Below are 66,841 nucleotides of genomic sequence, written 5' to 3'. Positions count from 1 at the left end.
CAATATATTCATCATGGGTAATCTTGTAAAAGTCAATGTCTTTTATCTTTCCCTTTTTGGCTAGCTCTAGGCCTTATTTTTCAGATTTGGGTAAGTCTTCTAATATGGATTAATATGATGGAAATAAAAGCTACCTTGCTCTGACTACAGCGTGGTGATTGGACCCAGGATTGTTCATGGAGTTCATTTTCAGTATATCTCCTATTTGTGGATCTTAGAGCATTTCTTACGTGCTATTATGGCAACGTTGTTTTGAAGCTTCAAAGGATAAGTAGCTCATTTGCTCTCTCGTTATAAACAAGAGTCCTGCAAAACAAATCCTGTCCCAATAGTTGTGGCTTCACTTAAAGGAATCTGGGTTATTCTTATCTTTCGCCAGCACTAACAGAATTGCTGACGTTTGCATTGTGCATAAAACTCATAATGTTCTCAAGAACAGATCAAACAATGACAAGTCCCGAAAAACTGTTTTTTCTGCAAATGCAAAATTTACCTAGCCCTCAGTCAACTGAAATAGTATTTGGGACTGCATTTCGTCGGTTTAGACAATATGCTGCTTAAAAATGACCAAAACTAATAATTTCGTGTTAATTTTCCTTACAATCGGAACCTTGAATGCCTACTTAATTGCAATGATTTGTACTAAGCATTTGGAAAACAAAAACCTTATGAATGTGAAATAAATCACCAGCTGTTTTGGCGCATTTCTATCTGCGATTCCGAGTATCAGCAACCACACATTTGTTTGGTTTATATTTCAAACTGTAATTAAACATATATTTTAAATACTTGACATATTCAGTCTCCCGCAAGTTGGTCTACGCTCTCGGGTGACAGTGCTGGGTAAGGTGGGGCAGCCCGCTCCGAAGGGCCGGTAATCTAGGGTCTACTGACTGTAAATCAAGGCATAAGAATTTGGGTAGAAAACATTTGCTGCGCATTGACTGATATTCAGTAACTTACATCAAAAGGGTCATTAAATCTTAGGGAACAAGCCTTTCTTAAACTCCGGTTAATGAATGCTAATAGAGTGAAATTAGGTGTGGAAGAAGGGGATCACAATGCTTCCTTGGAAGGTTTGAAAACCACACACCTTCATGCCTTCCCAAAAGTTTTGATTAAACCAAGTAAAGGGATGGGCAGGAGTGAGTTGACACAAAATTATAAATGGGGAGTTATTGTTAGCCTTAATTTTATATGACAGCTATTCTCATGTCGGATTCCAAAAAAATTATTTTGCTTTAAGGCAAATTCTCCCAAGAAATAAATAAGTAAATGTTATGGGTGCGCTGTGGAACATCATCTGGTCTCTAACACTACAGAACAATCAAGCGACCTAATTTAGAAGTGGTTGGAACATAGGAAAGATATACAGAGCGCCAATGACAATGGCCTAAGGAAGAGAAAAAAAGAATCGTTTTGACTGCATATTTAGTGACATGAAACTTTTTAGTTCTCTGTGCATCAGCCTGGACACTAGATGGCTCAGGTTCAAAATTCCAGCCAATGTTGAGAAAACCTGCTTCAGTGAGTATACACTTGACTTTATTACTCGCTACAGGCAAAGCTTAAAGTCACCAAAGGCAGAAATCTGTTGTAGATAGCTGTATATGCGGAGACCAACAACAGTCACAGAAGCGCTCTAACTTTGCCATTCATCCCACTTTTAAGTTATGGAGGCAAGCTGCTCACATTACTTAAATGAAAACTATGGGAATAGACACCTTTCTGAGCTTCAAGAAGATGAGAATAAGCCAAATGGAGGCCTGAACAAGGTTGGAATTACAACAAAATAGGAAAGAGGACTGATTATTAAACACAATCCGAAGGCATTAATTTATATAGTGCTCTATATTAAATGACAACGCTTCCGAGCCAACATTCTTACATGAAAGAATTGTCATGTGAAATGCTCTTGTTATTTATTGTTCGGTCTGGATCAATGCACATCAAAAAGACCACTACTGTGTAGTTTGAAGAGAAAGCGCAATATTGTGCTTTGGTCGAAACAGAAGTGTGAGTATTTTGAGAACTGAGGGTAAGGCCTAACAAGACAAAGGGTGCTTTGTAACTAAATGATATTTGTGTCATTTATGAAATGAGATTTTACCTTCTAATGCGATTCGAACAATGGGATAAGGTTTGCTCTTTCCATTCAAGTTACTGAGCCCTGGGTCCTTCTGTTTGCTACTAAATGACCCGATCCCATAAGCAATTGTCCTAGACCGATTCCAATGAATGACTAATTAATCTTAAAAGAACGAGAAAACGTACCGATGTACAAAGTGCTGTTCTTCGAGATACCGGCACCCTCGAGCGATGTCACGCATTATTCTTATAAGGTCTGGAATAGTCAGCATTGCATGAAGTTCAACAGCACCCAATCCACTGCACATGCTCTCTCCAGTAGTAGCTTCCGTCGTCTCAGTCTGGCGACTTGATCTATCACTACGCGCTGTGTGCTCCTGCCTAGAGAGGTGCTCCGCTTGGGACGGGGTGAGTCGAGGTCTAGAGCGATGGAGGTATTCACGGAGGTTGCCCTGTTCCATCATCTCCAATATAAGGCACTGGTGGTTTGGAGAATCCATGGAGATACCGTAAAAACGAACTATGTTTTCGTGTTGGTACCGCTGCATCAATAGTGCCTCACGCCTAAATTCGGCTTCAGACAGGGACTTGACATTGCGCACCTACAATGATAATGAAGTTTGCTATTCAGTCATTCAGTCATATTCAGAAGTATTTGAGTAGCATGCATTGCCACAAAATTATTTCACAGTTATAGCAAAATGTGGAGTTCAATTTAAAAAGAGTTGATTTCCAAACCTTAACTCTTGTTTGAATGCTTAAGGAATTTGTCCAGTCTTAACTAGCTGGCATAAACTCGCTTGTTGCCTTCTAATTTTGTCTGTGAAATCCATTGCGATAGATGCTCCTGATCGCAACGAATAAATCAAATGTGGTGAATTTTTTAGGTAAAAACATATAGGATGCACTCATTAAGTAATAATTCTCTTCTTGGCATTACCAGACCTAAAACGTACTTATAAATGTGTGTATGGGCGTAAAAATCATTGTACAATTAAAAAGAGTGTAAATTCAGAGTAATATTTTACTGAATTTTCATGAAAGGAGAGTCTTATGCAATGCGTTTATGCCTATATGACCAAAGCCAAACGTATACGAAAAGAGCTAAGAAAGAACTGGAGAAATCACGCTTCTGTAGACCAGATTTTACCACTAATTGCATTTTTTCAAGTTGATGGTGCATAAAAATGGGTAATTTTTATAATGTTAAGGAACTGATACCTAAAAAATGCAAAATTGACTGGAACATTCATTTCACTTGTGCGTTAACAGTGAAGTCTATTTTTCTACTGACTGCCAAAGGTCAAGTCAAAATTATTCTACAAATATCCAAAAGGTATGCAACGACCTTTATATGGATGTATAAATCAGCATGGATTAGGTGGAGAATTCCTTCCGTAATAATGTATTGAATGGACTCAGGAGTTGCAAATTATGTTTTTGGTATTACGAAAATAGCAATGGGTTTCAATATAGCTCTATGAAGTTGGAATTTACCACTTAAGGAAATGGCCGTCGCGTAAAGAGGCTTCATTTTTAAGAATGAAAGATTATAATGAGGCATAAATAACTTGAAAGAACTCCATACTAGGCAGCTACCACCTAAAGATCTTAACTATAGAAGGGAAGTTAGTGAACGAGTGCTCAATTCTGTACATTATCCTAAGCAATCTGCATGGGTTATTTAAAATCTCTCCATCTGATCTCTGGAGATATACAAGCATTGAAGATAGCTCAAGCATAACAGTTGGGGTCGGTGTCTAATCCAAGAAATTATTTTGTTACATAGAAAAATTTACAAACTTGCAAGGCAAAAACAACCCTAAAGTCAGTCTTATTTGCTAATCATGAGCTTACTCCACCCATTCTGACAGGAATATCAATATGAGCTCGCCAAGTAAATTGTCAAAATTATATTTACACTTAGTAGAATAAAAGACTGTGCAGCTTCCATAAGCAGATAAATCATTGCCGAATAGCCAGAATAGCGCTTTGATGAGAATACACTGAATGCCCTAATTAGGAGCCCATCCCTTCTTCCACACATTTTCCAACACCCCTACTATATTTCAGCCTGTTGTTCAAAGGTGAGGTGTTCAGATTTAAGTAGCAATGAGTAAAAGGTATATTTATTTATGGAGACCAAAAAAGCGATGTGTGAGTTCGTATTTTGCCCATTAACTTATCCATTTGCACAATCAAAACATAGTGATAAACACTCTAGATTCGCTGAATACAATGAATACACAACGTTATAAATCTGACGCAGTTGTATCAGCTAACACAGAAAAACTCCAAATTGTTGTCGGAACGTAATACATAGAAGTGGACACAGTATTTATCAAGAATGCCCTTTTGGTTAAAATTGAAACAAACTTGGATCAAATGATAGTTTATGCAGTAAACGTTGCGGCTCACGGAAAAATGGACAGAAACCTGCTTTAAGGTGTAGTCGCTTTCCCAACTAGACGAAATGCTAAGTCATGCCCATGACTCAGACCGTTAATCATCCCCATGATGAGGTCCAAACGCTGTGGGAATTCGCAGCTTGGTGAAAAGGTTCATCAAGTAAATGCACAGACATACAAACACGCCCGCATTCCTACAACCAGATGGTGGATGTATTTGATGATAGTCCTCTTAGTGGGGCACACCTGCACGCCCTGCGATTTTGCCCCCATGATGAATGAATAAAATGGTGGCCGTCAGAAGTGCACAAATGCCACCCCATTTGATCATCTAGTCTCTCCCTTAAGGAAATGATGTGCTTCACTGATCTAGATCGCAGACTATTCGACGTGGATTTATTCATCTCGCGCGTACTATAGATAACATTTTAGAAGGGCTCTGGCTAAATGCCATTCTCGTGAGGGTGCGAAACTGAGGGCTATAGGAGCCACCATTGGAATGCCTTCGCGTCGAGGCAAAGCACGGAATTGGGAGGAGGAGGAGGAGGAGTAGACCACTTGGAAATATCAGGAATTTGTGGTAATGCCAAGGTAGCAGCAAGTGGGGCACGCGATAATTAGCTCCCACGGCTCCCTCCCTCTTTCTGCCTTCATTTGGGCAATGCCCAGTGCTGATTTCGTAAACAAATTGCCTCGTCCCCAATCATGTAGGTGTGGGGATATTAATTTTTGTTCTCTAAATCTCTTCACGACCGAGTTTTCCTCCTTTGCTAAATAGTGACGTTAGACAAAAAAGGATTAAGAAAGTGAGGCTTGGATGGAGAGAAATTGTATCATAAATTATATTGGGTAATGGGGTAGTTAAAACTCCTCACGATCCGTTCATTAGGCTAATACAAGGTGTTGAGGTGCTCAAAGGCAGATTTTACTATTTAAAGAAGTGATTTGTTGCCTAACCAAAAACAAGACTTAAAACAAGAGTGTACGGAGGTATCTGTGAGCTCATGCACTGTTTATTAGTATTATACTTGCTCACAAAGACTTTATGAATTAACGCGATAATTCTGAGGAGATAGTGGGAAAATTTAAATAGAATTGGTCAATTATATTATTAGTAGTTCAAAGCTGTGGTAAGAATTTTAGATGAATGGATATATTTATTGAATACCTAAGGTTTGTTTTACACATTTTGCAACACCAAAGTAGCAAGTATTTTTACTATTCTAAATGGAAATAAGAGCCTTTTATGATTAGGCTTCTTACGATAGTTACTATTTGTGAAAAATAAGCACTTCTTCCAACTTTAGATAAACAAATAAGTAGAGATTGATATTGTAAGGTCAGAATTTAAAGCCGCATTCATATTGTAGGAAATTTCTGTATACTTATATAAATTAGTAAGTAGGGCATATTTTACCCATGAAGAAGTAAAAAATCTTCTAGTACAACCATATAATAGAACACAATATTTTTACACCCAAACTCTGAAAATGACCGCGTCTTCGGAGTTAAATATGGTTGGATTCCCCTGGAAAGTTTTGGCAGAGTCATGGGATTTTTCAAACTTCCCTCTATTTTTATCTTAAGCATTGACGATAGTGTTGCACCATGTGGCTAAAACTGTCCCGGTAAGCATTTGCAACAGCTAAAGATAAATCAATCGCCACCTAGGTCACGAGATTTGGTCTTGTATATTAGTGGGTGTCATTTATCTTTCCCAAAAATAGTTTTCTGTTTAAAAGACTACGCTAAGATCAATTAAAAAATGCATAATTAAGAGATAACATCCTTGAATTTCTACCTTAAATAATTTATTAGGTCACGAAATGATCGCGTTGCTTAGATGCACAATGATCACGAAAGGAAGGATTGTGCTGGAAAATTCGCATTGTGTAATATCTTCAAAGTATGACATAGGGAAAATTGGAGGGAGAGATATCCATTCTGCGGCTTCTAAGCAGTTGACCATACGAACAAGTAATTCTTAGATATCTGGCTTTTTACGTTCAAACAAGGGTGCTTCAAAAGTAAATGCATGGTTTTCAAAAGCGCTGCATTTTTTCATTTTGAAATCTTAAAGACACTTTTTATCCACTCATTTTAAGGATAATAAATCTTTTGGAAACACTACTTGTACTGTGTAAAACTTGATATCTTACAAATGAGCTCTTATATGTTATAGTGGTGATTGGGTAATTTACATACGATGCTCACAGTCTATTAAATCTTATTCAGAGGCAAAAAGATGTACTGAAAGCAGGACCGAGTTTGCAATTTACTAACCAGTTGAAACCTGCTATCAGGTGTTTGAAATAAAAAGAAGACATGACTCTCCGTAGACGTATTTGGTTGATATTTTAAAATAAATGCCTCACTTTTCCTTGCGTGCTACAATAAAATCATTCCTACCACACAGTTTACGAGTGCTAGCAAGAAGTAAACCGTCATAAAAATTCAAAGTATTAACTGACAGTCTGCATTTGGAATGCTGAAATTTTGGGCTTACTTAAAGTTTCAGTGTTGGCATAGATGGAGAAAAACCAAAGTATCCCTAGCACCTAATTACTGTGGGCAGAAATCAACAAAGATCTATTCTAAAAACTTTGAATCACACATTACAGTAAGAGAAGAAATCATGTTGTAGAAGAGGAAAATGTCTGCTTGGGATGAGCACTTCCTCACCGACTCGGGCACCATCTCGGCATCATGGGACTTGTTTCTACTGTACATTTTAGTGACCCACAAGTCTCTGATCACTTTTACATTTTTCTCATCCAGACTTACACAAGTTTTGTCTTAAATTTTAAATAAGAAAACTGATGGCAAATCTGTTAGAGTTAACGTCAGTTATTCCTTTTGATCACTGGACGTATACATTACAGAATGAGTAATCAAATCTAGCTAAATATGTCATGCTTGTGGTTCAATGCATACTTGGAGCAAATAAAGCTTTTTTCGTAAATCATATTTACTGCAAGCCATCCAAAGTATTGTCTCACCTTGAGGGCTACCCGTTCGAATTTACCCTCTGAGTTCGGGCATCCAGATGTTGCAACAAGTAGTCTTCCTTCCCAGACCTTCCCAAAGGCACCACATCCAACATAGCGCAAAAATCGCAACTGCGAAGCGGGGATCAAGTTGAGATTAAGAAGGGCTTCGTTAGTCTCACCAGAAATGGCCACGCCTGCTCCATAGAGCGAGTTTACCTCCTGACTCCAAGCGGGTTCAAAGGAGGAGAGAATATCAAATGGTGGACCGCTTAAACTTGTAGTTTTTGTAGCCGCAAAACTGTTGTCCTGCAATGAGCCATTGTACATTCGCACTTGACCGCCATTGCCCCCTCGACCGCGATTAAAATTGATGAGAAAGGATGACTTGCTTCCCTTTGAGGAGGCCTGGCGACCTATAAGAGTCGGGAGGCTCTCAAGACTAGCAGTGTAAAGCTAGTACATTTCTGCTTATGCGTGTATGATGCAAAAATTTGGTCTGATGAACGTCATCACAAACTAATGACACAAATTCACCATTTTTACTCAAATTATGCGAAAAGCCCTCTACATCACAAAAATATCTGTTTCCAGTTAAAAGAAATAAGTGAGAAATGATAACTTTTATACAACCAGAATGCTAATGATCTAAAAAACATGGAACACCTGTTTTTCTATCTGAAACTAGGACAACGTAGAGTTAATCTGAAACGGCGCATGAAGCGCCGTTAGATGTATACTTTAAGCTTAGCTGATTTGGTTAAATTTTTAGTCTGCTTTCTCTAACTAACCGTTTCACCAGGCAATGATTCTGCCGCACTAAATTTTACCAGTGTAACATACTAAAGAAAACGGGTGTTCTCTGGAGAGATTATAAGATGCCAGGAAAAAAGGGTCATCTCACCAGAGTATAAGATTTGTTCAGCCACGGCCATAAGCAACGGGACTGAACTTTAAAATCAATCCTCTCGGGTCCCATCTATCAGACCATTTATTCAGCAAGTAGACACTATTAAAACACAAGCTCAGATTTGCAGTCCTGAGAGCACCAGATCATGCACCAGAATAATTCATTATCTTCTCCTGATAGTAAATTAACTATGGAACCGCGGGTTGGATAGCTCTTGGTAACCCTCTTCTAGGCCACTTAGAAATACATTCCAGAAATCCATCAGAAAATAGGAAACAGCTGTTGCACATGTTCCGGGCATAAATGAAAACCACGACCTGCCCTTAAGCAGGTATTAATATTTTAAAAAAAAGGTTCAAATTTTTTTATTACTCAAAAACACCCCATCCAGCTCTTTAACCTGTCTGAAATAACTGTGAAATTACGAATCTACCTAGATAATAATTGCACAAACCTGCATTCTTCAGGAAGTATTTTTCATTAATCAACACGAAATTTTAGAGTGTTGGCTTGAAAAATGTTAAAAAAAAGGATTACAAATGAAGACTGGGTCAGTAGTAATTGGTCTGGAAATAACTGCAGCGAATTCCACTTTGAATGAGAAATGAATTCTTTAAATACAATTCAACTTCGGCTACGAATATTCGAGTGTGTGTTGGATGAGAGCCGTAGATCCTGCCAAAAGTCAGGGCTTCGAAATACATGCAATGAAAAAAAGGAAGTTCGGCTAAAAAATTGTGAGGCAGTCAGACAGTCGTAGCGCCGACGGTTAAGACAAATGGCCACTAGAGATCACAGAATAACTATCACTTAATGGCCTCTCACGGAAGCATTCAAGTGTCATGAAAAATGTAAAGGCAGGCTGAGCGGAATCCCGAAAAAGGCATTTTAGATTCCTAAGAAATGGATATCGATTTGTTAGTAGAATCCTTGGAAAGAGTAAAGTACAAAACACTAAGCCATTTGTGTCCAGGAAGGATTGGCCTTGTAGACTACTTCCCAAACCAAGCATTTTTCCAGTTATTTTCCAGTCATTTGTATGTTTATGACAGTTTGAAGTAATCTAGGTCTCATAAAGAAGCTATTTCAAACTAAGGCTCCGATAATAAGTGAAACTGCTTCATTTGTATAAGAATGGTTGAATAGGAATAAGGTATTTGCAAAAAATATCCAAAAAAGACAAAACAGCAGCTTTTCCTATTCTAGAGTAGCAGACACTCCATTTTTAGGCAAGAGTTGTCAACTGCAGCATGTAAGGCATAAGCTATAGTGATACCGCGAAAAATGGGTCTGGATAGTGGTTAACATAATAAGACCTAGTAATTTCAAAAGTTGGATAGCAGAAGCGAAATCAGCTAACATAAATTACAAATTGCTGAGTTACTCTTAATACATCTAAGGTATAGCATAATTACTACTCAGAAAAGCGTTCTTTTAATAAAAACAGATTGTTTTGAGCCGTTTTGCAGCACATCAAAACTTCTTTAAATGCTGCATTTCTGGTGAATTCTTTCATGAAATTCGGTATCTTTATTTACATGCCCATAGCTATGTATTTATTTCACCTTTTGTCCTTTATTCTTTGTATTTTGGAAGAACTTTCCTTGTCTATATTTAAATAGATGGGAGCCAATTAGCTTGAATAATTCTTCGAAGCAATTCATGTAGCATTTTAAGCAAGCTGCATTAATAGATTGTTTTAATTATGCTCAGTTCATTTAAATAAAGTTCAATATGAGAGGAGCTCACTCGGCTTAAATACAAAAAGAGTTATTTAACACCTGATGAACCACTCACGTTTGAATATGATGAGAACGACAAGAAGGATGAGGAGAAACAGGACTCCAAGGCCAATTGTACCATAAGTAAAAACATCAGCGGCTTTCCAACCCTTTTCTAAAATCATATAATTAAAACAAAGCCTTGAAATTATTCATAAAAAAAGTCAGCTTCAACTATCGTTTTGATGTGTCAAGGAGTTACATGTATTTCGATCACGGTTAATTATACCCATGATGAAGTAGATAAATAGTAGTACACTATTTCTTGGCGTACTGAAATAATTCGCACAAAATTAGATGTCTCGACTTAAACTGGCAAGTATTGTACTAAGGTATGGTGTTTTTAATTGATATTTTCAGGTTTTTCATGATACCTCAAAACAGACACTTCAGAAGATATTTTCCCTCAGTAAAGTAATTAGGCCAGAATAATGCATTATAGGAAATGGAAACCTGCCACTGGTTTAGTAATTGGTACTAGTATCTTTAGGAACTGCTAGCATTCCATGTAGGACAAAAGGAAAGTGATCAGTCAAGATTCCCCATTGCTTAAGTATAAATAAATAAACCCAATCACACCCACTGTAAACACCGTACAAACATATCTCCTTACTTCCACCAATATGGTTTGCTGATTTGTACCCTACATCAATAACCCCTCCCTTAATGAAAATAGCGATGTTTGTTTAGTGCAATTTCAACCTCCGCATTCATCCATTCACTCATCCAACCTCTCGACCTCCTGCTTTCACCTTTTCTTTTACAGACATGCTACGTCACCAAACAATCATCACGTGTGGGCCGCCAGAATAAGCAGACGAACTAACAAACTAATGCATGAATGTGGGTAATACCGACAATGCACTGAAAGAACATTGTGGGCACAAAATAAGAACACCGTAACCAACCTGTGTGGTAATAGAGCGGAGGTTTTACCAGACGTCCCGTGATGTCACTGCGTCCCACGGCGTTGATGGCGTTGATGCGCACCTCAGTGGGCGTACGAATGGGTAGGGTGACGTTAGCCTTTGTTAGGGAGCCCGGCACCTCCACCAAATCTACCCACTTGGGATTGTCCATGTTGGAGGAATTGTAAGCCCTTAGCAAAGGAGATAGTAAAATTTGGAATTTGGAACTTTAGGCCTCGCATAACTGGGGTATTTTAAGACCATGGTTGTGACCAGACGAGTGCTTTTTGACGGAATATCATAATTTAAGATCAATAACATACAGGCTTTTCAATACCAAGTAGTTACTTTAGTCTAATACGATAAAATTATCTGTAGTAGTGATGCATCTGTTTTGTGTTAGGTCTTATGATTCTGAAAAGCACTTGACGAAGAAATAAATTTGACCCATTTTGTGTTTTCCATTTTGGCAGCATCATAGTATTACCTCGGTGAGAAAGGCAATTTGTATTCAAAGGCACTAAAAAGCAAAATAGTTTTTCAAGAGATACTTTTGCGATTCAAAGCAAATAAAAAAGTAGTAGTAATTTTTTTATCTTGATAATAAATAGCATGATATAGTCCCTTAGTCTATCAGCAAAAGCTTACTTAACGTAAGCAGGGTAATTAAAGTTGGACTGTCCATGGAAAAACCTGTAGACCTTAGGATGGAAAATAGGCGAGTCGCGTGATCAAGAATTATGAGAAACGATCATATTTGATTGGCTGAAAAATGAAACCCATGGAGTGTCCATAGGTAGGTTAATGAAGGCCAAATCTTGCATACAAAAGATTATTCCAATGTTTCTGGCTGCATTTACTTAAAAAATCTTACAGTGTCGTTCAAAACATATCTTGTTTCACATATTTTTCGTATTTGTCCTGTGCTAGCACAGGACACAACGGAACCAGGAAACAGGTTATTCATCAAAAAATATGCGATACATTTGTTACATATGATTGTGATGCGTTTGGCCCAGTTTTCTGGATCAATTTATTTTGGGTTTTATTAGAACAACAGGTTTTGCTTTTCATACCAAAATAATAGCTGGAACTGTAGGTCTGCAAACTTTTAAAATTGATTTTCGAACTCCGTTAAGGCGCCATACACCTTTACTAGTGGATTTTGGGTTTATAGAATAATGAGAAACATCACATTCGACAGTACTCAAACTAGCACCATGTGTAAAAAAATGGCACATCACGGCAAATAACCTAGTCATCACAGTCTTGAAGGAAATATAAAAGTGGTCCACCATGGTTATTCATAATTTTCTCATTTACAATGGTGTATGCATCTGTAGTCTTTATTTTTGCAGTCGATGCTACTCTCTTTATTGTAGTTGCAAGATATAAAATCAAGAAACTTGCATTTTGCTTTAAATAATCAACTAGTAGAGGGCGAATAAAAGTTACGAAGCCCCCACCAGAATTCTGGCGCTTTTAATTGCATTTAAGCAAATAAATTCAGGCTGGTTTATTGTTGAGTGATAAACTTTATGAAGGAATGAATGCATGGTCCTCACCAGCTATTTCCTTTTGGTGTTAATTTCTGGGGTTGAGAGATCATAAAAAGTGGAATGATACCGTAAGGAAAAGTTTAGCTTTAAGGCCTTTTTTTCCAACGGAAACCGGCTATATTGTAATGCTTTTTGCCCATAGCATAAGTCACTAAAGTGAGCCTGGGTGCTTTGAACAATCCCCGACCAAACAGTAGAGCTTACGTTAGACACAGATTTTTAAAGTTGTATACGAAAAATAGCAGTTTTCACTATTTTTAGCACTTCTATATAATGTGTCATACAGTTTTAAACGAATTTACAGCCTGCGATTTGTCAAATCTCATTGGACTATTTTGGTCTCAAAAGCAATCATCTTGGTTCGAATGGAAAGTAACATCGAACCAAAAGTGAACATGGCTTGAATTACTGAATCAAGAATGCTGTTGGGCCGCCAAATTCAACATATTTGGATTTAAATAATAATTGTCATTTCATTGCTTAGGTCACGCAAAAAATGAACATTCGCGTTCTATTAAATATTCATTTTAGTCAACTTTCTAGTGCGATAACAGTAAAATCTTCTATGTTTAGGTTATTTTTGAGCCAAATTCGATTCGAATTTTGCAAATTATACCATAGATAATTGATATTTCTAATGAGTTGTCAAAATTATTCGAAATTCAAGCTTAATTTGACAATGACGCAAGGGCAAAATATAACTTAAAATAGGCACGCCGTAATGTATCCTAAGTCAGCGATAGACTTCTAACTTCAGGGTATACGTTGGCTAAACATTTATGGAATTAGCCCCTCACTTCCTCAGCTGGACACTGGCCAAAATTTCTCAGCTTGCCAAGCCATAATAGTAAAACTTATTGGCTTATTTGCCCTTGAAATTAAACAATTTACTATTCACATTCTGAAGTTAGGTTTAACGAAGGTGTGAGATATTAGGCATTCAAAAAAGGCGATATAAGTAAAGGTTATTTTGCCAGTGGGTTAGATCACTGTCAGTGTCGTTTTCAGTTTTTTTTTGCGTTTTTAAAAAGGGAGCGACATATGATGGCGGCAAAATATGTGCCTCCTCCTTGAGCCTTCACTATTGTACTGCCTGTTTTAAATTTGTACTTACGATTCTCTAATGGCATTTTTTAAGGAAGACAGCATAACTCCTAGACTTTGCAAGTCTCTACCTGTTTCTTTTCCGGAAAATTTATACACAGAACCAAAATCAACCGGTTTAGAGTAGAAAAAGAGATTTGATGGGTATAAAAACAAAGATGAAATGGATTTAGATTTCTGGTTCAAGGTGTTAGGAACCTTTCAACGTAATCAGATTGTTTTTCGTAGTAGTTATTAGCTTGTGTTAACGGCATGTTGGCATGGAATTAATTAACTTGGTAAATGGCATGATTAGTACAAAAAGGGGAAAAATTATCTGGGTCCATTTTCCACGATTTTGATGCCAAACAAACTTTGGAAAGGAGGTTCCCTTTTTGACTGAGGGGTTTTGTTTGACACTGATAGGAATTCAGCATTATTACATCTTAAATGAGGAATAACACCATCGTTTTCAATGTGTAAACTTGACGCGTTTACAAATTCCTTAGTCAGAGTTTGAAATGTGTGAATTATGGGCTTCCGCCGGATAAAAAACACAGAAGCAGAGGTGAACTAAGAATGGATTTATCACGCAGTTGATAAAAACAGTTTTGGTATGGGCTTCTGATGTCAAGAAAAAATGGCTTCAACATAAAATTTCTTTTATGCATGGTTAGTAGTAAGGATTATCATAGAATCTCCCCACTGCAACGATTGAAGTGATTATGAAGAGCATCACCTTTGGAGGATAAAGTCAACTATCTAAATTCTAGAGGCAACCAGAAAAGTAAACATTTACTCTGACGAAAAATTGTGAATTTGGAACTACTACTTTTGGGGAGTTAAATTAGGATTTCCAGAAGAAACCAGATCAGAAAAGTTTGTCCAATACGTGTTTCATCCAGTTTTTACCTTATGAAAAGTAAGTTGAAACTATCATATGCAATTTTAAATTCCACTTAAATAATTTTCAGCAATACCATAACAAGAACAAAAGTGTGGGAGGGGTAAGCCAAGATAAATATGCATCCACTTTACTGGGGTATAATGTGGTTACCAAATTTGCATTTATATTAAACTTGCAAACAGTGAAAATTTTGATTTGACTAAAAAGAAGCTTACATCGGTAAATAAACCAATTTCTTCATCCAGTATCCATTTTAAAGGATATGGGGGCTCGTTTTTATTGAATTAATCAGGCATTAATATAGCTCCAACGAGTGGCATAATCCCCTAGTTGAATGATCTGCATTTAAAAGGACAATATAGTCTATTTCACACTACTTTTGAAGGTCAATCTGCTGTCACAAACTAATTTCATCATTTTGAGTGTAAAGTACTCCATCCTTTAATAAGGCCCAAAGTCAAAGCAAGGTCGTTGACCATAGAGAGCATTTGACAGGTGTGCGTGGACATTGTCATCTGCCTGTCAGGCTGTGTTGTAGTTACTTGCTACCCAAGAAAGGGCTTACTTGCAGTGAAATGACAACACAAATTGTCCGTTAGTTACGCAACTTTCCATAAATTAATCAGGATTCACCTGAATTTAGTAAATAGAGGATAAACTATTTAGCAGTATTTAAAGACGGTTTCTAAATATTTTCATGGGAATACAAAATAGTACCAATCAGTCACAATGATCCACAAAAGATATGCTAAAATTTATGCTCTAACTAATAAAATCCTACATGACTTTTATTATTTTAAGCTCATGCAGTCTTTTGCAACATACAGTTTTGTGTAACCAGCTACCTATAAACTAATGGAGAAGGTATTCCGCACATATAGGACACTAACAACAAACGTGTTAAGGGAGTTGCACATTACCCATCATACGGCCATTTGCTTATTTCTTCTGGAGCATGTTGCATTATTCATAAATATAGAGAAGTATAAAGCACAAAACTATTTTCGATGCTCTACTAATACAAGTGCTGACATACTTGTATTGCAGTTTGTAGTATTCAATGGGACTTCCATAGTCCTTCCCAGGCATCCATTCACAGGCGTAGTCGTTCTTGTGGAGATAGTGACAGTTAAAGTTTGTTGGTGCCTCCGGTGCATCAGCTGTAATATTAAATGGTTAAGTATGTTACGAAAATATTGCACTGCTTCATTTTAATATTGACTGTGGAACTGCGTTATTTTAACCCAAAATCTACTGAAAGACAAAAAGATTGTGGGTGTGATATTTCAAAGGAAAACAAATATGTAAGCAAGTGCCCAACCAAAGCATTTCTTTGCATTTGATTAACTTAAAAAGCAACGACTGTTTAGCCCTTGTTACTTAGGGGTACGAGAGATAGTTTATCTGAAGTTTAGGTAGTATGGAAAGGAAATCAGTTTGTGAACAACTAGTGAAATAAGAGTTTCCATTCAGTAGCACAAAATGTTAAGACCTAACAATTTTTTTCTCGAAAAAGAGGCAAACATTGAGACCCTTTGTATGAACAGCAAGCATTTAAAACCAGTGCTAACAGCTTGTGACCACTTACTTTCTTGTCATCAACAAAACCTATTCGTGAAAGCTTTTGTTTAATTCTGGGCAAGCGTAGCACTAGGTTTACTGATAAAACTTATAAAACCAATACAAGATCAGTTCGCCATAAAAAATTTGCCAGTAGCATAAAATCTATACTTTGAAACCTATCTTTGTAAGTATTACCTTCTTAGTAAATATACTTCCTTTACATCTATTAGATTGGCTAACTTCGAACGAATTGTCCAGAATTTGGAGGTGGGGTAGGCCTTGAATGCTTTGAACTTGTATGGACTTTCAGTATTATTGAAATAATGTGTTAGCAAGAGAGCCGTTGAAAGGATCTGCCTTTTCTCACTTTAATTACGACTTCAGCGAAATGCTTTTCAATATTTGTCAGGACTTTAAGAGGCTACTAACATGCTTTGGCTTCTTAAGCATTTAAATAAAGATGATGAAGAATGATTACCAAAGGTGCCGAACATACTACTTTAAAATCAAATAAACTGCAGTCATTAGTTTGGGGAGAGAACCTGAAGTTCATAGCCATAACAGAAATGAAAATGTTTTGAACGGAATTTGCATTTATGGAACCATTTATTTTAACACCACTAACGTCTTATAGGTTTTCTCAAAATTATCAAAATAAGAATTCTGAATGCTGCCTTTTATACCTTGAGCCAAGAATAAAGTGTGATAGTAAAAACTTTTGGAATATAGATGAATTGGCTTCTAGCGTTGCTTTTCCAAGATCACCTGTCTTTATCAAAGAGTGGCTATAACTTCTCCAAGGGTGTGCGGCTAAAACTTTGATACTTTAGAATCAACAACATCCCCATCAGCTTGAATGAAACTGTATGTGTATCCACAAATGGTGATCAAGTTGATTCAGCCTGAAGGAGGGTCAGAATGAGTAACCTACGTGGACTGGTGCAAAAACAGCGTGGGAAGTCCTTGTTGCCATGGGGAGGGATGGCCACAACTCCCTCTGCGGTGACGTAATTCAGACCGAACTCGTAAACGGTGTTCGGTCGGGTGCCATTGCGGTCATAGTGGCGTCCTTGGGCTCCGGGTGGACGCAGTTGATCGGGGAAAGATGTGAATCGAGGACTTCCAACCTTTTTTTAAAAAATTAGAACAAAAGCGATAAGTGGATGGGAATTTGATCAATCGTGTTGGAACATACATTAAAACATGTCAAAATAAAACACGGCATTTTTGCGGCTTGATAAAAGTATAACATGTAGATATGTGTGATTAGACTCCTACACAACTGCTTAAATATTGGAAGTCTTTCCGAGTGGTGAACAATTGTACGTGGCCATTAAAAACTGTGGAATTTGGGATCATTAACTATGTTAATGAACTACCAAGAAATGATCTTTCAACGAATCTGATGGATTACACTTAAAATTAAACCAAGTAACGCCCTGAATACATTGCAACTGCAGTAAATATCAATGACAGTGGGGATGAATTTTCATATTAGTGTCTTGCTGTGAGTAGTGCCCTCGGGTAATGCATACGCATTTCATCCCATTTACTGGTTGTTAAAATTATTTAACTTCAAAGATGATCATGTCTCCCATCATGCGAATGATAACTCAAGCTAATGCACTTAAAATCGGAATCAAGATGTAGTATTCTTGCTTCTTTGGGAATTTGGGTCACAAATCTCCACATTTTGACCAAAATCCTTTTTACTTCCTCCCGTTAACTTGGAGCAATACAACGTATGACTAAATGCTTTCAAATAAGCTTCAAAGTGAAGAGACAGCCACCAGCAACTTCCTCAAAGAATGCAAAAGCGTTTTATGTGCATAACTAAACAAAAATGTAAAAACCAGGCAGTAAGTGGGTTTTTTACCTAGGATTGCCTAGGATTTGCACTCATTTTGCCTTAACTTTAGTTTATGTTAAAGTATATTAAATAGGTTTGGTTTAGATACACCAACATTTGCGCCAGATAGACTGTCTGAATACCACTTTAGTCACCAATTTAAAACCAGCGACTCTTCAACTACCTTCCTTTTCCAGAGTGAAGGCCTTCAATTAAAGCTGTTTAAATTTAAAACAGTGAGAATAATGAAATTAGGGGCTTCGAAGTTTCCCACCGCTGTGATTAATCGGTGTTCCGGTGGAATTCGCTTTTTGCGTAATTCAGGTGTCACCATGGGAAGTGCGTCTCGGGATGGTCTAGTAGATTTCAAAAGTGGTCGCACATACGCAACCCACCTTTTGGTCACATACCTGCGTCCACACACGCAGCAATCACATGCATTTTTATTGCTACTTCGATTCAATTGTATGAATTTTGTTCAAATTCCACCTTTACAAATTCTGTTACATTGTCTAGCATCTTTACAGGCCAAACAAAGCTCAGTTTGTGCAAGTATTTCATCTGTGATTTGTGTGACCAATGAGGTCATTCAATACTTCTCATACTAGTAAATGGTAGTGCTATGATATTTGATTAAGCAAACCCCTTCGATCAACACACACTTGTCAAGAAGTGTTAATGTACATCTTCTAGACCACAAGATAGACACTAATATCTTTAGGGTTTGAAACCACTCCACAGAACTAAATTAATGAATGAAGTTGTACATATACAAAACTAAGTGGCAAAAATTTTTAAATATGATTAAGCGCTTCGAAGCGTTTCTCAGTTCTCAAGTTTAAGGTTACTTCGAACAAACAAGAATCTTATAATATTTTGCAGGTTTAGAAAATAGGTGAACCCAAATTGATGGCTTCAATTTTGCTTTCATCTCTTTGGTGATCTAAGAATTTTTATGTACTTAAAAATTTGCAAGAGTTACGGACCCGGACCCATTATACAAAGGGCAAATTTTAAAGCTTTAAAAAGTGAACTATTTCCTTGATCATTAAAGCAAATTCAAGGCTTCAATTATTGTGAACAGTATATTATTTTGTCTACCAAAAACATTTCCAACCGCGAACTATTTTACTCCGGAAACACTTTCAAACAACCACAAACACTGCTGCAAAATTTAGTTTTGATTAAGCAAAAGGAACTGCCTAATACTCTCTTCCCAATCAAGCTTCCAAACTTAGGAAAAATTCGGTTAGGCCGGGTGTTTATTAGGTAGTATACAAAGCATCTTTATTTTAAGGGAAGTTTGGTTATTCAAGCTATATTAAGCAGTTGCTTGTAAAAAAACAAACAAAAAGTGGGATTTTATGAAAACTTGTTTTGCTTAAGTTACAACCAAAAGGAAGGGCTAAACAGGCGTAATCATTCATTGCTCTTTCAGAATTTTTAGTAAAAAAGACCACTTGTAGTTTTAAGTGATGGTGTTTATTTAAAGTGTTTAAGTTGCAAACATAAATTGCAGAGCCATATGAAAAACAATTGCTACATGGGTCAGAGTTGCAGAAACTTCCTCTTGCATGTTTATTTGCCTATTTTATGAGACTGGACAACTGCATCTAAACCGCAGAGAGGGAGAGGGCAAGGGAGAGAGGGTATGTCGTATTAGTCATTAGTTCCAGAAAAAAGACAAGGCAAACGCAAGCATTCCCCTTTTGTCAAAAAGGAAGGTAGACAGGAGGTGGCAACGTAATTATTGTATTGTGGTTTCTAGTCCACCACAATTGACCTTTAGGCAGTGTAGTGGAAAACATTTCCTATTCACCACGCTGACAACAAAAATAACACGATACTAGGTAGTACAGACGTAACTAAATAAGGATGCATTGGTCTTTAAACGGAGAAGTATACAAACAACATTAAGCAAATTGGCGCCCTCAAAATTTTTTGAGAAAACATCTGCAAACAAAGTAGTACCGTATAGAAACCAACCATACTATGAAATGAAATCCAATGTACTTAAAACTTAAGGTAGTAATACTAGAATCACTTCCCTTTTTAAATTCTATTATTTATTTGAAATAAACGGAGAAGTATCCTCCCTTTGGCGGATAAAGGGCTGACTTAACCTGAGCGAATATTAATAACAATGAAAGCAATGTCATAAAATATTTAAAAAAAAAGTATAAGCAGAAAATAATAATGGTCTTTGCCTTGATTACACTCAAGCAAATTTAGTATCAAATATAAAACAAAAACTTGGTGACAGTTTTTACTGATATAAGATTATATATTCCTTAGCTAAGCTCTAAACACCTTGATCGACTTATTCCATCAACTACACAATCTTCTAAGAAAACCTGGGTAAACTTCTAGGAATTAGTAGTAACTTACAAAAATAGGCTGGGACTTTGCTATAAAATCAAGAAAGGTTTAATGCTAGAAATGTATAATGACATCGAATAAGCAAAATACACAACCTCGAAGGATGATGGATATGTCAAGACTCCAATAAAGTCTACCCAATAAAACCGCTGACGTTTATGTATGCACAGAGATTTCAACCTAAATATTCTGGACACGATTTGCTTACGTTTTATAAGAAAAGAAGTGAAGAATACAAAAGCAGCCAATTATTGATGACGTTAATGTAATAATAACAATCGACATGTTTTGCTGTGGAGGAACAAAGCATTACCTGAGTTCCTGAATTTCCTTGCATCATGACATTACGTGTTACAATGCGTAGAACTCATTTTCAGTACTAACTATAACGTAAGGTACGCTGAAGAATCATAAAATGAGTCCCAATACTACTGTGTACAATGTGGAAGATGAATAGAAACTCAAGTCCTCTAACCTACCTCCCTAAACGTAGGGACAGCTCGAATGAAGTTTCCACTCTCATCCTGCGGTGGTATCCAAAACACACGCAGATGTCTATTATTGCAATGCACCGAGTAATTTCCAGGCAATTGTGAGCACACAACCTTGTGGGGATCCACATTCACCATTTCGTCGATATTGCGAGTCAGTATTGCTGCGGACCCAAATGCCTTGACATCAGCTGATATTCCCTCGATATGCTGCAGCAGACGCAGCATTAACAGTAGTTGCGGCTGCAGCATCGGCATCTTAGCACACTGGACGCTGATTGGCCGATAAGGTATCACGGAGGCACGCATGAAGGAGATTCGAAGATGGTCATGTGTGCGTGCGTATGTTTGCCAAGCGGTGCTGGGAATGGGAAAATATAGAGGGCCTGCGGAATATCTGGGGAAATAATAGACCGCAAATACCATTACCTTTACCAGACGGTGAAGGGGCTGGTAATGGCGAAGGACAAGATTTGTGGGTTTGTACTTCTAATGCCGTAATTTGAATGCTTTCTGGAACTCGGGGCTGTAGATGTGATTAAGAAAGCCGTTTACTAAATAATACATTAGAAGTATTCCTCAGTTGGGAAAATACAAAAGTGGTTGAAACGTCAGATTTTAGGCATTACAAAAGGAATGGACATCTTAAACACATTCCCGAGTCATGGACACTAAAATTTACCTCAAGAAATAGATTAATTATTACTGGGGCCGGTTATTATATATTCACGCAATATCGGTAAGTAATTACTTTAACTAGTATTATTTGGGAAACTTTAATGTTCACTTTGATTCCAGCATTCATTATAATCATAAATTTATGGTGAGAGGATTCCAAGTCAAAAGAGCATCATTAATTTTAGGGACAAAAGACCGTTACCTTGGCAGTGCTGCATCCGCTGCGATTTGCAAGTCTTTTTCATTACTAATAGCAGACGCATCTAGTGGGCAGATGGCGGACCATGGGGTTAGTGCTTGCGTGAATGGAAGAATGCGTGATGATGAAAGTAGTGTCTTGTGAGAGAAGACAGGAAATCTGATCCAATCTTTATCTGAGCAACCGCTTCAGCGAATACAAAGTAGATTCGCGTCCAGGGCTTCTCTGACTGAGGGCAAGGTACCGGTAGGATTTTTTGAGCCGCTTTTTCCTCTCGCGGGTAATACAGGCAAACTTTGACGGAATCGGCGATGCCATCGTCCATGCGTATCCATTAAACGCACTTTCTGACTATAGACTTCATGGGGCTGACGCTGGGATGGCTGGTATTAAACTGGCCAATTGCCTTCAGAAGAAGTGACTTAGACAAAACAACGTGACAGTTAAACTCTAGACGGCATGATGAATTAAAACGGTGAAAAAGTACAATGAGGTCGTTAAAGGGTTGATGAAGCATCCACTTATTTCCAACGGAGCTCACTCGCCGCGTCAACACTTTGTTGAACATTATCGTCTCCTCACCGTTGGTAGCCTTCATTGGTAGAGTCCGAACAACGTGGATTAATAGGGGAGCCTGAGCATTTGTAGCCGACTGCTCTTAAGGTACTCTTGTTGAGTGCATCTGATTACAAATTGATTTGATCGACACTTGATCCCTATCTAGCTTGTCAAATTAGTCAATTCCAAGTTGTTTGAGCATATCCTTCTTAATGTGTCACGTTTAGAAGAATGATGTGCCACCGAAGGAGACCCAGCTTCAGTTTAAAGAGCTTCAGTTTGACACCACTAAAACCAGTTTGCAATTCTGGTGATCATATAAGGCGGCGATTTTAACGTTGACCCTATAGCTCTGACGTCCGAGCGTTTGGTGTCTGAGCCAGTGTTTAGCTGCAGCTACTTTTAACAGACACTGAGACAGGGGGTAATGAACTTTTGGAGGTCTTGCATTGTCTAGGAAAACGCGTACCATACTGTGTGAACTTTATGCTTTATTTTGCTTGTTTTAATTGCGCTTTTTTGAGATTGCTAGCTTCTGTATAAAATCTAGACGGGCAGAATCAACAGTACCCATTCTCGTGGCTAACAATGTTGTACTGGCAACAACGATGTCGTATGTGGAGGCAGTGCTTGCTAAAGTGTCTAGCCTCTAGCCGTCGCTAAACATTTCCTTGTCCATGAGATTAGTATGGTGGTTGTTGAGAAGTCGGCTGGATTTGGACGAATTGAATCTTCCTGGGTGGAGGTGACGTACAGCAAGAACTAGAGAACCTCATTTGCTCCCGGACAGAACCAAGGTGAGAGTCGTAAAGAGTTCCTGCTTACTCATGCTCAGGAACTGGGTACGCATGTCTGAGTCTGCAGTCAACTGCGGATTGGAGAAAAAGACAAGCCTTTTGGTGTAGTTGTCCTTAACAAAGTATTCTGACAACTTTTGTTAGGTGTAGCGTAGAATGCACAGAAAAGACTGTTGACCAAAGTGCAGATTCTTTGGAGGATTGAACGGGATGCAACTCGCGCGCATCTCGTGTTTGGCTGTCTCGAGTTTTTAGAAATGAAAATCGGACTTTTTATCCATCTTCAGTAGCTGATACGGATCCGAAAACATACTCAGATCTGATAAGCTTGGGAATGAAAAGAGCTGGAACTTGAGCAAGCATTAGACTCCACGATGCTGTTGGCAGAAGATTAAGCCGACTGACACTTCTGATTCAGCTCTGCTCCTAGATTCCACTAGAGTCTCCAACACTCTTGCCCATTTTTTTTTAAATTGTGCCTATCAAAGCTTTAGGATGTTATTCAGTTCATCGATGAAAGGGGACAACTCCAAGTTCCCTGAAGGATACATCATCAGTCGCTATGATCTGATGTTTATCTACGTAAGTTTGGGCCATAGTGAGCTCCTGGTCAGAGCAGTCAGACACAATTTAGAAACGGATGCTTTATGTTAACGAGTATGAGAAAGTAAGGGAGTACGACATGTATTTTAATGACGGTAGAGAGACTGATGAAAATATGAAGTGGCTTTAGTCTCGCGTATCTACAACATTTGATTGACATTAACCTTCCAAGGATTAGCAGTACACCTGAGCTATATAAACAAGTGCTACCGGCCAACCAGAAGGCACTGAGAGTACGATTTTTGAGAACGCTAGAGTTATCAATTAAAATGGGAATTTCCAGGGAATTGGAGCAAAAAAACATTTTGGAATCGCAAACCTCTCTGGCAGCACTTCTCCTAGAAGGTGATCATAAAATCTACCATTATTAAAGTTCAGATTATCCAAACCATATTTAAAGTATGCAGCTTTTTCCATAGAAAACATTTTAAGTTGTAGGCGGGCCTTGATAGTCCAGAGCGACTATGATATAAGGTGGGAGAGTGTGACATGGCCTTTATTAATCTGTCCCAAATTCCCCGTGATACTGGTCCATATTTGTATACACGACTGAAGCTTCTGACAGTGGCTGAACGATAATATCGTTTTTTGTCAAAAATGACATTTCTGACAGGAGTCATGAGTTCTTTTCTGATTTTTAGCCCACAAGATCTGGTGATATTTAGGAATCATATTGAATGACGGGTAAGAGAAATTTATGCTAGAGCCGAATTTCTCATTTTGGTAATAAAGAAGGCGAAAAGAAACCGGGAAATTCATTTGCTGATATTGTTTTTGGAGAGCCTTTGGATGAATCCATAAATCCAAAGAAAATTTCTTCCATCTGACGAAGTCCCTCTGACTTTAGTTATCACTCAATGAAATGTTTCTGCAACTCCTTTTTGCTTAAATCCTATTGAGGTGTCTACCAAAATTACTTCAGCCTAAATCATTTCAATCTACTTCTAAATGATTGAATCTTTTGTGTAATACAGAATTAGCAATCATTTAACTTCCTATCTAAGGGCGGATTTTAAGATATTAATCCTTCAAAATCTAAATCACTTTTAGATAAGCTCTGCATTTATTTCATTCATTAATTATAATAAATATGGTGGATTCACAGCCAAGGTCTAGTCATCTTACAACCCCTTTAGAGGTGAAGCGAGACCTGGAATGTGGAAACACAGACCTCATTATAGTACCGAGGTAGGCGATAATGAGGACCTTAAACTAGCATCAAAAGAAGATGAAGGCTAAGAAAGTCCCAAGGAAATGCTGCCCAGAAATCAGTCTTCAATTGATAAATGTCTGGAAATGTAGGAGGTTAGCGCTAATGTGCAATCCTGGTTAGTTATATAACTCTTTATTATGGTTTTAGGGTTACAAAGGGCTCCGTTTGTTTTGTACATCCACTGGGCGGCATGACCTCTGGGCCATGCTAGTGGCCCCTCAGCCTCTCCGTATGTCGGCAGTACATTTTCGGTCTCAGTATTTCCTTTTTTCGCCTTCAGAGAAGTCTCGAGGCGGTACAATAAAATGTGGGTTAAATAAAATTTGAACATTTTTTGGGATTGGATAAAATGACGTATTTCGTGCAATACTGAATTAACATGCAAGCCAACATGAATAATAAATTAAATTTAGCACTTTATTGTCTTGAAAACTGCTTGAATTTAAATAAAGTAATCCAATACAATCACAGCTTTCCTATTCAAATGCATCCTATGAAGAGCAAAAATACTAGGTAATTCGCCCGGAACATCCGACCACATTGCCCAAAATCCAGTCCACGCCATATTTTTGTCCAGCAATTTCAGTTTTGCTTACTATCCGCACTGGCATTCTTGCGAGGTTGCGTTCTTTTTTCTGCAATGAAAAGTAAGAGATGGATAGGAATTTCTTTTAAAAACCCAGAACTTAGGCCCTAATGCCGCGCACCACCACTAAAATTATGACAGACTTTTTGCCTACATCGAATCACTAAGGCAAAGCAAAATAGGCTGCCAAAAAGAACTAGCCAAATTTTTCATGTATATTTTTAGAAAAATGCAACCTTTTCTATAAATAGTTGTTTCCAGGGAAATTAATATCGCCTCTAATGGAAAATAAATAACCGATCCATGATGAATTGCATTCGATGATTCCAAACACGATTTATTTCCCAAAACAAACCGATTTTTGGGATTAACCTGTGATTCAAGCTTAGTGAAAGAAGTAATTTTAACTGTGATTACCACATTACATTCTAAATGATATTGAAGGACACACGATGTTAAGGCAACGGCGAGTGAACAACTGCATCTTTCTTGCATTGCCTGGTCAGTAATAAGCATAACTCTTTCAACAAATCCGTAATTTTCTAAATACACATGGTGTCATGTTATTAAGTTTTCATCTTCAACGTAAACACAATTTGTGTAACTCCGTAGCTGCGTTTCTAAAATGCCAGTGTATTTGATTTATGAGAAGGAATTTAAAATTTTGAACCAACTGAAATGGTATGCGCTTTTAAGGTCATAGTTAGAAGTAGAGAAATTAATCATATGTAAGCTTTACGATTTTTTCTCTTCAATTCTCTTTCTAACAAGTAGATAATGTGAAAATTGCATGATGTTATGGTGGAGATACTTGGTACACTAATGAATAAGGTAAGCTTGATAGGAAAAACAACAAATGAATTTCATCACGAAGCTTCAATAAAAAGCAGTCATTTTTTGCAAGTTGTAATGGTCTAATTATGCATTTTACTCTCGATTTCGGTAACGGGCCACTTAGGGGCTCAGCCACCGTACCATTTACGGGCAGACTAATCTTTGGGGTAGGCCAGTAGACCCTACTCCTTCTGTGCGTCGAAAAAAGCATTCGCTCCGGGTATTATGCCTTCCGACGTCTTTAGAAAGGCCTCAGGGCGTTACTATTTAATGTCGCTTATTTCCACAAGGCACTTCATACCAGTTATGGGAAATAGTACGCGAACCAACTGCTTCAATTTTCCTGTGAAAATTATTTTGTACATCTGTAGAGCCTTATCAGGTGCAAAACTAGCCCGCAGTGATCTCTATTACTCTTGTGCTTTACTTCATAAAAATGAAGAACAAGAACTGTTTGGTGAGATACGATTTGCATTACTGGGACCAGAGTAATTGGGTACGGATATAAATGTACTTTACCAAAAAATGTAAGGGCTGGAATAAAAGGCGTAAACTGCTTGGATTAATGTGATTTGGCATTTCAGAGACAAACTATACTGTGATGGGATGGACGGAGTGGTTGTTGAGACAAATATTGAAGTTACGGGCTTATTTAATGGCTCTAACAGGGCAGGCATACCTCACGTAAATCGCCAACAAACATAATATGGTTGAAGATATCCTTTTTAAAAAAGTCAAAATAGATATAGATATAATATACGGTTACATGAATACACCTATTAGACGCAGAGAGTGATAACTGCAGCAATTTAGAGACTGGGAATGCGCCGTCAATGCACGAAGAGGTGACTGCTACCAATTCCACCAAAGAATCCTTACAAGTTTGTAAGGTGCTACATTATTGCAGCATATTTTGACCTTTGCTACTCAGTCTTTCAGACCAAATAGTTGAAACTCGTAAGTAGGAGGAGAAGTCGCTGAAAATATTGTGGATGAAGTAGCTTGAAATGTCAGTTAAACAAGTAAATTGACATTTTAAATATGTCTCGTATGCCTTATCAAAGTCATATTAAGAAAAGGAGTTGGGGACAACTATGTTAGATATGTCAGTACACTAAATATTCATGGAGCTTCTATTTACAAAAAAGGATGCTTGTTTACATGATGAGATTAATTTATGCAAAAGGTATCTCTAACTAACACTGTAAATGTAATACGATAGTGGTTTATCCCTCAGTGCTGGTAAAACGCTACTTTTGTACTTTGTACAAAAGTACCTCGCTGGGTGGGCTGGCCTTTTAAGCCAAGCCAATAGCCCAGACACCTTCTCCGTGCTGAATGTATGTATTCTGCCCGAGTACTTTGTCTTCTTTGGTCTTCAGGGGGTTTTGGGACGCTGAAGTAATTGCCAATTTTTTTGCAAAACATTTGCGGACCATATAATTTAGCATAGGAACTTTGGAGACAAAACCCTGACCATTGCCTTGGTAATAAAAAGCGTTCTGGTTAGGCACTCGTCCTTTCTGCCTTTATCACTAAGCTAGGAATACTACAACATTAAATCATTGTAAATCTTATTTAGTAACTTCTAATTCTGTTTGTATTTTTAGCGCCTTTTTCATTGCACAATATTACCTAAAATTTGTTTACATAAACGAATTTTTGATTTGATTTAATAGGCGCGATTTTTGGAGCCACGTTTTTCTTAACGAGTCGTGGAAAATATGCCTCTTGCTCCATTAATCGAGCCATTCCCGGACGACAAAAAGAAGGGGGTATAGTACTTTTAGAAAATAATGAGTGTTTCTAGTTGGTTTCAATTGGAGAGTATGTGGACGACAAACAGGTAATTGAAATACATCACATTGTTGACATGATTAACAGCCCTGCGACGACAACGAGACAGAGGTTGACATAGCATCTCTAAAAGTCAGTGATGGGAAAGTATCTCCAGCTGACTTTGAGCTTCTCTCGATTATTGGCCAAGGGTCCTTTGGAAAGGTGGAAATATTATCTCTACGAGCTTATATTTTCGTAGGTTTTTCTTGTTAAGAAGATCAATGGCAAGGATAGTCAGACGGTGTACGCAATGAAAGTGTTAAAGAAGGCTGTGCTTAAAGGTTTGTTTTGTTGTGATTGCTGACTTCTTGTAGTTAAGGATCGGATGCGTTCGAAAACTGAGCGCGATATACTGGCTAGGATGAAACACCCATTTATTGTCAGCCTAAATTATGGTTCGACTAAGTTTTCATGTAATTAAGACTTTAGCTTTCCAAACCGAAGGAAAAATTTACCTCATTTTGGAATTTGTTAAGGGCGGGGATTTGTTTTCACGGCTCGCCAAGGAGGTACCTTCCTTATGTTCAAATCTGCATACAAAACTTAACCTAATATTACTTGTGTTTGTGCTGCTGTAGCTCATGTTCACGGAAGAGGACGTCATGTTTTATTTGGCTGAAATCGCCGTTGCCATTGATCATCTTCACAATCTTGGTATTGTTTACCGCGACCTCAAACCAGAAAAGTATGTTTTTTAAGCAACTCTTTCCGTTACGCTCTGTTCATGCTACAACTGGCATTTTGTCCCTCTTTTATGATCTTTAATGCCATATTTACCTAGTATCATCAGAAGTTGTTAGATACGTCTGCATAATTTGTGGGATTTTCCACTCTTTTTTATGGCACTGTGCTCTAGACACTACTTCTTAAGTAATTCAAGTCAATCCCCTTTAATATGTTTTCCACTTCAACAGCCCGAATAGATTAGCCATGCGTCACTGCGTTTTTTTTTTTCGCAAAATGAATGCAACAAGGCAGGAGTGGGAAACACATCGTTAATAACTGAAGTAAACTTGCGCGCTAGCATTATCAATTTAGAAGATATAATATGCAGGGGTGTCGATGCTTTATGTTATTACGAAACGGCCTAAGTCCAAGACCTTATAATGTATTTATAGGATGCTGATGGCAATGTTATTTCTAACCGACACTTTTCTATCAAGCAAAAGTAACTGCTGGTTTAATTATAAGCTTGGTTGTATCCTCATTCATTATATAAAGATCTTAAAGTAGACGCATGATTTACCATACGCGGCATCTTCTTTCTGACGGAAACCCTTGCCTGACGCGGACTGAAGAGACAAGAAACCTGCTAACGCCTACCGCATTAGGTTGCAACTGCCTTGCATCATCAATGCTTGTTTGTACGCGGTCATACAAAATCAAACATGTAAAAGACACACGTATAGCCTCACACCTTGTGTGCTAGAGGAGCATGTAGCATAGCGAGTGTCTAATGTAGACACCTCAGGGTATATACATCATTTCATTCATCCATCCATTCGACTACTGCTTTCATTTATCCGCCTAGTCATGTGTGCCATCTGAGTTTAGAGCTTTAATTGGCGAAGGTAAAAGAGCATACTCTTCGGCAATCCTTAATGATTGTTAGATGAGCTTTTGTTTAAAATACAGTCATTTTTTAAGGTGGTTTGATTGTACTTTAGTAGACCGTCTCAATTGTTCGACACCTATGCTTCAAATGTAATGGTGCCTCCATTTTTTGAAATAAGTGAACAAGAAATGAAGAATACCTAGGGCATTTTTTCTGTTATAAAATAAAAAAAAACACGAGGAACTTTGGGGTTCTCTACCTTCGGATGAGAACTGATGTACTTCTCACCAAGAACTTTGAATTTTAGCAGCTTATTAATAACGCTGTAGTAGATGGATTGGCCAAAACATAACATTCATTTGATAGAATTAGCCTCTAGGGCATGCTAATATGACAACCTAAACATTTTTAAAGAATCGAAAATGGCTGGGCTAGATAGTATTTTAAGAACAAATCGGCTATTCCTACCCAATTTATCGAGTTTATAGTGCTTTCTCAGAAAATCGTGTTTGAGGTGAATTCGCATAAAAAAAACCACCTTTCTATATTTTCTCTGCAACAGAAACAATAAGGAGAACTCCTCGACTTGAGTGCTGTCATATTTATTTTTCCTATATGCATACGGATTCACGAAAATCCCTTCAAGTTCATCCATACTCCAAAATGAAACACCATGTTTCGCAATCAGCCCATTTTGAGGCACCATCTTCACTCTAATCTTGGCGTGTAGGCAGCACAAAATTGCGACACGCTTTGTAGCATCCAGCTCTGATCACATATAAGGTGATGCACTTGCCATAAATTTGACTTGAGGCTTTACTCTGCTCCTGGCTGGCACCCATGTAATTGAATGTACTTTGCCAAAAACTAAATCGCATTGCGCCATCTAGGGCGGAAGCGTAAGCACTCTTCACCTTGCCCCCCTTATACTTATTAACCCTTGTTATCTTTTTTTATTTGTATACCCCATAAAGGTTATATTTTTACGTATCAGGTGTACCTTCTGCAGTCAGTTGGCAGCATCGTTTTACACCGACAGAATAGAATAACGAAATACACTGTTACTAGTCTGGATAATGCTTTTGTGCATCTTTCATGTTGCGGCGATGGATCTAAAGTCCTTTCTAATATCTAGTGAATAAACAATTGTACCCATAATTCACCTAGCATACCTTCATATTTTCTACCTCATAGAACATAGGGTTTAGGAGTCTTCAATGTATAGATTTAGTCATTTTACCCGAGATGGAAGAATTTGGAGAGCGAAATTAGGACTGAGAATTTGACAGATGCTCTATTCCCTTGGCGCGTAAAAATGTGAATAGAGCGTCCAAATACTTTGAAATTACTTAACCAACTAATTTCAGTGAAAAATGTGGTCTTCGAACATGTTCATCCACCTTATATACGATTATTGAAATCTGGGATACATTTGATTATTTTTTAATGCTTCTTTGGGGGATGATGCTGAAACGGTCATCCACTTCTAGGCGTTTATTTTTGGCAGTTACTTCTTGAATGTTCATCTCTACTTACTAAAATTTAGAAAGTTCTTGACAACACTAAATCATTTTAACATTGTAACTTCTAATAAGTTCAAATCTTAATGTCTACGTTTTGGATTCCCTCACAACACTAATTTGTGGGAAGGCCTTAATTCCTCTCATTTGTAGCGTATTTTCTGCCTATTCGCTTTTCGGTACCTATGCCTTGGTCAGGCTAACCACCACTAAAGACGTTGGTTAACCAAACTCCTTGCGAAACCGGGATTGGGATTTAAGAAGTCTCCATTTAGCCCCCACATCTTAAATTGCTACTTTTTAAGTGCAGGCGCATTTGGTTTTCGCCTGTTCATCTTTGTCTATTTGTAGTTTGTCCCTGAAGTTTCCCAATGCACACTCCCCTGTGCTTCCATGTTGAGAGTGAAACTTTATTTATTACTGAGCAGCACCTTTATCCGTCGGTTTCGATGTGCCTGAAGCCTTGCGAAATGGTGCAGTATTTCGGGATTTACTTCAAAATGTAGCTTTTTTTCGAAATGTTAAGCACTAATACGCGCACAGTAGTTTTTGCAGATTTCCATTAACTACTATGGCTTAAAAAACCCTAGCTAAAGTTTGTCATACCCCTTTTTTCTAATGATCATTAGCATTCCAGTTTAGCTTACTTTTTACCTAAAATATTATTCTTCTTTTGACAACTAGATGCTGCGTCTTAATTTCTTATAAGCTGTAATATCTTCTGAAAATACCAAGTCATTCATGTTAAAAACATTCCATTAACCCCTTGCGTTAAAACTCCCCTGCTTTTCCAAAAACTTATTTACGTTGGACCCCTTCCTAGCAATTTTTTAAAATGAGCCTGAAACAATCTAGCCTTGTTGCGGGTTTTTTATGCTCATGGCTGTTTTACATGACGCATGAATTTAGTGGAAGAACTCTGGATGACTTGTCAAATCTGTTTGCTTCTCATTAATAGTGCATTTCAGCAACTCATAATTAACCCTGTGCAACATCCGCCCACTTGTGCATGTCAGGGTAATCTAGAGGCTCCTACTCTTATGTAATTAATGCTCCAATTTTGCTTTATCCCATTTTACTGGAGTACCAGCTGCTTCAATTTATCCATCTTAAAACGCGTATTCTTTACATGGCTACCAGGTAACGACGAAAATTTGTGCTTTTTGGTAGAGCTTGCTGCGCTGATTTGTGGCAGCTTATGGGCATGCGAGTGTCCATATGTTTTCGAGACGTAGATGGGCGTTAGTTTGTGGAACCTGTCGTCTAGATTTGAATTATTCTTAAAATACGGTTCTGGCAATGAATCAACTAACGATGGATGTAATGCGTTGAGATAGGAACTCTCATTTTAGATAACGATGGAAAATCTAGTGTTACTAATGCCACTTTAAGATCACGTCAGATTAACGTGTCAGTAGCAACCTTTCGTGGTGTAAATGCTTAACACAAGTGATTGCAAAACAATTTATTAAGTGGAGGGGGAGATTTATAGAAGGGAATCTAAACATCTGCGTACCATAAGCATTAACGTATTGATAATATGCCTTTAAGACTATTAATTTGTTTTATAATTCTTTTACGTGAGTTATAAAAACGCGCTCCTTTGATTGCACTTCGACTTGCGATAGGGAAGGGTCTTCGTATCGCGGCATTTATTAGGTGAGCAGGAACACTGTTGAAAGACTCACTTATTTCCTCAACTGTATAGCGACTGTTGTTGGAATTATTTACTTTTTGATGGCCAAAGGGCATTGCGGTTGATGCATATCCACTTAATTAAACTCCAACATGTAAGAGGAAAGTACCTTTTGAAATGGGCAGGGCTGGTCAGTTAGTGGGGAAGAAGATCTAGCCCCTGCCCTTTGCGAATCTTTCCTTCGAAAGGCTAGGCTTTTTAGGATCTAAAGTCTAGAGAATGCCTTATCCTCATCCAGATATTCTCTCAAAATTACCCTGTCACTTGATGATTACAATCGTGCTTCGTCAATAAGGGATAGGCAGTTCGAAAACAAGAGCAGGGCAGAAGCGGGGGTGGATAAAGCTACTCTCTTTCCCGTAGGGATGAAATATATCACGTTACGTTAATTCCCATCAGACTCGTGTTTTTCAAGAAGGAGTTATTCGTCAGAACGGTGACTATTGGGGCACATGAATTACTTATGAAACTTTCTGAGATCGTTCATTTGTTTTAATAGAATGCGCACGAATTTATATGGCGGTAAGGATCTGCGGTAAAATCCTATTTTGTCTCTTTACCAAATTAAAGCTTTCAAACGGGATTAAGGTAATAAATTCTCTCTCTGATTGAAGAAGAACAACTGACATGTTGACATGGTGCTACTATCACTTCTTTCAATCTTGATCAAGATTGCAATAAAATTTGTTATTGCTAAGATTAAGAGATTCTTCAAGCGTTTTTTGGTTGTTCTGCTTCACAACTTTTGCACTTTTTCACTAAGCAGGAAGATTTGACGATGTCTTAGAAATAGTCAAAAGTTTCGCAAATTGTCTTAATAAAGCGTTGTCATGTTCCATATCCGGCAAATTTGCTACCATTTGAAGCAGTGTCACTGTTATCATTCAAAGGTAAATCCATTCTTTAGTCATAAATTGGGGTGAACAGATTTTTTTATTTAATTGACGTGTTTAAGTAAAATTTCATCTACTTTAGTATTCTTCTGACGGAGGAGGGGCATATTAAGTTGACAGACTTCGGCTTATCCAAGGAGGCACTCTACGACGGCTCAGATGGCTCCAAGTCCTACTCCTTTTGCGGAACTGTGGAGTACATGGCGCCTGAAATCATCACCCGTCGCGGACACGGTCCGGCTGCTGATTGGTGGAGCTTTGGTGTTCTCATGTATGAAATGCTTACTGGTACACTGCCATTTCATGCTGACTCGAAAAAGGAGACGATGTCACAGATTATGAAGTGAGTTGCCTCCTTTACCTTTATAAGATTTTCGTGGCCGTGGTTCTGCGCAATATCTCATCATTCACTAGCAGATTTTTTTTAGCGCATTCTGTAGTCTACTTATTACTTGCCTTTGGCGCAAATCATCCAAAATTCATGTGAAAAGTAATCTAGCTTTTTGACTAAAATTCCTTTGCTCTTTCTTTCGTCCAAAACTAAGCAAACAAGCTTATCATTTATTCAAGTAGCAAATCGTGAAAGATCGTTTCGGGCTTCGTGCCATTTTTGTCAACAAATAGGGCGGTCGTATGGCGAAATGGATGTGATAATATGTTTTGGGGGAATTGTACCGTCGTGTAATGCTTCATTTGAACCAAATGAATTACGTAGAACCTAAGTGACCAAATTTACCAAAAAGTAAGTACAAATAATTTCCTCTGAGTTGAGTTGTGGTTTCTCTACAGGCGAAGGGGGTTGATGAAAGCCTACAGGTTTTAACAGCCATAAGAATTTATAAACTAATCCAGCAGGCACACATTAGAGCAAAATGGAGTTATCTCAAGGGCGGAAATGCATATTTTATGTATACAAATAAGTGACAAACTTAAAACACCTTTTTCTGCATTTGTAAAATAGGGTGAAGTTATAAATTGCTGTAAGATTTCTGGGATTAATCCCCTCAAGCTGGGTTACTGTTTTACAAATACATACTTGAGATTTTAATCAACTTTAACTGCTTTAAATCCTCTTGAGATCAAATGAAACTGTATTTCTGATTGACTTAGGGACAAATTAATGTTCTAACCTTTGGGTTTGTAATCTTTTCCCCAAATTGGATTTAGTTTGTACTTTCACTCGAAGATATGACGACATTTTCATGGAGTTATTTACTTATTTAATACTGTCGTGAAGAGTACCTCCTCTTTCATTATCCACTTTCTAACGTCTACTTATTTGTGATGCCGCTTATTTGAAGCGTCTCATAAAAATTTCATTTAAAATCTGCAACACCCTTCCCTCTACTGCGGTTTTATTGTAAGCAGGATTTATTTTCCAAATCACTAACACTTCAATAGTCATTTTTTGCCAAAGATATGTAGCATTGTGAAGTCCATTTCAAAAGCGAAGTCAGTTACACGTGGTTTCACACGCTGCATTTCCGGTTAAAGGATACTTCCTACAACTGCAGAATACACAAATTACGATTTCACCAGGAGCAAATGAAATAAGTTATTCTTCAGCCGCCTTGCAATTGGTTTAAAGAATCTAGCTTAATTCATGATGGAGCTATGATTTGATGCATTGGCACAATGAAATGTTTACATTAGGATGTTATGGAAGCCTTGCAGAATCGTGTAGGCAATTGTATTTTATCCATCCCGTGAATTTCAAAGGGAAAGAGTAATGTTCAGAACGATTCATATTTTTTGCAGTAATGGTTCCCAAATCCTCACCATTTTACTTTCTTGCAGTAAGGTATTCAATAAAGCTTAATCATTCTGGGGATATAGATCAGCAGTTATTCCAGGATCATTCAACTCAAAGCTGACTTTCCTGCTTGATCATTTGACCTCTCCTTGAATGAATGCTGTAATTACGCTTGGAAAAACCCCGTTAGTGGAATTAAGCCGTCGTTTCTTTGGTAAAATGGTCTGTTTTTCAAGGTTTATGTTCATATTTCCATTTCAATTGTTCTATGACCCTGATTGATATATTGGGAAATTTTTTGCTTTGCTTTTCCACCGGGAATATTTGGCTGGTATTTTTTTTGACAAAAAGGGCTCCCTATCCCACAAGGCAACACTTGAATTGTTGGATTTGAGCTTAACTATTTGGAAAATCTTACAACATTGATGTCGGATGAATGAGAAATTTCATTTGTTTGTCAAATAACTGTTCGTTTAATCCAACGCCAAACCGGGTGGAGACTAGGAATTTTCCAATCATCTTTCGTTGCTTATCCAAAAAAGGCATTTGAGTGTATTTAAGGCAGGAAGCTAGAATGTTTTAGGATTTTCCGAGGATTTCAAGCGAAATGCCGCATTAACGGGTGGGAGACTTCACTCCACAGAGCTTAGAATTGATTTGAAAATTGTATTATTCACTTTACTTAAGCTGAGTATTTATTGCAAGTTGTCACTCGTTAATTTACGCATTTCTGGACTTAGTTCTGATAACAGATTGAAAAGGTAACGGTTTCTTATGGAAGTTTGAGTTTTTAATTGGCTGAACTACAAAGTGGGAGTATTTCTACGTGGAACACTTGGAGTTCTTATGCACCGAGTGTTTGCTAAGTTCCGTTTTACCGAAACAGCGCTTGAACTTTGTCCTCCATTACTTAAGGTCTAACATACAAGAGTGCTATATTTGACAAAATTTAAACTTTAGAAACACAGACATTAATGGCACTGATAAACTCACTTAACCCCTTTTCTTAGTCGTCAGACATAAGCAGTCCACATTGCTTGTCGTAAAAGCTGTTTTATATGCCGGTGCTCAATTGATCGCAGTAACTTAAGAATAAATCGGAAAATGCTGCCATAAAATTCATTCATCATGAATAAACTCACTTAGTTTGGAAAATACTTTTGATTAAGTCGACGTTACCAACATGATGCTTTTGGAAATCACATTTCTATTCACTATTCATAATCTTTTATTAAGTAAAAAATGTATTGGGGTTAAAAAATCACTTAAATGGGCATTACTATTGTAACTGTAGCGAAAGTAGGCGTCGGTTTAATTTGATACCGCCGTAGTTACTTTTTAAAATAATTCTAATAATGTGAATGCTATGGACAAGGTGATAAAATAGGTTTGGGCGGTTTTTTTAATAATGAAAAGGAAGAAAACTCCGGAAGCCTCCTTGAAACACTTTATTCATTAAAATATCTTAATGCTATATGATACCGTTACGATAAGGTATGGGCTTGCTACGAACTCCTCTTGCAAAATATACTACCTTCTAAGTCAAAAACCTAGCCTTAACTATCTTCCTTACTATCTCGCTTATGTCTATTTTGCATACGCTTGTTTAACACCAAGGTAAGGAGCATGACATGGCAAATTATGAGCAAGGTATCAATTTCCCCCATACCAATGTGCGGCAACCCATGAGAATGGAACATACTTTCGGACGACTAGACCTGACCGTTTCATGTTTGGTTTATATTGACTTGATATGTCTCAACCACAATTTTCATTTGACCTTCAGCAAGTGAAATATCCCGGCTACAGTCTCCCATCCACACACCCAGCGTAATCTTCTAGTGCTAAACTGGTGTCACGGAATTTCAGAATGGAGAATCATTAGAAATAGCAAATACTTTTGTTACTCCGCTTTATGAGCCTTGCAAACTAAAACCTATTTCCTCTCACAAATCGGTTAGTCAGCATACCACTGAAAACAGGTGCTTTTATGATATGCATTAAAGAATTGTAGACCAACAAGTTGGTAGTTCTGGTGCCATATTGCCCTATGTAAATGCATATGGCACGTATTTGCTTGGCCTCCTCTTCTAGTTAATGGGTTTTTTAACGAGGTTTTTCGTCATTACTTACGTTAAACAATTACATTACGGAAAGTTGCTATTGGCGGATTAGTCAGAACTTACCTCAACGTGGCAATAGTGACCTGATTTTTCACGGTTATCAAGTGCAGGAGGTCAGTCTGGATCTGATGTGTCTATCTTTAGCTCGTCACCAAAATCGCATTTTGTAAACCCATTGAAAATAGGTGGTAAATTCCACGGATACACATTATTCATATGTTATGCAAATTGAACTACGCTTTTCTGCAGCTTTGAGGCCGAGTTTGACCTGATTTGTGGAGCAGACAAGCTTAAATTACTGCCATCTAGGTCATTCGAAAGAAGGTGTAAAGAACGAAATTAAAGGAAAAAAAAGTAAGACCGCAGTACAAACCGCTGTATCCCTAGATCGACATACAGACAATCGTATTTTAAAACCCTAAATTATAATATTTTAATACATTATGCCATTTTATAAGATTTCTGGTCACCTTATAAGTGATAGTTTAGATGTTTACTAGAAATTGACAAAAATTTGTGGAGAAATCGCGGCCATATCTGTTGATGATTGTAGATATAAGCTTGGACGATTACAAAAAGGGGAATGCTACTTTAAATTAATCACTCCTTGGGGAATTAGCAATTTTGTGGCTTTTTAAAAGTTGATGACTTAATTACGCATTCTAGGAAAAATATATTTTTGCCCGTAAAATTGGTATTTTTAGATTTGCCTCAGATTGCCCTAAAAAAATTTAACAGGTTTACTAAAAGCAGTTTTTTCCTCAATTTCATTGGTTAGGCTTGTGTTTTTTGTTCGTACGAAATGTTTATTTATCCCGTTTTACTTCAACAACAACTGGTTAAAAACATTTGATTGATATACAAGGCTTTCATCATTGGCATTTGCACTTTGTTTCGCAAATTGCTTCCCACTTTCGAGTCCTTTAATAGGATGGTTTAGATACAAAAAGCTTACGAGTGTGACCTTTTAACCGGGTCACTTTGTAGCTGTAAAAGATAACGGACATGCTTTCCTCCACCGGCTCTGTACTTTCCGCTTAACCGAAATAAATGGAAGAATCACGTGCGTAGTGAGCATTTGGCATTTATTTTTACCATAGTGCCAGCGCACTGTGGTTCGTGACAAATACTAAATTTTATGGAATTTTCTTGAGTTTGGATTGCTAACAGCTCGTTATCCTTCACACACAGTACATTTTCCTTACTGATTCAAGATCTGACATAATCTTTGCCTGCATGGGTCGCCTGAATGTCCTAAAGTTTTTCACCATGTAAAGGACTCTTTAAGTGCCATATGAATTCGTTTTTTGATATAGACTTGAAAGTAACATACCACGAATGTTTGATCATGATTTAATAATTAATCTAATTTTTCCTTTCCTCGATCATTGAATGGCCGAAGTGCACCATTGAGAGGGCCTTACATTTCCAGAGTGCAAAACACCAAGAAATTCTTGAAATTTTAGAGTTCTTTTGTCGAGTACTACTAGTCTAGTTGCTTAACAATAGCTTTTGTATCCGTGATGTGAGAAGGAGATCAATTGATCGTCACCTTACCGGATCATGACCTTGGCTGCCATCGCCTTCAAGCTGAAATCAGGTATAAAACCATGCGATGCCACAAGGCCTTTCTTGGGAGCACATATTTTCTAACAGCTACTCAAAATGGACATCGCCGTTGGCGAAATATTTCATTTCTGCTAATTATGGTTATAGATGTAAATGGAAAAAAGATAAAGATTGGCCAAATATGGCAGTTACTTTCTATGGTATTATCTTCAGGATTAGTTTAGGTTAAAGTTACACATTCGACCGCGAAAATATGATTTCCTCGTTCTTTATTTATTCTAGAAAGCTTTTTTAACTCCTTTTTAAGTTGGGTTTTCGGCTGTTTTTTCCATGGCTGTCTAAACTTGGATACTTCCACTCATTTATTCGATCTCAGCGTTTAGGCAACTGAATGTCTTTTCAAACTTCGTACCTATAGATGCAAGCATTGCTCGTAGAACCGCGCATGTTTTTCTAAACGTGTATTCCCTAAATCGCTGCAATATTTTGCGATCTAGCTATCCAATGCATGAATCACCGCTGCCCATTTACATTGCTAAGGTTGTATGGTATTTCCTTGAGGTCATTTGTTCGCATTAGTCATTTTTGCAATACACATAAATCATTCTATGTTTACAAGTGTTTGCTGGGTCCCGTCCACATTTTATTGTTATTTAAAGAATAGCAGATAGTTACGCCCTATTTTGTTGACTAGCTACATAGTTCAGTTTCGATTGTAAGATGGTTCTTCTCAAGTGGAAACATAGGATTTATTTTGGTTATTTTGACGTTGTTGGCAGAATTTGTTCTCATGCGTGCACTGGACTTCTACCACGATGTCCAATGTCACTCAAATTTCGCAATCACCGCCCCCTCCCCCCAAAGCTTCCGATTAGCCCGAGTTTCTATTTTAAAATCTCAAATTGTGCAAAAATTTGTATTAATTTTTTATATGTCCCGTTCGAGTTGAATACCGAGGGACATGCTTTCTACTTCATAAAGGGATTCTTCTGATAAAACCAACTGACTTTATGGTTTTTACGTAGGTTAATTTTGCTAAAACCCAAACAAGTAATAAGAAAGTAAATTTAGTCGCTTAGTTTTAATACATTCAGCTGTCTTTTCTGCGATGTATTCGTTAATAACTGTAGATCTCTGCAATGCTAACATAATGAAAAGGTATTAATTTTAATGAGAAATGACTTGTAATACCTGAAATTAGAAGGGTAGGATTCGAATGATGGCTGTCAAACCTGGATGAAGAATGCCCTTTCCCCAAGTGTGAAACCGAGTAACTGGTGCTGATACTTTGTTCACGAAATGCCTTCAGTTTTTCTCAAAAAACTTTCATTTAGCCAATATGTCAAACCGTTTTACTAGTTTTTACCAAGAAAAAGTTGTTACGTCAACTTTGTTCTTCTAATGCAACTACTATTTTAGGCAGAAAATAGAGGCGGGTTTAGTGTGAATCCTAAACTCAGGCCATGCGGGATCACTTGGTAGCAAAAAATTCTGAGCTTTTGAATTCCTTTTATCTGATTTCTTGGTTTCTTTCCATGCGTTTCTGATTTTACTTTGTATTTTTGGATTGAAAAGCGACGTCAGATCTAACAAGATACATTACTATGGAAGGGAACTTGTTATGAAGGTAGTAAAAGTTGAGAGACTCAAGATATTGTAAAATTGCTGCTGAATTTCCAGCACGATTATAATCATGATGTTTTCTTTGCAAAAAGCTGTACGTTTATGTGATGAGAAATTTAAATTGATTACAGTTAATCACAAATGATTAAAACAGGACGGCTTTTGCTTTGCCTAGATCAGCACGTCATTTATGAATATCGAGCGTGCGTTGTCACATTATTTATGAGACAGTTTATGAGCTAACAGTTGTATATCATATTCTGAAGCCTTTGTTCCAAAATGGACTTTAACATCCGTGAACAAGAGATGCCGCCTCCGCAGATGCGGCATGTTTTATAAATAGTAGGCATGCCGGTCTAGACAGCCTGGAGATCAAGATAACAGATCACGGGGTTAGCGCGTGCTTGCAACAAGGTGTGGTGATGAAAGCGGTTTCCCACGTGTGAGATCGTAAAGACCAACCCCACCGGCATCAGCAGAAAACTCCGGAAACGGTATGGCTGTAGGTTGTTAGCCGCCTAGTAGTAGGAGGGTTTGACGGTATTGGCATTTCAGAGACGGGAAGCCAATGGTGATACCTGCTGTAGCTCCGTTAGGGTTTTAGTTTGTAATCAGTAAATGCAAGATAACCACGCATGAACGTTTGAAATCTCGAACAGCTAACACATTTTAGTGAGCTAGACAATCGAAGTGAAAGAGACAGGATTTTTTTCATTTTGAAGCTGTCAAAGTATTACTTTAATGGTGGGATGAGTGTACTTGTGAATTTGTGGCCTACGTAAATGGCAAAGTAAATAGTTCATACTCCTCAAAATCTGTAAACTCCAAAGTTCGAGTCTAGCACACTTCTTGTAGGATCAGCTTCAATACGAAGTGGCGAAATGCAGAAAAATGTGCAAATAAAATTTCATTTCAGCATTGTTTTCTGGATTAGGTGTTGTCAAAGAGCTTCCTTACGCTCCATGCACATCGCCTTGTAACTTTACCTTCCATTAACGGCTTACGAATTTTACTTATCAAGTTGTGTGAAAAAAAAAGGATATTTGAGTGCTGAAATACCTCTTAGTGATACATATGACTGCTTTTTTATCTTTTACTGGTGTGCGGGTCCACTGGCCTCCAGTGCAAGCTACAATTGGCATAATTCAATTTCATCCACCCGAAGCCGACAATTGAAAGTGATATGCTTGTCTATGAGACATGCTCCATTGACGTTAACTAAAAAGGTCATCTAGTATTTACAGAATTTTTCTTTTCTACTGCTACTTAGATTCTTAGCAAATGATTTTCTTGGACCAAGCATTCATGAATTAGTGCGATTCACGTTGCACTTTTGTGCTGATTTTTGTGCACGTCGTTATCACCGAACCATCTGTGTGTCAACATCTCAAATAGGCGCTCTCATTTTTTGTAACCAAAATAAGCCGTCATCTTTTCAACCGTTTTTTTTATTTGTATGCTGTTTTTTATTCATTTAGAGCAAAGCTTGAAATGCCCCAAATGCTGAGCCCTGGAGCACAGAGTCTCTTGCGACACCTTTTCAAAAGAACACCATCCAATCGTCTGGGTGAGTTACCAGTGAGCATTATTTGCTACTTCTCTCTGATGTTTAAATGTAAATCCCTTCGAATGCTGATGCTATCTGAAGGTACTTTTGGGGTGGTGGAATCGCACTTTAAAATAAACACAATATTCTGCTTTTCTTTTTAGTTTATTTAACTCTACTTTAGGGACATTTACCTTTGTTTGTTTGTTTTCTATTTGGTGCTAACTGATGGATAAAAATATACTTCCTTAAAGTGCAACAGAAAGTTTTTGTCCGCCTTTTTGCTTCCAATTATACGTTTTTTTAAAAACTTTTACCTCAAAAGTCCTCCATGATGTCAATTTCTGACAGTGCTTGAAGTTTGATGCATAGTGTGTGTGTGTGTGGGGGGGTTCGGATCGTACTGTCAGCGAAAATAAACTCCGAAATTGATGTATTTTGTATTTTGTCAAATGATACTGTTGAGCTGCTAGAGATTGTGATATAGTGCGTTGCAATGAAAGATAGACTCCGAGTGATATAAAGGATTATGATTATAAAGCAAATAAAAATTAGCCGCTTCCCATCACAGTAATTTTCGCCCATTAATGCTGCAACGCGGTGACGATCTGTGAAAATATGCCGAATTTGTGGCTTAATGCCTCATTGCTATTGCTCCGCATCACTTCTCCTGCCCACAAAAGGGAGTTTCCGATTCCGCCACCCTTTTTTACTTTATGGCTACAGAGTTTTCGATTGTGGTTTGACACTCTTTATTATTTGCTGGGTTTTAGTGATGCAAAACATTTCGTTCTATTCTGAGGGAACTTTGCCACTTTGTAGTTGTTTTAGGAATCATTAAAACTGGCATAAGTGGAAAATATTTTCGAAGCATTTATGTTGATAGACCTATTTCAAACCCTATTAATGAATTTTCTGGATGGAAAAATCGAATTCAGATTAGTTGGGGATAATGAAAAGATCTTGTGGACTGCAAGAACATTTTAAGACCACAACAGCATTCGTAATTTTTTTGATTAAGAAGAATCCATATAAGGGATTTATTCCTTTTGGTGGCAAATTCTTCTGTATAAAATCCCGTTACTGTAATCTCCCCTATTCACCCCCAAGATGTGGAAACGGAAATTCTCACCTTGGATTAGCCTCACCACATCTTCTAGCACACAGATTTTGAAGAGCTGAAGGTATTAACTTTGGTCAAATTATCATTTCCAGTCAAAAACAAATTGAAATAGACAATATAACTCATTCTAGTGATGTGAAGCATCTTATTTTCTTTAATGCTTTATTTTAACCAGCCTTGAGTGATCAAAGCATATCCGTCTGTTATTACAAACATCAAATAGGATGCTTTCTTCCAGCACAACTTTTTCGGATGAATAGGAACAAATAATCTCTTGCAGTCCTCTCCGCTCCGCTGTTACAGGATGCAATATTTTTAGTTTTGACGCTATAGATGTTGGGAGGCATTCAGCTAGTCAGATTTTCCTCTGCCCAAGACAAAAGCCAGGATTTTTAGCACTTTTTGGATTCTTAATTTCCTTTTCAAGAAACATTTTAATGCTTTTGTGTTTAATTCTAGTGATCTTGGTCGGAGCTTTTGAAACCATATATGAACTAAAATGAAAGCAAGAATTCTGGCTTCCTTTTAAAAAAGAATAAATTGAAATCTTTTGAAATTCAAAGAGTGTTCTAAAAGCCGGATTTTTGATTAAATCGAACCTTACAAGTTTTGGCTGTGATTTTTAAATTTAATATTAATATTTAAACAAATTCAATTGACTTCACAACCGTTATAAATGCTCAATCTTCTTATATCTGGCTCTGATTAATTTGCCTCCAGATAAATTTTGACCCCTTAATCACCAAATGTGACCCAATTTGTCAAGATTTTCAACTAAATGATTTTAGAATCGTATTTTTAAGTACAATTGTTTACTAATGCATCGCTCTACCCAACGACTGTTTGACAAATGTTTAGTTCTTGCAAACCCATATTTCCCAGAAACAAACTCGTAAATCTGAACAATTGTTCTGTGAATGTGAATTATGCTCTTGGGCATTGTGCTTTCATGAAATTACATAAAGACTGGGTGTTTCATGCGCCTTTAGTCTTCCCAACGGTGTGGCTAGGGGGCTCTTTCTTCTACTTGGTTTACTTACTGCAATCTACCCGCTATTATATACACTTCCTTTCTTTTATGCGCTAAGGATTTATAAAAGTAAAAAGGTGGTTGTGGTGAGATGGATCTGGTGTTGCTGGGACCATCAAAACAATTGATAAATCAGCTTGTTGAGTTCAAAAGAAATCGACCCAAAAAGAATTCGAGATTATAAATAGGTTTCCGTTCTCTTATTTCGACATCTCAGTCCAGTTTTGTATGCGAAATACGTTACATCAGCAGAACTTTCTTTTAAAAGTGGTGGGATGCGCTGTCTATGCTTGACAGGGGACACATAGGCTACTTCAAAACCCTTTCGAAGTCCCATCCTCTACTCTGTGATTTGTAAGATTAAAATGCAAACACGTGGGGGTGCGGAAGTGCATTAAATAAATCAGTTTCAACAAATGCAGCTGCTTTTGCGCCAAATGAAAGTAAATGTGCTTCAATGTTTCTGCAAATGACTATCACATTTAGCGCCATTCTACAAAACTTAGCCTTACTTTTGGCCCATTAGAAAAAGATCAATGATTGTATTTTCTACAGGATACGGACCAGACGGATTCCAAAAGTTGCAAGCCCATGAATTTTTCCTACCGATAAACTGGCCAGATCTTGTTGACCTTAAGATCACTCCACCGTTCAAGCCCACCTGCATGCTGGACAACCTGGCATTCAATTTCGACAAGGAATACACCAACAGGACACCAAAAGGTCTCTTGCATAGTGCTTATGAAAGAAATATTTCGGGTTTTCCAATCTTAAATTCTTTATTTATTCCTTTATAGATTCACCAGCATCGCCGCCTAGTGCTTCAGCTCATGAACTCTTTCGTGGCTTCAGCTACGTGGCTCCATTCCTCATGGACAGGCAGCCAGATGGAATTCAATTCCGTCACACTGATGTGTGTAAGTAGATGCCTTTAGATATTACTTAAATCGAATCCACTCTCAGTCAGATATATTACAAATTTAGAAATCCTTTTGGAACATTTTTAGGCTTGTACTATACCATCTGCTTGATTTACATTTGAAAATATAAGTGACAGCGGTCTTGCATCAAGGCTTTAGATATAGCAGTGTTTACGGCTAAGTCCCGTCATTATTGTCACTTTTGAGTGACGAAAATTTGCATTTGCCTTTTATTACACTACTTTAAGCCAGTAGCGAAGTACTCGAATTCATAATGTGATGTAACAACGTAAGAAACAATGCGAAAACTCAAAGTCTGCGTCTCATGTTTCTCCGTGGGAGAAGTAATAAATGATTTATTTACTCGCTTAACCTTAAACCTACTCCATCAGCGATTTTATCGTGAAGTTGTGGTTCCTTTAGTTAGGCCACTAGACTACCCTTTTGAAATTTAACATGAGGCCATTGGTTTTAGTTCTCGGGATACATTCTTTGCCGCAATTCACGGTGAATCCATAAAAGCCGGATCGTCTACTAAGTTTTTAGTAAAATATGAGCAAAATATATTGTTACAATATTTGTGTGACTTAGTTAAATGTCATTGCTGTAAAAGAACGCGCTTTATAGCGGCATTGGAAATCCAAAAAAATGCTTTTGACTTGATCAGTTATCTGTGTTGAACAAACACACGAATGAGCTCTTATCCATCGAAATAAGTAATAATGAGAGGGCTTTCTATTGTGAGGTTACTCATAAATCCACGCGTCTCGCTTTACCAAACAACCTGCAATTATCCCGATCCTATAGGGAGGGGGGGCTTTTAAATCAAATTAGGGTCTTTGACCTTGTCAAAGAAAAGGTTGAGTTCCAAATTGTGGGTGATGCAGTTATGTTCCTACACACGCAGTCCACCCCAACATATTACCGTGGCGCTTAACTAATGCGTGCAAAGCTTTGACATGGAACAGTTTTTTAGTGCAGCTGAACTATTTTTGGACAGCCCGCTTTGCTGTTTTGATGGCTAGTGTACGCCAAGCTATCGAAATAGCAAATGTTTGCAAATGATTGTGTTCGCAGTCGCCGTGAAAAGACTCGTCCCTTATTTAATTTCACGACAGGCTATGCGTCGACCAGGATTAAGTGTTCAATGTGCTGAATTTGGTATCCACGGCGATAAATGTCAAGGCTGTGCATTACGAGTGGAACCATCAGGGCCGGCTCATTAGTAGGCGACGCACGCCAGTCTGAAACGTGTCTCAGTCACATGACACTGTAGATGAGCATCCTATCATCGTGCTGTGCTGAAATTTTTATGGTGATGCAATTATGCGTAGGCGTTGCACCTTCATTCACAAGAAAATCCTTTTGCCACTGTACCCATCCCCATGCACACACTACCACTGTTGACTGCAGGGTACTACTAGCAGGTTTAACACAATGCTGCTTTCCTTTTTTAAATCAAGGTGTATTTATTAATTCCCTTCCCTTTAGGCCCTAAGGCCCGGTTCAGCTCCAATTTGAAGCGCATTAGCGGTGTTAAGTTCAAGGAATTTCTTGGCGACTACCAAATTCTGGAGGAGATTGGGAAGGGATCTTATTCCACAGCTTACAAATGCAAACAAATCTCGACTGGTAATACATTTGCTGTTAAGGTAAGAGACTATTTTCACTTAGTTTTGTCTTCTAAATTAAATACCTATGATTATTGGGATTCGAACTAATTTTTTTGTCTACGTTTGCAGTCGTAGTGCTGCAGTTATTTTTCAGGCTACTCACTTATTTGTGCTTGATGTTCTAGCAATAGTATGGTTGTAAGATAGCATGTTATGCTTTTTGAAGTCAATTTTTATTACTGTTGAAGATTCTACGTATTTCTCGTGATAGGAACCAGGGAATTTTTCCGGGGGGCTCCTTTATGGGAATTTTAAATTGAATGCGAATGCCCGCTCTCGAATACTTGATCCATTTTGTAGCTGGCTCAAATTACAGACGGTACCACTTCCGGTTTTCAGCACGCTAAAAGTCCGATTCTTTTACCTACTCAGTCCTGTTGATTTAGTCCCAGAATGTCTGAATCAGAAATAACTTATTCATGCTTATAAAACTTGACCTTTTCTAGTATCTGTTGATGTTAAAATGAGGGTAAACGTCTGGACCCAAGCGTATTTACATAGAGATCCAATTGAAAGATAAAGCAACTCCTACTTCAAGGTTTTTTCAGCTTGACTAAGTTGATAATAATTATATCACCTAAACGCGCTGCATCATTTGAACGTAAGATTAGTAAGCTTTTTCAAAGGCTTATGGCAGTTAATGCCACGAATTCTGTTACAAATTCTCTGTTACTTTACTTCATTGTTAACATTGCATCTTTTACCTGGTGAAATTTGAATTCTAAAGTGGGTGGTTAAATGTGTAGCAAAAAACCAGTCAATGCATGGTGGGCTGACTTCAGATAGGGGGGAATTGATAATATTTTTTACAAATCTCACTCATTTTCAGTTATTACTTGCTTATCACATTTATACTGTTAATATCTTGACATAATGAATGCCTTAAGCACTTTCTGTGTATTTGGATATCTTAACAAGATAAGGCTATATCTGAGTGCATTCTTTAATGAAATATCCCGAGTTCTGATTAAACCCTAATATTTTGTTTTATCGGCACATAATAAAGACTTTTTATGAGCTTTTTATCAATCCTGTGCTGGTGCAGAGGTTTTTTATTTCATGACAAAAAAACATTTTTATTTTTCTTAAGTGCTAGCTTGATGCTTTTTTAACTCGTTCAGTTACCTTCTTTACGCCGTTGCCTGTTCCAGTTTTGAAGAGGCAGGCGCTGTAACTGTTTAGAATGATCTAACAGTGTGTGGGTACGCTCCTCTCAAGGGCTTACTGTAAATACCTCCGGACACACAATTCTCTGCGGATCATTCGTTGCTAAATAAATAGGTGCTGAGTTGTTTTCTTGTCTGCAGATTATCGACGAAATGATGCATGATCCAACGGAGGAGGTTCAAATCCTTCTGCGGTTCAAAGGTGTGCCTAATATCGTTACCCTTCGAGATGTAAGCTCCCTGCTTCACCACATTTAATATTTCAAGATATTACTGAAATCTCTCAAAGGCATTCGTGTTAAAATGAACTTTCTGGTCTCGCTTCAAATTCAACATAAATTTATCTTAAAAGCGGGAATGAGAGCCTTAGAATTGATTTGAGACATCCTGATGGAATATAAAAAAATGATATTAGATGAAACCTTTTCCGAAACTTTTCATTGACTATTGGAAAATAAGCTGAGTGTCGTTTTTTTCCGAACTCAGGAAATAGCGATAGCTATATTTACTGAATCACCCACTTATCCAAATATTCAAGTAGAAAATTTCATCTAAAATTAGTTATGCCAAAAAAATTTTACGTGACATAAGTAATTTGCAACAATTTTGCACTTGTCTAGAGCATTTCTCATCTCCATTGAAATCTTACACAAAATGATGCAAAACTTCTCATTAGTCTACCTTCGTATCAACAATAATCTTCCATTTCTAATTCATGGTAGTATCTGTGCTAGTTGCCCCATTCTAATTCATTGTCCTTTAATTATTTGTCAAATTATATTTAATTTTACATTAATTGCTTGCGGGCTCAGTCGTCCTCGTGAAAGTGGGAAGGTACGTCAATGCAGAATAATAGTTTATCAGCAATGTAGAGGAAAAGTGCAAGGCACTAGAAGTGAACGGATGTTTGTACCACCAGGATGGTGGTGGAATCCGCAGGAGATATATGTAAGCAATTGTCGTTTTGCTGCGGTGCAGTACAGAATGAAAAGGATGATTCCTGAATATTCAAAAATAATAGAACATTGCCAAACTGAAAATACCGTTGGATTCCCTTTGTACAAAGGTTGGAGTATCATAGATGGACGAAGGGAAACTTGACTACAGATAATGAGGTAACGTTTAAATGGATGATAAATAACATATTGACAAGTTATTTAAAGAGTGAACCTACTGCTTATCTTCAATGCCTGGTTAAGTCAAAAAGTATTCGTTTTATACCTAATGTACTGTTATGGTATAATGGGACTACTTTGCGGGAATATTCACATACTCAAGTATCTTAGCAGCTGAACACATTGAAAGCACCGACATAACTTGTTTTGGTTGCTTATTTTTTTAAAAAATCCATTTGCTGAAGGCTTTTTTTTCGTTTGTACCTAGATTAATAATTACCCTTTCTCCATCTACGACAGGGCTATCTCGAAAATTTACTCGAATCCTAGTAACTAAAGGCGGATTTTCTAACTCATTGTAAATTATTAAGATAAACTTGAATAAAACTCTTGGTTCTTTAAAAAGTGGGGAGTTTATGAAGCTTTATTTTAGAATATAGGAAGTCACTCTTTGCAATATCTATTATTGAGTAAGGAAAAGTACTTTCTGGCTTTGGATTCTATAATTGCATCAGTCGTTTTGCCTATGCCCTGATAAAATTAGCCGTTTTATGCTGCTAAATTGGTAAAGAGCATCCTTTTCAATACGAACGTCCTTTATTTTTTTAAATTTTGGTTTGAGACTCATGCGAATGTCCATTTGAAGACACTGTCGTGTAGCAAAATCTACGACATCCATGCGGAAAATGCGCTATAAGCACATTTCCTTTCAGCAAAAATGTATCAACTTGAGAACTTTTAATCATGTATGTGGATGGGCTTAAATTCTTCTATCTCTCTTCTCTATTTTGGGTTTCTTCCAAAAGATTTTCTAATAGATAAATTACATTTCCAGAAATGAGAAATTTCGTCCCCGATTTTATCGTTGGCTTTCCGTAAGTATAATATGTAGGGCTCCTAGTTTTTTTTTCCGAAGCCGTAATAAATCCAACCGATGAAGAAGAAAGGTTAATTGTAGGCTCATAGAAGGGCTTCAAGGCTATAGACCTAGCCTTGTGGCAATGAGTTAAAAAGGGTGCGGAATTTAGTGCACATTTAAAAATACTTGATTTTTACGTACCCTTCTTTTACCTTTAAGCGGCGTTCTTGGCCTTATCCTAGGTGAATTTTTTTGCTGACAACCTATTTGCGACTTTAAAATGCACCTACGAGGTAGAAATGGTATCCATTAAGTTTCATGCTCCCTCGTCTGTGATGTGCTTCACCTGTCTTATCCGATCCTTAGTCTTTTGTAAACTGCGTTAGAGGATGGTTTGCCAATTTCGTTCCACTAAAGACTAGATGAAGTCTCCCAACGAAAGTGTGTCATATTGCTGGTAGACTTTTACCGGAGCGTTTTTTTAGAAGCAAATTCATTCAGCAAAATATCAACTTTAAAATATCGGTACGAATCTAATGTTCCGCGTCTTCTACCTTGTCAGTTTGTTACAATGTCAGTACCGTTCAGCCTCCTCCCCGTCTTATCTATCCGTCATTCAGTTGCTAAGGTCACTGAGAAGATATCTTTTGTTCACATTATTTTTGCGTCCGCATAGGCACCTGGAGCGTCTCCGTAGTGAGGTATCAAATCAGTTAGATTTGGTGTCGCTTTAGTTATCTCTCTTCTTGCAGAACACGAGACTGGAGTGATTGGCACAGTGGAAATGGGTTAAATAACCCTTCGTTTCTGTCCATTGGGAGATTTCGGGCATATACACTAGATGCATTTCTTTTATACCGTTTGACACATACAATTAGCCAACGAAATTGGGGTCGTTCTTTACTTGGATTACGTTTGCTTACGGCTGCCATTGATGTGACGCTCCCGTTTTTCTCCAACTCTGTAATGAAGCATACCAAAGTAAAAGAAATGTTCATTATTAGTCTAAGTGGGGTTGCAGGGTTATGGACGTAACTGGAAGGCCATGTCACAAAGACAGAAATGCAACCCAAGGATATTGAAGACACTGTGCAGTGTACTTGACGCTTAAATAAGTATCAGTCAACTAATTTTTTTTAAGAACGCATCTAAATTGTGTCATCTTTTTGTAGTACTCGGGTAACTAAAGCCATTTTATTTCTGAATGGGAAATAAATAAAATTTTATTTTTTTCAAAGTTCAAAGTAATGAATTGTTCTAAAAGAGCGCTTTGGAAAGGACCAATCCTTCCCTCATCCAGAAATAATCCAATTTTATTTTCCTCTAGTCTCTCCGAAGAGAAAGGTATGTAAGTAGAAAGTTGCGGAAGCACTTGATCCCTTATGCTTAACGAACTGTCAAGATGTATGTTTAACTAAATACCTTTGCAGCGAGGATGTAGATTGAATACTAGTTATCCAAAAGTTGAGAATTTAACTGAAACATATTTTTGAACCGGTTTTATCCTCTTTTTTTATGAATGTCAATTTCTCTCCTGTTTTTAGGTCTATGAGTGTAGTGGCAAAGTCTATCTTGTGACGGACTACCTCTCCGGTGGGGAATTATTTGACAAGATTATGCGTCAGAAGTTCTTCTCCGAGAAGGAGGCCAGTTCCGTTGTGGAAGTTCTTGCTCGAACTCTTGACATTCTTCATAAACAGATGGTGCGTTGGGTTGTTGCTTTTTTGGGACCCTAACTCCGGCAATCAATTCATCCACGTTTTTTTTCCATTTTAGGTAGTTCACCGTGACTTAAAACCGTCAAACATCCTCTATTCAGATTCAATGTGTTCTCCGGAAAGCATCTGCATCTGTGATTTTGGTTTTGCTAAGCAATTGAGAGCAGAAAACGGTTTACTAATGACGCCCTGCTATACCGCTCAATTCGCAGCTCCCGAGGTATGTTTTTTTGTTAAAAAGTAATCTACTCATAACAATTTAGTATATTTTCCGTTGTTGGCTTTTCACAGGTTCTGAAAATGCAGGGCTATCATATGGCCTGTGATATTTGGAGTTTGGGGATTATTTTGTATACAATGCTCACAGGTCGAATTCCCTTTGCAACTGGTCCAAATGATCCTCCTGAAGTGATTCTTCGACGGATTGAATTGGGTCCACCGCAGCTTACAGATTCATGTTGGAGCTCAATATCGGATGCTGCAAAGGTGAGACAAAATTGCGACTTTTCTCGTTCTTTCTTTCATGCAGCTGCCTAATCCAATGTCAAGTTACATCTGCTTTTGAACAATCATGTCTAATTTGGTGCTTTTTTGAAACAAATCTTAGCATTTGGTTCTCAGTATGCTCAACGTTGATCCAAAGAAGCGACCTACGGCCTCTGAAATTCTGAGAGATCCTTGGATCAAAAATCGAACCCTCCTTCCAGCTCATCCATCCTACTCCCTTCAACTGCCGGATGCTCAGACTGTCAAGGTGAGATGGAATTGTGATTTTAATGAGGGATTTGTAGTGGTTTCACTTAACTTCGAGCTAAGGGAGCAAATTATTTGTGGATTCTTTTAAACATTGTCCAGCTGTGGGACCCAGGTTGCCTACTAAATGTTCATTGGTCTATTTATACTGTTTTGCGTTTACTGAAAAGTATTTTTGTTATAAATGACAATGACCAGTCGATCTTATGTCTCAAGAGTGACTAGCCAATTAATAGAGGGTGGAAGGCCTAAGTGATCAAGATTATGCTTTAGGCAGATGACTTACCTTCTTCGGGATAGTGCCAACTGCTGACAGAGGATAATCACTACTGCTAAAGTGCATAAAAAATCGCGAGTCAAGCAAAGGGAATTCCCCAGAAAAGTCAGATGGTGTGTTTGGAGGTGAATTCAACCTAAGAATAGTTTCTACGAGATTATTTTGCATTTTGACGTAAAACTTCCTCCCTGAGGACTATGAGCGGCTCAATTTTAAATGATGTCACATTTTGACACTAACCATAAATGTGCGGAACCCACACTCACCTTTTTACACGGATCACCAAATCAACATAACTACCTAAAAAGTTTACCACGTGTTCTATTCCATATGATTTTTTTCTCAAAAGTTCAAAGTAGCACGATCTTCCTAAACTTTTGAACAGCCTGTTAGTTAAGATTCCCTACTTACTGATTAGTAAAGTTACAATTCATTTTTAGACAAATGAATTTTGTTATTCCACTGCCTAGTTTACGATTCGTTATTATGACAAGTTGGCATTAGTTTGTCCCAATAATTTTAAGTCATGGAAACTATGTGGAACAATAGGGGGATTCCAGTCAAGTTTGAACAAATAATATCAAACCAAAGTTGGAACCCTCAACTACTTACCTTTCTTCAATACTTGGATTGTTCTGACCTCGCAAAACACTTCTTAATCATGTAACGATATCCATAAATTCAAAACTCGTGTAAAATAGTATAAGACCGTAAAAGATATTACCGGACGATATTAATGAAACATAAGAGACTAAACAATACTTTATTTGAGATTTCATACCTAGTGCCACTTGTAACACAAGCATCCATGCTTAACTGATCTAGTATATATGCATCACTATAAAAAACATTAGCTTAATTATATGAATTAAGCACTTTATTGTCCCAAGCCTAATGAAACTACTTTAGTTACTAATTCAAAGTCAGCATCAATCCACTTTTATTTATTTAGTCTTTGTTTTTCTTTGGAAAGGCTACTGTGGTGGGATTTTTTAAAGCCCTGAAAACAAGCCCTCGGACTGAGTTGGAGCCTGTGGGAGCATCTTTCTTGGCCCAGCGACGAGGACGGCAGAAACCCACCACTGCATCCGCTGCCGGCAACTAGTTCTGGTCTGAACACAAAAAGAAGAAATGAAACTATCCTCTAATTTTCTGATCTTCTTCTGTCTGTGATGAAGCCTGAAACGTTTACAGCATCTCCTTTTTGGATATATATTTTGCACTAATACCACAGTTACTTGAACTCCAACTGATCTGCTTCATGTTCGAGGAGGCGATTGGCTAGAGTTTACTGTTTTCTATGTTTTTGTATTGAGAGAATAGATGTATTGATGGGCTAAAAATTCTTGCTCTAATTCATCATAACCCAGATGCAATATTCTCCCGACTGTAAGATATTTTGAAAAAGTAAGTCTATCACGTGATCTTGAAAATGAATACAATCAATTGTTGTTAAAAATAATTGAAATCAACCGTAAAGCCGTGATTTAGCATTGTCTGAAGAAATTTTTGGGATCTACAAAAATAACCGGGACTGAAACATGAAAGGTGGGAGTAAACACAAATAGTGAGAGGTGAAGCAGTAGCAAAATTTTGTACCAATCTATAGTAAGCCGGCTACACATGATTCTGGTGGCAGGAGATGTGCTTCAAACCCTACTCTCAGGGTAAGCATGATTGCGATTTGGAACCTAACGTTTGTTGACGATAAATGCATACATTTAACTTCAAATGTGCGATAGTCTAGCATGAGTTAGAATACCTATAGGTCAGTGGTTAATGAAAATGATAATATGGGTTCCTGATTTTGCATCTCCTATCTAGTATTATTTCCAAAGTTTATTAAATTTATAGAAGAATTCGAGAACCCTAAAAATTCCCTCCGATAAGCGGAATACATCAGAAAATTCACAAAATGCACTAGTACTTACTTTGTGGGCGGAACAGAATTACATATATTTCACTGAAAAATTTAACGTTACTCCGCAAAGCTTCGTGACTGTCCGTCCATGAAATTTGTGTTAATAGATAATCATCTCTTTTGCAAAGTTATATCGTCATGGATGCTCTTTAGAGGATATTAAGGAGAGATTAGGGCCCTGTAGGTGCAGTGAACAATTGTTAAAAGTCTATTCCACTTTACCCACGTATTCGGTGTGAAAATAACATCACAGCCACCTAGTAACTATTTCCTGGACACATTGAACAATATGATCAAACTACCTTGAGTTGCTCAGGGCTACTTTTAAATGAACCAAGAAAAGCGTATGGTTATCGTTTGCTATGTTAACCAGCACTGCAGACATTAGAAATGGCAAGCTGATTCATCCTAATTCAGAAAAAATAGGTTTAATTTTTGGTACATTTCTTGCGCTTGCGTTCTAGATTTTGTAGTACCCAATTTGCTTCTCGAAATGACATTAGTCAATACATTCTATCGGAAAATCTATTGTAGAATAATGCTTGGATAGGAAGACAGGAATTATAGACTGAGTCCTAAGAATTGATGCTTTTAAACGATTAAAAATGCAAATGTCTAACTCCTCGTCGTAAACATTTTGCCTTCTCTAATCGATAGGTATCGGAATAGTCCACTTGTATTTTCATAATAGGATCCGTTAATCAGTCATTATTTACCAACCTTTAAGTATAAATATTTTGTGCGTGAAATCTAACCTATGCTATTTGAAATGAAATCTTTTACTTGTCGACTAAACTCTGATAATATTTGATATTACCAAATTCAGTATAAATGTTCCTTTGGTTAGGAACTGCTATGTAAGCATGCATGCATGTACAAGATCATGGGGACAGTTGAACTCCCAACCATAACGATGAATAGATAAGGAACTTAGGACAGAGGTCTTTGTCTTCGACAATCTGAGTACTTCGGGGAACGATGAGACCACACCCTCCTGCTGACTGGAGTGTTAGAGTTCTCTAGTTAATATTGGTACAGGTAACGCTTTATCAAAGTGACATCGACCAGTCAGAGGAAATCTCAGGTGTAGGGGCAGCAAACTTTAATTCAAATTTAAGGAACTAGTGAAAACTCATGGAACATTTACACAGGAATGCTGTTATGGAGTTTAACGTATTTCCAGCATTCTTTCACTGAAATTATGTATGTAAAAGCATACTCTAAGTGAAAATCATTTTAATCTTCTACTTTATAAACTACCAGGCATATATGTGTAAGTAACCGTGAATTGACGAAGATTCATAGCATAATCGTTGGGATATGTGAAATGTTGCATCATTCACAAGTATGGCATTTACGCCACTTATAACAATAGACTTTATATTAAGAGGCCAAAGTCCAAGACACATCTCAGGGTAATCGTAGTTTATTGGTCATTTAAGTAATGTAGACTAAGGCTATGTTTTCAATGACTTGCTCTCTATTTTGCACACAGTTTCGGTTGTCGTAAGTCTGTCTGTCTCATGAACCTATCCATCATGCCCGGTTTCTCTGAGGGCCTAGTATTTTGATATTTGCTAAAAACATTTTTCAGCTGAGCATTTGTTCGTCCATTTGACAGCAATGACTTCTTTGATATAAATACATAAATGCTGGTATATTCGACTTAGCTCCATGAAAATGAGAATAAACCAGGTGGTTCTAAGCGCTGTTTGGGTAAATTAGCCAAGTACTTACTCTTAACTGAATTAGGTGCATTTACCGCCACAGGAATTTGAAAGTGTGCTCTTGAATTTGGTCACCCCTCATCTACGCACCCATAGCAATTTGTCAACCAAGTTCATAGTCACCTACTGTGACCGTTAATACTGCTTCTATCAGTTTATATTTCTCATTTTTTCAGCAACTTATTGAAATGGAGGCATTGTCACCCAAGCAAAGACTAATTCTGGCTGGAATGAAGTGTAATTCCTTACCCAAAATCGCAAAAGTAAATGTAGAAGTACACGAAATTGGTGGTAATAGTTTAACCCGCTCTGAGAGCATGGCAAACAAAAACCTTGTAGCATCCTCTTTACTGGCAAGTGCAAAAAGCGAAAGAGGTGAGTAATTTTGCTACTATTACCACAGAAGCAATAAAAAATCACGAATTATTTCTTTTTTCGGAAGTCGAAACTCAATGCACTACTTCATGTGTATCTATCAATCTTGTCATGAAATGCATTTTTACGCACAAAAGTCAGCCCATTTAAGTACGAAAATATGTTACAATTACTTTAATGCCTTCGTATGACAGATAACATTTCCTGGTGAGATTAATGTATTTCAAATGTCCTATTTCCAAATAAGGCAGAACAGGCCAAATAAGTTTAGGCTAACTGTACACAAATTACTGACATAATATTTATTGTGATCATAATTATTCAAAGTTATTCAAAATTAGGGGAAGTGGGGAATGAAGTACTTGAAATTAAATGCAGCTTCATGTTAGCCCTAGTAGTGGAGGACTCAAATTACTTCTCCTTTTCGGCAAATCATGTAAAAGTAATTGCAAGAATTTTTAATGTCTAAATTTGCATAGCAGAGATATAAAAATGCTGGGAATTTGAAGGAGTCTTAGATAACTCGGTATTCACGAATCCGTTTTTCTTGCAGTTTTATTTTTTCTTCTGTAACTAAAACATTTAGAAACAAAATGTGACAAAGATTTTAGAGATAGAGTGACAAATGATGATGACTATGACAGTAAAGAAAAAATTAAAAATGTACTGGACTGTGGTACTGAAGTCAGCCATAAGTAGGTAAGGTTGTGGGATTCTTAGTTTATATCTACAATAAATACTCAGGTAGGTTGATGGACCGCACACTAATGACAAGAATGGTGTGCCCAAAACAGCCAAAACAAGTTGAATGTATAAACAGATACATTCGGTTAATATCGTTCTATTACCCTTCATTTCTTTGTATTTTATGCTAGCTGAATTTAAATTTTTCAAAATTAAAACAACCAGTCTTATTGCTTTTAGATTTAATTACAAGCACCATTGCCAAGCACTGTATGCAATCGTAAAATAGAATTCATTTTAGGATTTGTTTCCAATTTCTTGAAAGATAAACTATACCAGATTTCTTTTTTAAAGACAAATGTAGTGTCACTTCATCTCCAAAATGCCACACAATGAACCTACCTGATGATAGCCAACGTCGAGTTACGAAAGCCCACAGAAGCACATGATCAGCTTATAATCACTAGGCCCCAAAAAGAGTTGTAGTTTGCAGATTTATTATCGCCACTTTTATTCTTGATAAATCGCTTGACCCAACACGTTGTTTTCATTTTTTGGGGTGTGTAGAGATGAATAAAAGTTATACTTTGAGCCGATGACAGTCTTAAACCCCTCGACTTTGACCCGCAGTTACCGTTTAAATGCTACCGACTAGATAATAGCATTAGTGCCGGTAGAATTCCTTGTATAATTCAAGATTAGTCACATTAAAAAATACTGCAAAAAATTTGTAATAAACAATCTTGAAACCTTAGCCTGATAGTCTGTAATATTTTGGCAGATTTGTCGTGAAACTAACTATTACTAATGATACAAGTTATGAAAATATTTATTCAGTCGGGCTTCATTCATATTCACGAAAAATTTCTCCCTATGAACTGATGTAAGATTGCTCATTTACCAGAGATTTCGGACTTTGGTAAAATAAAAGGAAAGAATTGGGTAACTGGTGGTACTCTTCATATTTTGCATTTCCATGACATTTTGAAAGTAAGTTAAGACCTCACCATGAAAGTCTAAGAATTAATAACTATAAATATGACTAATAGCTGGTTTTAAAAAAAAGTTGTTGGTTTCTTTGCCTCAATTAACTGTAACAAACTATTTTTTCCAATGGCTTATATCCCTATAATTGTTTACTTTCTTCGACAACTTTTCCATCATTTCAGCAACTTTAACTCTCAATCACTATAAAACTCATTTGTCGACTGTAAAGTTGAGGCAAAATCTCAAAAACCGCATTGTAGTCCCCTTTTGTCATTCTGTAGTTCAAAGGCGATTCTAGCTAATCCCCTTTTTATAAAAGTGTTCGAGGTACTAAAATCGACTTTGAAGTAAAATAAATTCCATGGCTGTACATCTCAATATCTTTCGAGTCATTAACAGTTCATATTTTTTTATCCACCGGACAGTTCGTAAAATGAAAGGGCCATTTCAAAAGTTTGCCATGCCCTATTTTTAAGGAATGTTATACTAAAGTGGATAAGGGGCAATATTTTCCCTTGAGCTGATGTTGTATTGTATGTGCTCTATCCGATATCTTATAGAACAATGTATCCTCATATTGCTTCCTTCGTTTACTTTCTAAGTGTTCCTCCTTATTTAGGTATGGTTCTAAACAAAAAAGGCCATTGATATCTGAAACCTCTCCTCTTAATTGCTTGTCTTCCAGTTCATCGAGCGCACTCACTTTACACTATCCCGGCCACAGGCAGTAATGAGTATCGGCCGAATACGCTGGTTAATCTCTTGACCCCAACATCACGAAATACACCAGTGGAATATGATATCTTTGATCCCTCAGAGGAGGACGTCCCGTCAACTCCCTCTATTTCTGTCAGCCAATTGGCCAGTGGACCGGGATCCAAGTCCAGTTGGCGTATTGGCATGGTGGTGGTGTGCGTTCTGTTGGCCTTCATTTTGCTGACAGTCATCATATTGACCATCTACTTTGTAAAAAGGTGATCAAATTTACGGCAACGATTAATTTAACCTACCTACCCCCCCCTACCCCTACCTTCTTCCAAGCTGGCATCACTAGCGCTTTCCTAATCATCGATGATTACAAATATTTGGGTACAAATTTCACAGCCTCCTGCAGTAGTAATTTTAATTGAATGGGCAAGTTTTATAAAATTCGGCTAAAAATAGCCAGAAACGGTGCATTAGTACACCCACTTTAGTAGAATATTTAGAAATTCAAGAGTCAACTGCTTAATTGATGTATAATTTTGTAGTCACTGGGGGAGGTTTTGCAAATGTCTTTCAAATGACATTGATTGATGGTTGTCGACACGATTTTTTTTATTGTGACCGCTCTTTTTAATATGCCCCTCAATTAGAAAGAAATTTTCAAGTGTAAATGCATTGCATGGGCTTGAACTTACATGCCTCAAGTAGACGTCGAGCTAAAGTTCATGGGAAAATTTAACTGCTTCCTGAATTGCATAATATGAGGTTAGCCATGAGTGACCGAAAATGGTGAAACATTAAGGACTTTAAACATTAAATTTGAGATGACCAAAGTGTGTGCTATCTTGTAACCTTTGTTACACTAGTTTGCCTATGCAGAACAGAGGACTAAAATGGACCCTCTACGGGTGGAAGTATTTACATAGAAACAGGTTCTTCATATGACTATCAAGTGGTGCCCATCTACTTTGCCACCTACTTTACATGCAATGCTTCCTATTATGGCCGTGCTTATTGTTTGCCCATGTGATTCGAGTATCTGTATTCACGGAACTCGAAAGAACCCACTATAAGCCATTACCTTCTGGATCAGGTAGACTACATGAGAAGAAACAAAATCCTGCTAAAATATGCGAGTCATTAGATTCATAGTTTGTTTGCCCTATGAGACATTCAACTGCTTGCTCCAGTATTGGCGCCAACATCCAGCTGGAAACGCGAAGGGCCAAAACGTAACTGCCTAAATAAACAGGCAAAATAACCCATATTGCTCCCAGAATTTTCATAAATATTTGTAAAATTTGTGTATACTGTCGAATAGAACTGGACTTACACACGTATATCACCACAGCAGTACTATATGACGCTAGTCATTAGGCATCATGATTAACAAAATGATTTAAAATTCAATTCTCTACTGTTTTCATTGTAGAGACGAGTTTGGTTCTACAGAACATCTCGTCGGATACGAACTTACTGTAATGAATCGAAACAAGGTGTAAACACTTCACTGGATACCCTGTTTAGGAAAGCTCCGGAACCTATACAGAAAAAAAATAGTTTTTTTTGGGACCAGAATTCGGGTATTATACTACTTTCCTACACTTGCCTATGAATTTTTATAGATATCATTTCGAAAATATGCTACTGATAGCTTCTCCGAGTTCTTTTAAATACATTCCTATAAAACAGCCCCAGACAGCATTTTGTGTAAATGAATCCAGAGATGCAAAAATTTTTGAAATCTTTAGAGTGTATACTACTACAGCATAGCTATAAAATGGGAATGTATCAGGTGGCCAAAATAGGTAATGCAATGTTTACTTAAGCTGTCTGCATTGGCTTAACAACGCAAAGGTCCTAGTCAAATACGGTATATGAGCACTACGGTATGGATTCTTTCATTTGTTCACAATCCACCTCATTTAATAATATGGCGATTGGAATATCTCAGATCAGTGTGACTTAAACATGTTTCCCTAATTGTTAAGTGAATTCATTCCGTTTTTAATGCTGTAGCCGCAGGTAATTCTTAATTAGCACATTCTTTGATAGGCGTAGTGGGATGCATCGCCCAAAAATAGGATGGTTTAAGAATGCAATTCAGATGCGAATTGGTTAAAGACAATCAAAAAACTCAAGATTATTGATGTCAATGAAGTGTCGTCTTTGAAGACATTTATATAAGGTTTGGCTGTTCTTCCAACCTATTTCCTAAATAGAGTTGATGATGAGTGTCTGATTCACACCTCCCATATTAATTTAGAAAGGAAGATATGATTAAAGATGCTGAGCAAATGAGTCCCACAAACATGACACACGTCATAGCTAGTGGACGAAAATACCCCTCAAAGCGTATCAATTTGATGTTCTTTTCTTCTTTCTTTTGAAGTAACCAAGACCTGCCGACCCGTGAAATAAGAAGCTCAACCGTGATTTCACACAATGATACAAGACCTTCTAACTCATTTTTACAAATATAACTCGTGAGTGATTTACGGTTTGGGATGGGAGGGAGAGATATGGGGAGAAAGTGCTTTACTCGTCTGTCTCACATTCCATTCGGCAGTACCATACCAAATTAACAGAGGCCTTGAATGTGATTGCAAAAAAAACGGAGGTGGCTAAAACTAGAGTGTATCTTAGAATGCAAAGATGAGATGTTGCCTAAAGATGCAATTTGTCTCCGGAAAATGAGCGTAGATCTCAGGACTAACAGCTCCTTAAATTAAAAAATCTGATAATGTTTTCTCTAGCCGTTTTATAATTTTATTATAAAATTCACCAAAACCGTTCATATTTTCCTTCTGATCTTTTAGCAATCCATCAACCTTAAATTTCCTTCTATAATACGTCTTAGAGTCTTATTTTAATGAGAGATTATCAAGTAATGGTAAAATCATTTAAATTTTGTCAGGCGTCTGAAATTATTTGACAATTAAAGTTAAATGAATTTTTCACATCGACTTTGAATGTTACCCATTTACAAGTGATCTGAAATAAATGCAAACAAAGGCTGAAAGCATAGACCACGCGCACATCTCTTAAGGATTGTAAGAATAAGTTTGATTTAATTTTGAAAAGGCGCCAAAGTCTCTATGATGTCGTCTTCTGCACTTTCTCCCAAGATACGAACGTGAGCGGCATCGTAGAAACAAAAAGACTGCATTTTTTAATCGTACGAACAATGTTAGGGTACGTAGATATTTCAAGAGCAACCGGTTTGGGGTAATTATTAACTCTCTTCTATTTCGTCAAAAAGTTTAGAATGCCTGGCCTTTTAAACACTTTTATTTGTGCTGTATGATAAACAGAGTCCAGAAATAATCGACTAAATTAACAACGCCAACGTCAGTCGTCTTGTTCCAAGATTTTCCGAACCTAATTGTTCCTCTTCAGGTTAGTCCACGAAAACTAGTTTAAATACTTCGAATTAGATCAATGGCCATGAGCTAGTCGGATCACATACATACTTCAATAAATACCATTTTTAATTAATCCATATTCACAGAATTAAGTATCATCTAAAATACGCTGACAACTTCGGTGCCAAAATGGTGCTTCATCGAATCATGTTAAAATAAAATTGCAAACTACTGGGTGAATGGAGAAACACATGTTCTATAAGTTAGTGTATGCAGTCGATTGTTTACTCCTGTACAGGGTGATTGATGCTGTTTCGAGGACGTTTAAAAGCAGCCTTGCGTAACTATTGGTGACTGAATAAATTAGTCACATGCGATCCGACATGGATCTTCGTGCATTGACCAAGCCATGTTCTAAACAATGCCAATGACCAATGGTTGCAGTTTCAGTCGACTAGGTTGGTGACGGTTGTTTCCATCCTTACTGTTGACGCATGTCCTGAGGCATAAAAAAATTGGATTGGGTTTTTATGGAGACAAAACCAAACGCAAAAGACTAAATTAAGAGTTTTTGGTAATGTGTAGTGTCGATAGTGCATATAACTGAGCTGCCTTATTAAAAAATACATATTCACACAAATGCTGGTGAGATATTTATGATGCTCACTATGATGCTTCCATGATTCTTTCATAAAGAAGTGGGCCTTCTAATTTGTACAGAACAGTTGTTGAAAAGCAGTAGAAAGCTTTGGGGAATCCTAAATACACTGAATTTTAAATTAAGTTGTTTATATAGGCTTGTAAAGAATGTTGGGCTAAAGTAAATTGGCAATGTCTTTGTGCAAATACCTTTGATACTTTATGAACAGAGAAAATTAATTAATGGAAATGTCATTACCTTTCCCTTTACTCAATTACTATGTAGGTAACAAGTTGCGGTAACTAAGTGGGTGAGGACAGCACAACATGTTTTTAATAAGTTTCCTACCTAAATGCATAAAGCCACTCGCTTCTCTCAGCTCTCTTCCTCAACCATTGTTGCTTCAACGCATTTACGCATTTCTCAGTGATATTCGTTTAAAACAGAATGCTGCTTTACACACAAAGCCCAAAGATAACCCCTCTTAACCCCCACATAACTTTCCTGACTGTAAAGTTACTTATTAAATCACCATTCAAACGTGAGAAATTGATGCTTTTTCTCTTTAATTTTACAATAGTTATCGACACAGTGGAGAAAACTCAATTTTAAATGTCTAAAGTCAGTTAACCTATCAGTCGCTCACCTAATAAGTGAATCTACAATTTTAAACAAATAAAAAAGTAATTTGAAAATTACTTTATTGCAAAACCCATTAACACCTCTGCAAAACATGCTCTCATGGAGTAATACAGGTTCTGCAATATAAGCCGGTGTGATGAATATTAGTAGTGTTACCTGTCCCTAGAGCGCGAAGCTGCAGGTGATGTCAAATAAAGCCCTGCCAGACATCACAAGTCTGATATTGCAATTTCTCTCCCGCGGTTAACTCATGGCACGACCAATCGAGCTAAAGGTAGACTACGCATGTGTGCCACAGGACAGCGAATTCAGTTGCTACGAGATTCGTTGCCTTGACAGTTAAGAGGGAGCTAACTGTCCTGAGCCTATTTTGAGAAGGCACATGGTGTTGTTAATATAATTTTGAGCAAAAAGGCAAAAGACACTTAGTTCTATCGAATATATTTTTCAACCAGCGTTGCTTAGCTGCAAGTTGCAGCAACTATTTGTCGTCAAAAAGGAGAGAAGGCAGTGATAAAATATTAAAACTGCTTATAGTCAACTAAAATTTGAATTCGAGCTCCTGTTTAGAGAATGAAACAGGTAAAAGGAAGGAAGGAAGCTAACAAACGGTTTTGCCCAAAGGCGATAGAAATTTTTGTGAAGAATGGCCTTTCGGTAAAGATTGGTAAAATCTCCAAGATACTACCTCAGTTTAATAAAAAGCTAACAATTTTCAAAGGTTTCGTTCATTGGTCATTTTGCAAAATAAAACAGCTCCCATAAATATTGGCCAAAGTCTCCTTTCTCTAAGAATCACATACTGTAGGACATAGGGCTCCAATTAAGGCTGATTTTTTCCAGTTACTCATACAAATTCAGAAGTTTTATCTAGAAGCAATGTGCCATATTCTGTGGTCTTGAAAAATTCGAGCAATTCCATTCACTGTGTTGTTGAATTTGTTTGACTGTAAAAGCCGCTAGTACCATAAAGCGCTTGTCATTTAGAGTTGGAAAAGTTAGTTTCCACTTAGTAAATAGCAATTTAAACTAGCTTTCCATTTTTTATTCAGGGGACTCCAGAATCCTATAGAAATATGGACACGATATTAGTGCAGCATTCGATTTAACATGCGTGGCTTAGCATGGCAGCTGCTAGCGCTGTTTTGCACATTGGCGACAGGTCTTATCTTGAGTCCAACAGGGTCGGACGAGTATGCGGACGCCAATAACACTGTCATAATCTCTCTATCCCAAGAAATGTTCGTTGACTTGCCCAACAGAATAATCCTTCATTCGGAGAAACCTATTTTTAAAGTCATCGTAAATATGAATATTCAAGGTCTCTAGTAGCCAAGCCTTGGACTGACAACTTTCGATTGGCCGATTGGCGGTCACTCTGTGGCTGACAATAGATACACCTACGATTTGAAGTACTGCATTCCAATTGAACTGGAACCAGGGAGATACTTCAAACTTAAGATTACTTACCTATACTGTTCATCCAAAAGCAGTAGCCAACTGATGGAAAAGCGCTTTGATAAAACTGTTCGAATGGTACAGAGGTTCATTGTGATTATGGGAGAGACGGATAAACCACACTATCGGCCTGGTGAACAAATGAGATTCCGCTTCATTGCACTCACAAGTCGCCATTTACTTCCGCACTCAGAGTCTCCCACATGGCCCACACATCAAGCTGTTAAAGAGTTCTGGCAGTCATAGCGACTAACACCCATCGACACAGCAGAACGTGACAGACGTCTACAAGCGCCTCAATTTGACTCCATTGTGGTGAGAGATCCCCTCAACAATATCGTGCGTCAGTGGAAGAATGTCCAACCATTAGACGCTCTCGGTCTAGAGCACAAGGTCATGACTGATGCAGAGGAGGGCGAGTGGCAGATAGAAGTGCGTGTGAGGGATTATACCGAGGTAATATACTTCATCGTGGAGCACTGCAGCCTGCCACGATTCCTGGCACACGTGGAGCTCCCGACGACTATTCCCCTGATGAAGTCAGATGTGGCGTTCAATGTCTGCGCTACCTACACCAACGGCCCATTCCTACGTGATACATTTGCTGCACAAATATGCATTTGTGATGAGAGTGCTCTGGAGCGTCAGCAGAAAGAAAAGAAGGTGTTTGCGATGAATAAGTGTGCCAGCAACTACTATTCAGGGAATCGGACTTGCATGCTAATCAACGCCATCTTAGACGGTGTCAGTTGCGTGAACATCATTGCTAACATGTCGCAGCTGATGCAAGGCGAAGCAGTAAAATGGAACGAAAGATTAGGCTTTTTTGTGAATGTCGTGGAAGAAGACACAGGCTTCTCCGTCTTCACTTCTGGTGTCGCCAAAGTGGGAAAAAACCAAGGATTGAGCTGATTTTCCCTGAGACCTACAGAAACGGCTTGCCAATTGTTGGTCAAGTGGTGTGTAGAGATGCAGTGGGTGGAGGGGATCAGAAGCTATAAGTGGTTGTGGAAGATATTCTTCAAGCATGTGATGAGTATGGAAATATTATACCTGATTTTGTAACAATTCTTATAAAAAATATTCTTGTCAAGGCTGGGAAAGAAACGTATGACCCTGTGATACCACCAGTGAATCTTCATCATCCTGCATATGTGAGAGTTCGACGTGTTAGCATTAAGGGTTTGCTTGAATGAAAACGACTG

At 37.6% G+C, this 66,841-nt stretch overlaps 3 protein-coding genes across 3 annotated transcripts in view; 2 read left to right on the top strand and 1 right to left on the bottom strand. All coding sequences in view use genetic code 11, as the record gives it.

Annotated features, from left to right (window-relative positions):
* Positions 1-21,171, bottom strand: part of EGR_01967 (hypothetical protein) — a gene marked incomplete at both ends in the record, with an annotated part of 21,727 nt that extends 556 nt beyond the window's left edge. Inside the window, 7 exons of the mRNA XM_024491216.1 lie at positions 2,275-2,690; positions 7,496-7,899; positions 10,191-10,289; positions 11,083-11,273; positions 15,668-15,791; positions 17,126-17,321; positions 20,902-21,171. Of these exons, the coding sequence (XP_024354359.1) occupies positions 2,275-2,690; positions 7,496-7,899; positions 10,191-10,289; positions 11,083-11,273; positions 15,668-15,791; positions 17,126-17,321; positions 20,902-21,171 (1,700 nt within the window). The remainder of the gene's footprint in view (positions 1-2,274; positions 2,691-7,495; positions 7,900-10,190; positions 10,290-11,082; positions 11,274-15,667; positions 15,792-17,125; positions 17,322-20,901) is intronic.
* A 6,934-nt stretch (positions 21,172-28,105) lies between these two features.
* EGR_01966 (Ribosomal protein S6 kinase alpha-3) lies at positions 28,106-54,237 on the top strand (the record flags this gene model as incomplete). Its single annotated transcript, XM_024491215.1, has 18 exons — positions 28,106-28,156; positions 28,192-28,227; positions 28,266-28,382; positions 28,420-28,501; positions 28,535-28,615; positions 28,650-28,729; positions 28,799-28,905; positions 33,967-34,227; positions 42,431-42,519; positions 45,207-45,410; positions 45,449-45,568; positions 47,063-47,223; positions 48,552-48,641; positions 51,929-52,087; positions 52,161-52,322; positions 52,394-52,588; positions 52,710-52,856; positions 54,106-54,237. The coding sequence occupies 18 exons, from the start codon at positions 28,106-28,108 to the stop codon at positions 54,235-54,237; spliced, it is 2,274 nt and encodes a 757-aa protein (XP_024354358.1).
* An 11,051-nt stretch (positions 54,238-65,288) lies between these two features.
* EGR_01965 (C3 and PZP-like alpha-2-macroglobulin domain-containing protein 8) overlaps positions 65,289-66,841 on the top strand; it is a gene marked incomplete at both ends in the record, with an annotated part of 4,415 nt that continues 2,862 nt past the window's right edge. Inside the window, 3 exons of the mRNA XM_024491214.1 lie at positions 65,289-65,480; positions 65,511-65,769; positions 65,908-66,521. Of these exons, the coding sequence (XP_024354357.1) occupies positions 65,289-65,480; positions 65,511-65,769; positions 65,908-66,521 (1,065 nt within the window). The remainder of the gene's footprint in view (positions 65,481-65,510; positions 65,770-65,907; positions 66,522-66,841) is intronic.

Source organism: Echinococcus granulosus (genome assembly GCF_000524195.1).
Source record: "Echinococcus granulosus chromosome Unknown EG_S00008, whole genome shotgun sequence".
Classification (NCBI taxonomy): Eukaryota; Metazoa; Platyhelminthes; class Cestoda; order Cyclophyllidea; family Taeniidae; genus Echinococcus; species Echinococcus granulosus.
This window is presented reverse-complemented; position numbering and strand designations above follow the sequence as displayed.